Here is a 72,089-nt window from a genome sequence, read left to right as displayed (position 1 = left end):
CCGATGCGGGAGGAGGTAGTTCCACTCCTTCCATCGGAAATGTTATATCAGAGGTTGTACAAGCTAACACAAGCTCTCCCCACAGACGGCGCCAATTGTAAGGACACGATTTTAGTGACGAACCTAAACAGTATTGGGTTCGTACGTAAAAGGCCCAGACAATATGATTTGTAGAGCGTGGGCGTAAAGAACTAGGTTAACTGTGGTATCTACCTCCAAGATTTACCCTCAAGCCCGTTTAAGGTTTTAGAGTTGGTATAACGAACGTCTTTCTTTAGTGACTAGTAAAACTCTCTCCCTTTCCCTTCTTACTTTCTTCTCTCTCGTTCTCCCCGTTTCTTTTTCTTCTCCTTTCTCTTTTTCCCGATCCCCCCTTTTTCATGTTCTTTTTTTAGTTTATATATCTCCCTTGGCGCTCCATCCTCGCCGCACACGTGTAGGTTGGGTTCGGAGGATTTCTTTCTGTCCCATCTGGCAACTCCTGGAACTTCCTCTAGGCAGCTGTAAGGCTGCTTCCCCACTATTCAGGTATCACTTCCACATTAATGCGACCAGAGAGTTGGTTGAGAGGTCATTAATGCGGAGGTAGCTGTAGCCTCAGATATTTGTTTGCCTTATCTCTTTCATCTTTAGTCGGATACTCTATCCTTTGAGATGACTGAATTCTGAGATTTGATCGCAACGAGACCACGTCCTGATCGTCCTCGGACGCGTTCTGCCGAGGACGATGGTGTCCTCGGATGGGTATATGGCCTCCGATGGGCCACTGGCCCAACAATCCTGAACCCATTCTGAATCCTAGGGGCCTATTAATCGAATGATCCCCACATCTATATATATATATATATATATATATAAGAGACAAAATCTTTGAAAACCCTAAAGCAATCTCCTCTGTCTGTCTCCACTAAGAGAGAAAATCCTAAGCTTCAATTTCTTTGGTACGCTTGCTATAACTTTTTCTCTTTTTTGTGAATAAGTTTTTTTTGCTTTTGTTTTGTGTCTGGTGGAGGTGATCTTGCGGAGGTGATCTTGCGGCTGTCTGTTCTTCCAGGCCCCATGAGATTTTACATGACTTTCATTGGCAATGGAGAAGTACTTTACAATATATAGTATAACTACAAGTATTGTGGTAAGTTTGCTAACTTTATGCGTGGTTCAAAGATGCTATGTTAGGTTGTCTCACATCAAAAGTAGCTTATTGCATTTGTTGTACAAGTTTTCAATTCCTTTTGTGTGGATATTTTTTCACAGCTATGGGGTAAGGTATATGCACTATATGCTATCTTATGTTTTCTCTTATGGTGTTATGCTTCTTTGTTTATTAATTAAAGATTATGTTGGAAGCCTATATTATTTGCACCTTCAAAGTGTTTGACAGTGTTTGAACCAATTTTTTCATCAATTAGGAAGAATTGGATAAAAAAAAAACTTAGAAAAGCTTTCCATCCTTACTGAAATTGTCTCGCAATAATGACTTTTTGTTTTTATTTTGTTTTTATAATTTCTAGGTTCTGAATCTTTTGATTTTAAATTTTATTGTCTTTTGAAAGTTTGACCATCTAAATTTTTGGGTTCAATTTTTTGCAATATTTGAAACAGTTTAGCAAATTTCAATTGTTATAACTATGGATTATTCTCTTGAAAGTAACCTATCTTTCTCTTATATTTTCTCTATTTGGTAGTCATATATATAAATATATACATATATATATATATATATGTTTTTTTTCCCTTTCGGACGTTTTAACACTAGAATTTTTTAGTTATTTTTTTTCAATATCTAAATTTGTTAGCTAGATTTTTTGCAATCCATTACATGTTCAGGCAATGGCTTATTCATCAAATTGTAACTCAAAAAAATAGGAGCAATTCACGCAATAATATAGTTTCATAATCAATTTAAAATTTTATAAAATTATTTTAGTCTATTATAAATAGGTAATATCCCGTGCGTTGCACGGGTTTCCGACTAGTTACATATAAAAGTGATGTTGCACAACTTATATATCACAAACTGACTCCTTAAATATTGTGAAATTTATTGTGTTTTCAACTTCAACACTATTGTTGTACAGTACTAACTCATTTCTCGAAGGGAAAGTGAAAGTGAGGGCTATGTGAATGTAAGTGAAACGGCTGCAGTGGCATTTGGATGTAATTACAAAAAAGAGTACAATTTGTCTTGGTAAGGACTACATGTGTGTGATGATGCATGAAGCCAAAAAAATAAAAATAAACTTGAACACGTGAACGGATATCGCGGGATAATCAGATATATGAGTGAAAGTTAAATAGTGTTTACAGGTACTTCAGTTTGGCCAGAATTTTGTTGGAATTTAATTACTAGTCGTTAGGTACTACTTGTTGGCTTCTTCTTTTTTGAAAATACTTGTTGACTTTTATCATATCACATTTCCTTTGGTGTCAATAAAACCGTTATGATGTTACATGACATGTTTTATTTGGATTATCACATAGACAGAGATTCAGAAAATTTAGTACTACCTTGACAAATTGTTTTGCTTTTCTTTGATGTAACAATTTAACACAAAGACATAGATTCAGAAATTTAGTACTACGTTGAGACATTATTTTTCTTTTACTGATGTAACAATTTAACACATAGATATAGATTTAGAAATTTAGTACTACATTGACACATTGTTTTGTTTTTCTTTGATGTAACAATTTAACATATAGACATAGATTTAGAAATTCAGTACTACATTGACACATTGTTCTGCTTTTCCTTATTGTTAGGGTCATATTTTTATATAATTAACATATATATCCTTTATCAAAATGCACTTACTTGTATATAAGTTGATCTAATTAATCAATGAGTAATTAAATTAATTAAATGGGGTCAATCTATAACCCAACACTAATGTAACAATTTAAAACATAGACATAGATTTAGAAGTAAGTTCCAGTTAACTCAACTGGTAAAATCTCTAATAGTTGAATAAGAGATTTGGGATTCAATTCCCGCTTATACAAAAAACTGATCGGTGTCTTAATTTAATGATAAAAAGCTATTATCAGGGGCAAGCGGACACCAAAAATTTTGAATCTCTTAAAAAATATAAATAAATAAAACATAGATTTAGAAATTTAGTATTACATTGACACATTGATTTCGCTTTTCAGACCCAAAAAGAGGGGATTAATGTGTCCAATAAGTACTACTACTTAGGCATTAACTATTGCATCACATGTTGGAGGATTAATGGGTGTGAAAACACAAGAGACATTGAACATTAAACACTTCACATAGTCCCATAAGTCAAAACATTGATATTTGCCGTCCATTGTTTTCTAAATTAAGAGTCTAAGTCCGTTGTTGCTACGGCGGAGACCTTTAATTTTCTACACTTAGCAAAGTCCCACATAGTCCAGGACATTCTCCACGTGTCATATACGTTATTTAGCAATGTCTCATTGTCTCTCACTCTCTTTCTCAAATCTTAATTTTAACTTGAGCTATATTTGGATAATAAAAATATTAATTTAATTGTCTAGAATTGGCCGCTTGCTCAATTTCGAAATCTTAAGTCAAAATAAAACCCCAAATTAAAAGCAAATACTCGTCGCTTAACTAAATAAAGAGGGGTTTTGTGCCTTTTGTGGGGGCTTAGGATAAACAAGGTTTAAGCATAGCCAAAGCGTAGTTTAGGCTAAGTAAAGTTGGGCTTCCCAAAGCTAAAGCTTGTATAGCTTTATCGTGATAATTAAAATAATAACACAAAGGGTGGTATTTAGTGATAGATTTGTTTCATTTGTCCCCATTCAAATGTGTGAGAGATTCTTCTCTTTACCTAAGCTTCTTACTTTTCTTGTTTTTGTATGAAAAAGAACTCTCTCTCTCTCTCTCTCTCTCTCTCTCTCTCTCTCTCTCTCTCTCTCTCTTGGAATATACAAATATTTGACAACTATTTAGGTACCAATTAGGTTGACAATATTGGACATAATAAGATGACTTTGGGGGATATGATGTTGTTGCTTCACAACCCTCTCACGTGGCCCAAGTGTACTCTAAAGTTTCTACCTTAGTCTCATTCACCTACCCTTAAAAACCCTTTTTTTATTGATTTCAAATTTTGAAACATAAACCCTCCCTCCTTTACTCTCTTCCCTCTTTTCCTTGATCATGTGCTTATCACACCCCACACATCACCCATATTCCAAACCTAAATCAATATCATGGTTGAATCATTACCATTTAAATTCAAAAACATCGTATTGCTTTCCTCTCTGGCTTCTATTCTCTCTCTCTTTCTCTCACTTTCACTATCGCTATCCCCATTAAAAACAAATTAAGGTTAAAAGGAAAACAGTGAATAAAAGAAAAGTACTATATAAAACTACCAATTTGCCGTGTTGATTTGGTAGCTTTCTGTCTGTTGCTACAACTTTATTTGGATGGAATACAAGCAATAGGGGATCTTGTCAATTTAGGACTTCTGGGCACAACATGGTATTTTCCTTCATTGACTAGAGGTATGGACTATGGAGTATAATATATGAAAAATTAAAAATTATGGTTCCTCGTTTTTCGCTTCTAGAAATTTCTGTGAAACTTCTAGGAAAAATTTTAGGAAATACCACTTCCAAGACAATATGATGAATTCTTGGCATTTATTACCATGAAATTATTAGGCCCTGTTTTCTGTATAATTGTCAACTAAAATGGCATTATGAAAAATTTAAAATTTTAAAACTTTGATGAGGAAAAGTACAAATTTTCTAAACCCTCTGAGTTTTAAATCTTTTGTGATTTTATACAAGAAACCCATTTCAATATTGGACAAAACTTAGATGGTGTAATTTATATGCTATATATTAAGTTTTGGGATTAAATTCAAAAATATATTTTATTTTATTTTATTATCCTTAAAAATTCATATTATTCGTAATGTATTGGTTAATGCAAACTATACATTTGAATTTAATTAGCAAACCTAATGTACAATATCTAGGGAATATATTCAAAAAATTTCCCTTTTAACTCTTTTCTGAATTAAGAAAACCAACTCTAAATTTTTTTAAAAAATTTTGCAAAAATTAGGTATAATTTTTTAGATGCAATATATTAAATTCTCTAATTAAATTGAAACATATTATTGTATAGATCAATAAAGCACACATAATTTTATTTTTTTAATAATGATTAATTTCAATACAACTAGATATATTTAAAGATACAATTATATGTGAGTTGCAGTTAGCTCATCTGATAAAGTCTTTAATAGTAGAATAAGAGATTTGGGATTTAATATCTGCCCACCTCAAAAATCGATTGATGTCTTGATCTAATGATAAAAAGTTATTATCAGAAACGAACATCATAGGTTGAAACTCTTAAAAAAAAAAAAAAAAAAAAAGATACAATTACATGTTTGAATGTCTTGAATTTAATGGACACCATAATGTACTATACTCAAGGAATTTACTAAAGTTTTACCCTTTGTTTTTTGCATGTGCAGATTTTAAATAGATCAGCCTTAAGGAAACTATCGTACCTGCAGTGACCTAAATTCATAATGATACTTATTTTTTCAGGTTGAAACAGATTGTAACCCAAATGTTACGACAAATCTTAAATCATTTTCACGCACAAAGCTGCTAAGGCCCACTTTTCCACTCTCGTCCTGAGTCCTGGACCAAATGTAACCATATGATTATGTTTTCAGACTTCACTCTTCAGAAATCAGAACCCCATTGCCATTGGAGTTTTCTATAATGTGTCTCCACATGTTCACCTCTATTGGATTTGGATGGTATTTTATGTTTTTTTTTTTTGGTGCCTCATTTCCCTTCTCAAAACGTGAGTGCATATCATCCACTAGAAAAATCTCAAAATAATATCTTCACAAAGAATATTGAAAAACTTCTCAAATTTTCAAACCATATTATAATTATGAAATATGATCTATTTTTCTCATAATATTGCCATTTTCCATAATTATTTTACAATATGTTCATCAAAACCAAAGAAGAAAACTGCGACCAGTATTATCCCTGATTTCAGGTTAACTTAATTTTAGATTGATTTTGAACTCTCTTTTTAATAGAAGGAAGCATTTTCTAAGTATGATAATCGTATATTTTAATTACAATTGGTTTGATGCTTTACTTCAAACTTTGAAATTGTGCTTCAATGGAGAATTTGACTGAGTGGATTGCGTATGAATTGATTACGTATGGGGTTCAAAAACACCTCATTGAAGAAGACTTTTTTGTAGAAAGTGCAAGTAATAACAATAAAAAATGAAAACAAGTAAATAAATATTCTAAGTTATCAACTACCAAGATTAAATTCTAAGCAAATTAGTTGGATTGCAAATAAGTCAAATTAAAGCCTAATTCATCTAACATATATAAGATGTGAGCTCTACTATGAGACTCACACATCATGTGAGAGAAGGAAGGCTTCCTCTTATAGAAGTGAATAAATTATTATGGCGTCTTTCTCTTTGAACCAAGTCTCTTATTTATATTTGAGACTTAAGCGTTTATTGTTAGTTACTTCTTTCAAATATTTATTTCTCGTAGGGGTTAAAGTACACTTGTTGAATTAATAATAAGTGTTTGTAACTTTACCTAATAGCTTTGAAATATTTTTGGTTAACACCATTTTTCTTCATTCTTGGTTTTAAAATCTTTCACAAGAGCTGTTACATCAGTTTTGCACTTGGCAAAACACTCTCAAAAGTCTAAACGATAGAATTAATGAGATATTACTATATGATTAAAGAAAATCTTAAAACACATGATTTAATTCCAACACTTGATGGATTTTGAGTCAAAGAATGCTTTTTATTGGGGGGGGGGAGTTTTGGGCTCAACCACGTATGCAGGTTGGTCAGAGCGAGCTATAGAAGATATGTTACATTGATTTCTAGGTTAAGTTAACAAAAAACAAGATTTTTGTATCACAGTTTGACTTTAATTTTTACTTTAATCAAAATAGGGTCCGGTTAGGGCATACATTAATCATTCATAATAGGAGAAATTATACAGTCTTTTAGTGGACTATGTCACCTGTCCACCATTCAACTAAAAGACTCTCATTTGTTTAAAATTGCTAAATCAGTAATCAATTTCTCTTTAAAAAAAAAAAAATTAACTCAACAATTTTAAACAAGTTTGAATTTTTTAGTGAAATGGTGGACCACGTCACTTATCCACCATGAATACCTTAAAATTTCTTCCATAATAGAAAAAATTTTATGAAAAATTGAAAAAACTGTCAAATCAGTTAATTTTTTTTTTTTACATTTTTTTATAACAAATTTTCTAAAATTATTTACCAACATATACCCTTAAGGCATTCGATAGCAAAACCCATCAAAATATTAGAATTTTCATTGTAATTAAGAGCCTGTTTGGGTAAGGATTTTTCATCACTCAATTTCCGTCACTCAATTTCCATCACTCATCACTCATCACTCATCACTCATCACTCATTACTCATTTTTTCATACTCATTTGGCAACATCACTTTTATTTTCATCACTCAATTTTTTCACACTATTTATGGGTCTCACACCTGTCAGCCAGTACATTTTTTTTTTTTTTTTTGGTACCCAACTCACCGAAGAAAAAAAAAGCCCAAACCGAAAAGCCAACCCAGGAAAAGAAAAAGAAAAAAAAAAAAAAAAAAGAACAACGCCAACCCAGGAAAAATAAAAACCAAACCAAACAGCCAACCCAGGAAAAGAAAAACAAAAAAAAAAAAAAAAAAAAAAAAAAAAGCCAACGCCAACCCAGAAGAAAAAAAAAAAAAAAAAAGTTAAAAGGTGGTCAAAAGTTGCGGCTGTGGGTTCTTCATGTGTGTTTATTTACGGAAATGTCATTGAGTTATGAGTTATGGAAACTGAAAACAACAAATCAGAGAATTGAGTGATGGAAACAGAGTTATGGAAACAGAGTTATCGTTTGGCTAAACAACCTTTTTACTATGGATCTCACCATTTTTGAATTATGAGTTATGAAAACAGAGAATTGAATTATCAAAAAACTCAATCCAAACAGCCTCTAAACGAGTCTGGTTTGTTCAACTTTAACCCTTTTCTCGTTGGAAAAGAAGGGATCTGACGTAGGCCTGTATCCGTTGTGAAAAGGTCGCTAACGTGTTTAGTTGTGAATGGAACCAACGATCATTGCAGATTTGGACTTTGGTGTCGGTACAGCTGAACAACTTTTTTTACCTTTAAGGTACCGTTACAAACACAAATATATATAAGTAATGGTAATTGTTGACCACAGCCTTCATGGATTCTGATCACATCATGCTACTTGCTAGCTAGAGGACCCATTACCTTTGTGGCTGCAACCATGGCCCCGCCATTGAAGAAAAAATGTTTAGTGCTCCGACAACACCTCACTCACCTCTTTTTTTAATTCATAATTCATATTACATTACTTTGGGGTGCCAACTTGCTACCTACTTTGTACTTAATCTCATTTTTCTAGTTAAAGAAAGTTTTCTAGAAGAGCAATTTGTTTATCCAATGAATTAGGGCTAAGCAAATAAGAGAGTTGCGTTTTCAAAATTGTTTTTTTTTTTTTTTTTAGATAGTATCAACTTATGACGTTTATTCTTGATAATAGCTCTTTATTATCAGATTAAAACACAGATCAATTTTTTATGTAGGTGGGAATTGAACCTTAAAACTCTTATTCAACCATCAGAAACTTTACTATTTGATAAATTGCACTTAAAACTAGTTTATATGTTATTATTAGCTATTACTAATGAATAAAAATGTAATTTTAGTTATGAGTCTAAATTGGAACTAATGGTAATGTACTATTTAAGATTTGTTTTTGAAAATGTTGTAAATATAGAATTTTTCAATATTTTATTAGTCTAAAAATCTGTTTGGTGCTTGTTTTCTATTTCTAGCCCCACTTGTCAATCATGATTTACCACCACGACCTACCCAAGCAAATCAAAGACCTACTCACAGTTGAAATTCAGTCAAGAAGATGGAGAGATGGGGTCTGAGATTTGGGTGAATAATGGTAAAAAATTTTCTCAAATATTACAAAAATGTTTTCAAATTATGCGTAAGTAACACCCAAAGTATATATCTAAGAAAAAAGATGTGAAAAAAGGTCTCGGTTGTTTTCAAAAAACTGTTCTCCATAGTGAAAATTAGAACATTTTTCTGAAAACGATTTTCAAAGAATAACTGACCAAACAAATGTAAAATTAGTGGAACCCACACTTGTTGTTTTTCAAAAAAACTGTTTTATTATCTACGTTAGTTGTTATTGAAAATATAACAATTTCAAACTTTTTCTGATAAAAGGGGAGAAAGAGAGATGCGATGCTACAATTTTCTTTCTTACAATAAGTAGAGTTGAGTGTGACAATATCATTCATAGCCTGTTTGAATAAACTATTTCAAAATGTGCGTTTTAAAAACTAGCATTTTTAAAATGTGTGTTTTGAAAACACCATTTTAAGAGTCATGACCAATTGACAAAGGCCAACCTGCTCTCCCAACTTTCAATTCGAAATTATGTGACAAACCAAATGGCTATTATAGTTATAAGCATGTGTTGCATAAGTTGAGCCTAGCAATAAAAAAATAGATGGTCATGTTCCAGTTTGACATGTGGGTGAATTTTATTGTTTAGGACTTTAGGTTAGGTTAGGTATCTAATTGACACTCCACCTCATCAACACTCTCTCTCCTATAACAGGAATAAATTTATTTATTTCTGTCTTCTCCATGATTTTGTAATAGGAATATACAAGTTCATTCCATAAAGGTGAAAGTTAAGTGACAAACAATTCGTATGACCATTACCACATATCTGATTTAATTTCAAGCTATTATAAACTGGTCATTATCGCAGGGAATGCTAATTAATAAACGCAAAATATATATATATTCCCTACTTCCTAGGCAGCTTTGAAAAAATCAATACCACTAAAGGCCATTTGAGTCTTTGATTTTGACACAAATTCTATCCTAGAGTTTATTAGGTTGCAGACTTCTTCAATTCTGTTAATATAATTTTTTCTGTGACATGTTTGAATAAGCTTGTTTTATATGGACTATAAACGTGGAGATTAATTTAAGAATCTTTGTTTAAGTCTGCTTTTATGTTTAAACCAAGATTCTTGTCCCTCAAAAACAAAAAACAAAAAGAGAATAAAGTATAAAAAAACAAAGAGTGATAGAGAAAATCAGAGAGGAATTTTTTTTCTTTTGACAGAATAGTGGAACTTACGTGGCCATCAAATAGAAAAATGCACTACTTTTCTTTTCTTTTCTTTGCTAAGCTAGTTCCAAGTAAAAGTATAGCTTATATTTGAATTTCTCTTTAGGCTAAATCATTTATATGATGGGAATTGACAGCATGATTAGACAAAAAGTAATTGAACATAACATATCTCTTTTCTTTCTTTTTTTTTCTCTCTCTCTCTCTCTCTCAGAAAAGCATAATCACAAAATCTCACATGCTACAAACAGTAAAAATAAGATTAAGCATATGACTACGAGTCCCTCTCTAGTCTCTCTAACAAGAAAGTTACGAGTTTTCTCCTGCATTATTTTGTAGATAAGACGTATCGGATCAATAACTTTACTTGACAGACATGTTTGATAGAATAGGTAGCCTGTCTTTGGAGTTATAGGACATGAATGGGAAGCTCTTTTATTTGTATAGGATCAACATGATTGACATCATTCATCAAAAAAAACATGACTGACATGATGGATCAAGTGTCAATTAGTCTTTCCTGTTAATCTTTCATGAAATATGGGTCGGAATAGGGAAGGATTATACCATTCTACAAATAATGGGGTATCTCATGAGATAGTCTCTTGTCTTGAGACTACCCTCTCGAAACATTTGGAACTCACACATTTTCTGAGAGTTTATAGTTTAGTGGTATTAATGAATCTACTTATCATAAGTTCTCCCATGGAAGAAAACCTAAATTCAAATTGCCCTCCCACTTGTTGTATCTTGTAAGCACACACAAAAAAGAAGATAGGTAGTTTTTTTTTTTTTTTTTTTTTTTTTTTTTTTTTTGAGAAGGAAGATAGGTAGTTTGTTGATCAAAAATTTTATTACATTTTAAAAAAAAAAAAAACTAATATATTGATTATAAAAACCTACTTAAAAACACAAGTGATTTTAATTTAAACAATAAACTATCAATAAAATTTTAATTGAAGCTTATATCAACGCTATGTTTGTTTCGATAAAAAAACTTTTTCTTCATTTTTTTTGTGTTTTGTATGACAAAAAACGCAAGTTAATGGAAAATATTTTCTATGGTCAACAAAAGAATGAGCTCAATCTAGTGAAAAAATGGTTTTTAAATTTTAAAGAGTATAAGATGTTTTAAAAAATGTTACCCACTCAAAAAGCCACTTCAAATAAACTTAACACCATTAAAAAAAATATCTCAAAGTCTTAGCTCTCTCTCTCTCTCTCCAAATTGGTTGTTAGCCAACTATTGATCAAATGTTTACTTTTTCCCAATTGATTTTTTTCTCAAGCCAAGTGCACTGCCACTTAATTTTTCTTGTAAATTTCGAAATTAGGGTTTGTTTTTCAATTTGAGACTCTTAAATATTATAGAAATAGAAGGAAAAAAAAAATCCTCTTTAAGCCCTATTTTTGTGAATCAAAGTTAAAATTCATGATTTTCTATGCAAGCCGAGAAAAAAAAATTCTAGCTCATTTTCAGGATCACAACCAACATAAGAAAATGAGTTATTTTCAATTGAAACAAACACATTGTTAATGATAATTGAATTTCAGAATTATAAGAGAATTTATTATAGGTTTGCATGGATTGCAAACAATTCTAAGTGCATGAAGATTAATTCGAATGGATTGAAAGTAGTTTTTAATTTCATTGGACACTTAGTACAAAATTAAAATAAATTTGAAGTTTAATTTGACTGACATGAAATTATAGTGGATTAACTTTATTATTATTTTTTTTTTAGTATAAACAATTCCCATGACTGAATATGTTATTCAATATTAATAACAAGGTAATTGTTAGTTCAATTCAAAAATGTTATCATATACTATGGCTCTCTCTTGACTACTTGAGTGGCAAATTGAAACAATACTCTTGACTACGTGAAAGGTAATTATTTGTTTATTTAAACTATAAATTAGATTAAAAAAAAAATACAAACACATCTTAAAAACATAAATTTTTATTTTAGCTGAAAATTTAACACAAAATAGGTAACATGATAGCATGAATAAAATGACAAAAAAACGTAACATGATAGCATAAACAGTAGAGGCGTCAACTTTGGGACAAGGGAGTATCTTTGTTTCCGGACATCTGGATTTGGAGGCATTATGTGATGTAAAATGCTCTGCATCTCACTGCAGGCTCAGGCTCCATTGGACTTGTTTTTGTCTGGGACATGTTGTTGGACCAGGCTCCAATCCAAAGCTATGGTCACATTTCATGGGCCATCCTATATTACTACTATTAAAGCCTTCTGCCCTACCGTACTGTTCGTCCTAGTCACCAATATCAAATACAATTAGCAAATTTTAAAAAATAATTTAATTATTAGGAAACGAGAATTTGAACCCTAATTATCTTCTTCATTCGAAATATTATAGAATATCAATTGAGTTGCAAGACTCTTGACGCAATTGATAATTATAGAGGGTTATTCATTATAATTTCCAAATTAAGTTTGGCTTTTGTTCAATAATTTAGAACATTGGATAAAATGCACAATATGCGTCAAAATGACCACATGTTAAGATTGTGTCTCATATGGTGCTCTAGCTTCTAGTACATTGAACAGAAGCATTGTCCTTCTAAATTCTAAGTTGTCAAATAATAATGTATTGAGGGAAAATTTTTCATCAAGAGTTTTATAACTTAATCGATTGGTACTTTCTTGTGTTTACAACATACGCATCCATGACTTCAAATCCCCCCACCCCCACCAAAAAAAATTATAACTTTCAAATATTTTTCTCTTCTTTTGAAAGGTTTTTGGAAGTTTATTAATTATAATTATTTGAGGTCAGCTTGAAAAAAAAATTAGATGAATGAGGAACAATAGTGAATTAGTATTTTGAAGAGCCAACATCAAGTTGAATTCAAAAACCCCAATAGCTAAATTCAATGCATATATAGCACTCGAATTATAACGTCGGAATTCGGCTTTTGAAAACCGAATTTCATTTGAACTAATATGAAATGAAACTTGAATTCAAATTATTATTGTTGTTATTATTACAGCTATTTTTAGGTTGTATAATTGAAAATTCATCGAATATAGAGTTGGAAATGGAAATTTTCACTTGAAGATAGAGATGTCTCTTATTAATGAAAAGATTGGGAAAGTCATTTGAGATTATTTGGTTGTATTTAGAAAGCGATTAATGCATCGGTAAGAAAGAGATAATATTTAAAGTAGATAGAGCAAAAAAAAGATAATGAAAGACAAAAAATTACATCAGCAAAGGTAGTTAAAAATGACATATCAATTAAGTAACATAGACTAGATTTCCTATAGAATAGATTAGGTTGAATTGTGGGCATGAGAGATGGTTTGAAGATCTGCATTGCAAAGAATTTCCAAGCTGTAGAAGTAGAGTTGGATGCTATAGTGGTTAATAGTGGCTGGTGGGGCAATACAGCATGAACACTACTCACTCTCTCTTCATATCCGATTGAAGGTACCTTTTGGGTTTAATTCCAAGGGTGAAGGTTAATCATTGTTTCCAGAAAGCTAACCAGTGTGCAAACAGATTGGCTAAGAATGAGGCAAATAAACAAGAAGATTTTATTAGCTTTGATTGTCCGCCTTTGGACATTGTTATGCTTTTATATTTTGATGCCATTGGCATGTATTTTGAGAGGTTTTACCCAAACTTTATTTCTTTAAATTAATATAATCGTAGTTTACCAAAAAAGAAAAAAAGATTGGAGGAAAATAATAAATGTGGCCAGTCTTGATTAATTTATTAAGAATTCATAGCCAATTTCAAAAAATTTAGTACTAATGTCATTGTTGTTATGTTAAAAGCATTTACTTTCCCATAAAAAAATTATTTACACATATTATTATTCTTATCCGTACCAAATGAGGACATTAAATCCACAAGAACAAATGCATTATCCACGAAATTTTTATAATTTATTAATTAACAACCAAAATCACTTCCTCAAAAAAAAAAAAAAAATCCAAAATCAAGAAAAAATGTTATTATTTTTTCTCTTCTTTAGAATTATTTTGCTATTCCAATAAACACGAATAATTCAAACAAATCTAGCTAATAATACTGGAGGAAAATAAAATTACTTAAACAATGGTATGGAAATTAAATATATATAAAAAATAAAAATAAAAAATTATATTTGTTAACTTCAGCGATTTGCTAAGAACATCACTATTTGTAGAGCTTTTACATGGCTATCATTCATTGGCTTTTAACGGACATATACAAAAAGAAGAGGTGTAACTTGCATTTATAATCTTGCTTGGGCTCCGCTTTATTTAGTTTCACAATATATAAACTTCATTATGTGTTGGGCCTACCCATTCAATTGGGCTCACTTATACTAATCTGAGAAAGGTGGGCGGGACCGGCTGGTTGTGGGTGGGCTGGGCTAGACCTTGTTCTAATAAGTGGGTTGATCGCTTGACCCAATTCACCTGCCCAAAACCAAATGAACCTTGGACCAATTCTTGTTTTGAAGAACCACATTGTCGCCCAAAACAAATCCACCGGTCAAAAGGAGTTTAATAAATTTTTTTTTTTTTTTTTTTCAAATAAGAGATTTGGAGTTAGAACCCGCTTATACTAAAAATTAAATAATGTCTTGATTAGACAATAAAAATTAATTATCATAAAGTAAACGTCTTAAATTGAAATCATATTATATTTAAAAATAAGTAAATTACTTTTAAAACCTTAGAGATTTAGGTATGGTTAATTGAAATCTTAAATTTTCAACATGTTTCATTTTCAATGAGTAATATTTTTTCAAAATGTTTCATTTAAAACTCAAAGTTTTTAAAATTATTTTGTTTGAACCGTATAGTTTCATATAGTTATATCCAAACTGTAGGGACACGATTCCTTTGCGGCCCATTAACATTTTTGGGCTCACACACGAAAGATCCCTCACAATATGATTTGTAGAGAGTGGGCTTGAAAAGCTAGCCGCTGGTCAAGGGGCGATGCCTGGTCATGGTTTTTAGAGGAGTTCATTGTAGAAAAAAGGAGTTGGGCTTGAACATTTAAGCCCTAAGGCGTCGCACCCTATGGGATGGGACTCCTCGAAGTTGATCCGAGGACCATTGAGGCTTTATCTCGGTTACCCAACGACGGACTTTCTTCAGTCAGGTCCGGTGTTGTTGAGAGGTTCTCCCCTATTTCTTTTTCGGAGGTGGGATGGGACTCCCCTCTAGATTTACTTACTTTCTTCTTTTATACTAGCTTGCATTCGCTGTCCTTCGTCCACATGTAGGGTCAATCTTTACAAAAACTGACATTTGTCCCATCAATCCAATCCCGGAATTGTTGGGGATGGTTCGATAAAGTTAAAGAGTACGGCTCTGTCAGGGGCAGCTCATTGAATGGCAGTGAGAGCAGCTTTCCCGGATATTCTTTGATTCTCTTTTAAGCTTGGCCCTATACCAGTTTTATCCTTTTTCTTTTGGTGAGGTTTTGGATCTGCCGAGGACTGAGTTGTCCTCGGCTGCACCACAAAAATGTTTGGTACTCTGCATTGTAGAGCTTGGGCCATAGTTCTCCTCGGCTCGGGCCTTTGGACTCTCTAAGGACAAATGGGCTTGGTCCGTGAATTATTGGGCCCCACAATAACCCCTCAAAACCCTTCTATTCGACTTCCGGGTTGGAAATGAGGGTTTTGGCAAACCCGGGCCCTTAATGTGGCTTAATTAGTTCAACCCCGCATTTATGTGAGCGGTTTCCCACCTGTCCAAGAGGTTAGCCGGTTTTCAAGGGATTCCATTTAATCTGCTCGTGATCTACTCCTACCGCTTGGCTGTCCCAGACGCGCCCTTAATAAATCCCCTTTACGAGGCTCATTTATGTCCGGCGGCTCATCTGATAAGGTGGGGAAATGGAACGGACGCCTCTTTTTTCTTCAAATTCTTTTGGAAACTTGAATGCATTTAATACTCTTCGTTTTGCCCTTCCTATAAGAAGGCAAGCAAGAGGCCATCACTTTCATGCAGACTCCTTTCCTTCCTTCTGAGATCTGAAACCCGTAGCCTCCTTTAGCGTCTGCTTAGCCCATTTGTTATACACCATATCAGTATACGCCTACCATAACGAACGATGAAGGAACCATGCCCCTCTTCAAGACACCATGTTCTAATAAAGCTTGAAATGGCTCGATCAGGGCAAGGGTGGCGCAGACTTAAGATCTGTCCCGCCTCTCTTTCAGCCAAAATCCGAAGCAGGGGCTCGTCACGTCGAATTCTCGGCGTGACTGAGTCGAGAACACCCAATATCAGCACCACCCGGCTCCTCACGAGCGTACCTAACATGGCACCAGTGTGTTAGGAGTCAGGGCTGAGGCAGGGGCGAAGTGCTTCTGCTTCTCCCTCTCTTTGCTCACTGGTGCCCTCCTCCGCCTTCCTCTTATAGTCTTCCCAGCACCAGTTCCACCCTGGTGCTGTCCTTCTCCCTCTTTTGCTCCTCTCTTTGTCTCTTCATCTCTTTCCCTCTTCTTCTCCTCCTTCTCTTACTCATGTCCTCCATCTTCTTCATTCATCTCCTCCATCTTCTTCATTGATTTCTTCCTTACTATTTCCTTCTTCTTCATTCTTTTTTTTTTTTTGAAGTGAGTTCTTCTCTTAGTATGAGCAACAATGAGGCAGAGATTGGAGAGACTTTGAAGACAAGTTTAAAAGGCGCTTGACCATTTGCTTATCTGTACTGTGGATGTTAGTGCTGCTTCGGCAGCCCCTCTTTTGTATAGGCTTGTTAAAGCCCTTTTTTGTACATTGTAATAATTTTTCATATTAATAAAAGTTGTTTCTATTTCATTTTGCATGTTTTGTCTCTGTTTTATAAATTTGCAAGCGCCGCTCGGCACAATAATATAACATCTAGATCAATGTCAACTAAGACCAAAAATACTTGATAATAAAAAGATGTCGCCTTAACTCTAATAAAAATGCTTGGCATAATAAGGCCGACCAGTGAAAAGTAATAATTACCCATGCTAGCCGAGGAGAGAACTGAAGGCTTGATGCCGTGTGAGAAATAACCATTTGAAGACATATCACCCACCAGATGAACAGCCCTCTTAGGCCAATGAATACTGGGGCGTTCTAGCACCTTCCTTACACCTTCGTTGGGCCTAACCCTTTAGGGTGTTTAAGCCGTGGATGAAGTGACCTGACCTTTTATCAAGTAGCCCATCTTGCGAAATTCAAACCTTTTCTTATCCGAGTAGTTGGTTTCCCCGTAGGCTTGGGTCCGAGGAACGTACAACGCCTTGGTTCTGTCCAAAACTTGTAGTAATAGGAGTTTTTGTACTTGGTTTCCCCATAGGCTTGAGTCCGAGGACCATACAAGGCCTTGGTTCTGTCCAAAACTTTATGCTCTTTTTACGCACTTGGTCTTTCCTCAGGTATCTCACAAGTTTCTGAGTAGGAGGTTGTCCTCGGCAGCGGTTATTCCCCGGCGTGGGCCGTAGTCCGTGGGCCTCCATGTAGAACGGGCCTGGGACGCGAATTTATTAGGCCCACAGATTTAGAGGCATTTCCGTAGTCTTTGGTCACGCGGTACTTTTTGGCGTCCCAGTATTCGAGGTGCGCCTTCACGAGGCTCCTTTAATATTGCAGATGGCGTGGGAAATCGAGCCGGAGACATTTTGTCCGTAGCGTTCCTTGGGACGTTGCGTGCATTAAATGCCACCACTTTAGCTTTTTGAATAAATAGGAGAGAAAGCTGTCTTACCTTCGCACAAATCCTTCAGTCTCCTCTCCTAGTACATCATGTTTGAGGCGAGGGTTGGGGCAAAGGAACTCTCTCCGCCACAAAGGCGCCGTGTCTTCCTGAGACTCCAGATAGTGGGGTACGGGCAAAGGAGGCATAAATTCAAGAGAATATTCCAGTTCGAGAGAGGGGAAAGGGTGTTTCTCCCTCTTTTAGTCAAAATCCGAAGCAGGTTCTGGTCATGCCAGATTTTTGGTATGTCCGAAGAAGGAATTTCCGCCGTCAACGCCGTCTACCTTATAGCAAGCAAATTTCTGCGGGGGCTTCCCAACTTCCGGCTCCCTGCACCTTTTTTGTAGATGGTGTTAGCCTGAGGTCAGGTTCTTTGGCTGCCTGAGTTATGGGCACGTAGAAGCGTCGAGGAATAGTTTCCTTAGACGACATCTTGGAACAGTAGCCAATCTCTCCTCTGAGCTATCTCCTCGGCATCATCTTCACTCTTTTGTGCTTTTCTTTTGCTTATGCAGTTAACTCTAATGTAAGCTTGTTTCAGCTTTTATTGTACACTGTACTGTTCTTTTGTCTTAATAAAAGATGTGTTTATTTCTTTATACATACTCTTTTTTTTTTGCAACAACCACTTTGGGTCTGAATATTAAGTCTAAGCCTGCCTTTAACAGTATTCTGGGCAGAAGAACACTTTAACACAAACCCTTATTAGTTTAAACTCGCAAATATTATCAAGTATAACAATGGTAATCCTCAATAGATTAAATTCATGGAACTAACCGAGATAGCTGTTGAGCGCTGCGCGATGCACGCTAGACCAATTCCCGAGAACGATAAACTCTAAACAATTCGTCTGAGATGATAGTCGAGTAGCGAAGGACTTTGTGCTTTCGGGTAATATGCTGTACCATAGCGCATCATTCCCTTTGGTACGGGGGATCCGAGGGTAGACCGGAGAGCCCGTGCAATTAAGGGATTGACCCAACTATTAACGAGGAGTTCTTTTCAGATGGATCTTGAGGTTTACGTGCCATAGTACTTGGTTTCCCCATAGGCTTGAGTCCGTGGACCATGCAAGGCCTTGGTTCTGTCCAAAACTTATAAGATTTTCTTTTTACGTACTTGGTTTCCCCATAGGCTTGAGTCCGAGGACCATGCAAGGCCTTGGTTCTGTCCAAAACTTATGATCTTATCTTTTTATGTACTTGGTTTCCCCATAGGCTTGAGTCCGTGGACCATGCAAGGCCTTGGTTCTGTCCAAAACTTATGATCTTTTTACGTACTTGGTTTCCCCATAGGCTTGGGTCCGAGGACCATGCAAGGCCTTGGTTCTGTCCAAAACTTATGATCTTTTTATGTACTTGGTTTCCCCATAGGCTTGGGTCCGAGGACCATGCAAGGCCTTGGTTCTGTCCAAAACTTATGATCTTATCTTTTTATGTACTTGGTTTCCCCATAGGCTTGAGTCCGTGGACCATGCAAGGCCTTGGTTCTGTCCAAAACTTATGATCTTTTTACGTACTTGGTTTCCCCATAGGCTTGAGTCCGAGGACCGTGCAAGGCCTTGGTTCTGTCCAAAACTTATGATCTTTTTACGTACTTGGTTTCCCCATAGGCTTGGGTCCGAGGACCATGCAAGGCCTTGGTTCTGTCCAAAACTTATGATCTTTTTATGTACTTGGTTTCCCCATAGGCTTGGGTCCGAGGACCATGCAAGGCCTTGGTTCTGTCCAAAACTTATGATCTTATCTTTTTATGTACTTGGTTTCCCCATAGGCTTGAGTCCGTGGACTATGCAAGGCCTTGGTTCTGTCCAAAACTTATGATCTTTTTACGTACTTGGTTTCCCCATAGGCTTGGGTCCGAGGACCATGCAAGGCCTTGGTTCTGTCCAAAACTTATGATCTTTTTACGTACTTGGTTTCCCCATAGACTTGGGTCCGAGGACCATGCAAGGCCTTAGTTCTGTCCAAAACTTATGATCTTTTTATGTACTTGGTTTCCCCATAGGCTTGGGTCCGAGGACCATGCAAGGTCTTGGTTCTGTCCAAAAATTATGATCTTATCTTTTTATGTACTTGGTTTCCCCATAGGCTTGAGTTCGTGGACCATGCAAGGCCTTGGTTCTGTCCAAAACTTATGATCTTTTTACGTACTTGGTTTCCCCATAGGCTTGGGTCCGAGGACCATGCAAGGCCTTGGTTCTGTCCAAAACTTATGATCTTATCTTTTTATGTACTTGGTTTCCCCATAGGTTTGAGTCCGTGGACCATGCAAGGCCTTGGTTCTGTCCAAAACTTATGATCTTTTTACGTACTTGGTTTCTCCATAGGCTTGGGTCCAATGACCATGCAAGGCCTTGGTTCTGTCCAAAACTTATGATCTTATCTTTTTATGTACTTGGTTTCCCCATAGGCTTGAGTCCGTGGACCATGCAAGGCCTTGGTTCTGTCCAAATCTTATGATCTTTTTACGTACTTGGTTTCCCCATAGGCTTGGGTCCAAGGACCATGCAAGGCCTTGGTTCTGTCCAAAACTTATGATCTTATCTTTTTATGTACTTGGTTTCCCCATAGGCTTGAGTCCGTGGACCATGCAAGGCCTTGGTTCTGTCCAAAACTTATGATCTTTTTACGTACTTGGTTTCCCCATAGGCTTGAGTCCGAGGACCATGCAAGGCCTTGGTTCTGTCCAAAACTTATGATCTTTTTATGTACTTGGTTTCCCCATAGGCTTGGGTCCGAGGACCATGCAAGGCCTTGGTTCTGTCCAAAACTTGTAAAATTTCTTTTATTCGGTTTACTTTTCGACCAGAAGCCCCTATACCAGGGCGGGGAAAGTTGGCTTGAGGCCGGAAGCCCCTAGAGATGCCCGTGCCCTTGGCACTATAAGGCGTAGCCCCTAGCAGAAACTTATGCCAGAGCAACAACTGTATGTCGCCGGAGTCGGAGGAGGCCCCAGGAATTTCTGCTTGCTAGAGAGCTGACTCCACCGCCACCTGCGCCAACGCGCAAGCCCTCCCACAAACAGCGCCAATTGTAGGGACACGATTCCTTTGCGGCCCATTAACATTTTTGGGCTCACACACGAAAGATCTCTCACAATATGATTTATAGAGAGTGGGCTTGAAAAGCTAGCCGCTGGTCAAGGGGTGATGCCCGGTCATGGTTTTTAGAGGAGTTCATTGTAGAAAAAAGGAGTTGGGCTTGAACATTTAAGCCCTAAGGCGTCGCACCCTATGGGATGGGACTCCTCGGAGTTGATCCGAGGACCATTGAGGCTTTATCCCGGTTACCCAACGACGGACTTTCTTCAGTCAGGTCCGGTGTTGTTGAGAGGTTCTCCCCTATGTCGTCTTTCTTTTTCGGAGGTGGGATGGGACTCCCCTCCAGATTTACTTACTTTCTTCTTTTATACTAGCTTGCATTCGCTGTCCTTCGTCCACGTGTAGGGTCAATCTTTACAAAAACTGACATTTGTTCCATCAGTCCAATCCCGGAATTGTTGGGGATGGTTCGATAAAGCTAAAGAGTACAGCTCTGTCAGGGGCAGCTCATTGAATGGCAGTGAGAGCAGCTTTCCCGGATATTCTTTGATTCTCTTTTAAGCTTGGCCCTATACCGGTTTTATCCTTTTTCTTTTGGTGAGGTTTTGGATCTGCCGAGGACTGAGTTGTCCTCGGCTGCACCACAAAAATGTTTGGTGCTCTGCATTGTAGAGCTTGGGCCATAGTTCTCCTCGGCTCGGGCCTTTGGACTCTCTAAGGACAAATGGGCTTGGTCTGTGAATTATTGGGCCCCACACAAACCATATAAATAAAATATTTTGAAAGTTCATAGTTTAAATGAAACATTACTTAAGGTTTAAAAATTAATTTAACCCAAAAAAAAAAAAAAAAAAAAACACTTTTGCCTGGTTGATTGCTAATAAAGCGTTAGCATTCACATCAGTGGTAGTTTCAAGATAATTTTAGTCAAATCTGGTCTAAAAATCACACTTTTACTACTCTAGCTAAGGTACTATTCACAGAGAATTACATCAATCTCAATACTCTTTATCATTTTTTTTTTTAATTATTAATTTTTGAGGAGGGGGCTCTACAAGAATGAAAGAAAGAGAGTGGCAGAGGGAGAGAGAAATTAATATTAAAATTTTTGTAGATGAATAGTGGCTCAATATTTGTATTGAGACAACTATACATAAATTAGTTTGGTGGAGGGTTTATTTAGGCTAATGCAATAGTGATTTTGTGAGTTTAGTTATTTTTTTGGCTAAACATTTGATGCATTAAGATTAATGTGAGTGCTCTTACACATGAAGAAGGCCTTGTATAAGTGGTGGGACTAGAGATACATCATAATCACGTGTTAGCATACTAGCATAGAAAATGCATGACTCACCCTCATACAAAATTTTAACCAATAATCCAAGATAATACTTGATAGGTACTATAAAATTAAAAAAACAAAGTTTCAACTGGTCAACAGAGTGGTAGATTTGTGAATGGGATGGATAGTTTGATCTAACCATCTTTGATTGGGATGTTAAAGGTTTAATCTTATAAAATCCTCTTTAAGTTTATGCTTCATTAAAGGCATAGATTTTCCATATACAATTTGCCCCTTTCATGAAATTTTCTGTGATATAATTCAAATTTTCATGACCTAGTATTACATTATGATTTTTTTGTTAAAAAAATGGGAAAAGTACTGAGATCAAGTAGTTAATTAATCATGGAATATCTGTGCAAAATATTGACAATAATACTACAAATTCCTCAATGAATTAGAGTGGTCATGGAAGATTTTCCTTGATTTTTCTTGTGGAACGTGCTTCCAAAATCTTATATTCATAATTCATTCTAGAACCAAGTAATTTCCAGTGTTTAAACAAATCTACTTGTTTTGCGAGACCCCCCATTGTCTTTAAAATCACACAAATGTTTAGAAGTGATGAAAAATAATGGAAGACTAAAAACATTATTAATCTAAAATTAATAGAATTGCAAATGAAGCAGCAAAGGGAACAACTGACAACAATCTTTAGGTTTGCCAATTTTATTTTTTTTTCGTTTGTTTTAATTTGTAGTGTAGTATGAGGGTTAATATATGCTCCATTCGATAAAAATATATAATACACTTTATTTATGTGTAATGCCCACCAAAAGAAAAAAGAAAAATAATGTATAAGACATAATTCCTCAGGGAAAATTCTATTAGTTCAACATTTCTCCGCACTTTTTCAATTTTGAAATCGTGACAAATGCTCCAATTTGTTCAAGAAAACAGGCAATACCTTGCAATTCGTTACTTTTAAAAAAGGGTAGCCAAAAAAAAAAGGAATTCACTTCCGAGCTCACAACTTAAATAAAAAATTGATAAGAAAAGACATGACACACCAATTCATGCGTGATCCAATGCTTGAGTCAGCAAGCTAAATCTGATAGTAACACTTTTAAGGCACACAAATGGGACAGGTGGACTAAGAGGAATGAGATACTTGTAGGAGACTCCTATATCCTATTGGAGACCCAAAATATAAAAAAGAAAGAACCCCACGAGTGTTGCCTGTCCAAAAACATATATTAATAATGGTAAAAATCATCAAAATGTGGCTTGAGAAATAAGGTATTTGAAGTGAAAAAATGGGATACTATTACTATAAAAGGGCATTGCCGCATTGAAGTGTAGAAGTGTAAAAAGTACTGCTGATTGGTGGGGTGGCTACTTCTGCTACAAGGCAAAAAGGGCTTGACAAAGACATTGCACCAAAGTCCAAAATGTGATAGGCATGATAGGTTTGTAAGGGAATGTAAAATGTCTTGAATAGGAAACTGTGACCTATAAACTTAAACCTTGTATAAGCAAAACCTGAAGTTACCCCATGTCTTAAATTCCTCGCATTACTTCACCTACATGAGAGTGAGGCACCCACTTCTCCTAAATGGGTTGGCTACAATCCCTCATCTCTCCATTGAAGAAGCTGTGGTTTCGCATGCACTCAGCTCAAAGAAAGAGTAAGTCATACTAATTTCCTTTCATTTGAATTCATGCTTATATTTACAAGTCTATTTTCCTCTCCATGGCTTGAAAGTTCAAACCTTCACAGGGTTTCAATGCTGTTCTCATCTATGCATTCATTAGCCATTTGCACGCGCTTCAAACTGCTTCTTTATATACATTAGTTGCCATTGAATTTCCTAGAACACATGAACTACATCTTTCATCTCTCTATCTCTTACTCTCTAATGCACAAAGCACACACAGGTACTAAGCTTTCTGTAGTTTACTTGATCTTTTTGTGAAACATTTACCTGTTTGGTAATGTGGTTTCAAACCATACTTTCTCAAACTACAGTTTGTTTAATCTTCACTTTTTCTTCGTTATAGCCTTTTTAAACAATCCCATTTTTGGATATTTTTCCTACATTTCTTCATTTATTCCCCCCTAGATTTAACATTATTTCGCTTTGGGTTTTCAGGAAGAGGTATATACATTTTGTATGAGGATGTCAAATCCTGCCCCTATGAAGATGTGCATGTCTTATGGTCAATACTAGTGGAGTCAAATACTTCTTTGCCATCAAAAAATGGTGCTCATATGCAACCAGTTGACAGAATATGAGAAAGTTCCAGTTATTTACATTTTCCTTTTCTGTCAAGTCCAGCTATGTACATAAACATATTTGATATTTATGAGGTTTATACTCGTATAAAAGAGTTGTCTTTTCTTTTTTTGTTCTTCTGGGTTTCTTCAATTTCTCTCCTGTCATCTGAGGTACACATTTGTATATTATGGTACTCTCAAGTTTCAATATTTATAGAAACGTTTTATTTGGCTCTTAATTTGAAACAGCCTTTTCTTTTACATATTCTATATACCTAACTCTAATTCTAGATGCATTTGGCAAAAGGGGTAGTTTGTTTCTACTTCTACATGGTTTCTTATTGTTGCTTCGTCTGTTTTCAGTGGTTGTGGTGGCAGTTTGCTTCTTCTTTTAATATATTATAGGAGACTTTCTTGAAGATGACAGGTGAAAACTACAAAAATGGATGGGACAACTAACAAGATTTTCTCATTTAAAAAAATAATTTCATGTCGTATTATGTTAGTGAGTTTTCAACATTTTCATTGCATAAAGTAGAAAGCAATAAAGAACTTTGTGTAATATAGTCCTTAATGAGAAATGTGGATCTCTTGAATATACCCTTCAAATAAACAGAAAGACACTAGACACATAATCTTTAGACAAATATAAAAGACAAATAAAAGACCAAAAAAAAAAAAAGAGGAAATTTAATTTTGTTTTTGTCTACTAAAGTACTACTAAAAAAATTTCGTATGATTAACTAGTTGACAACTCCCAAGTGTTTTCAATGAAAATATCCGGGATTCAATTCCCCTCTTCCCCAATGTAACTATCGAATTATCAAAAAAATGAAAATACGAAATCCTCTCTCAATCAAATTTTGATCTATACTTGAAGAAATATTAGGTCTTGATAATGTTATGAAATCCCTGGCTATAAGAGGGAGAATAGACCATATAATAATGCTATAATGTATGAACTTACAAATTACAATATCCTGTAGCAATAGCATAACATATGAAATTATAAAGATTTAAAAGATATATTTGACCTTAAAAACGTCGGTGATGCTGATGTTGGTCTAGCTACAAGTTTTCAAACTTGTATAAAACCCCACAAGTAATCCCTGCTCGGGCCACTTCTGACGAAAGGAACCGAATATGTTTTTATTGTTTTATGCTTTATGAAAATCCATGCCATTCTCACTCGCTTCAAAATGCTTTGCAAAATGTTCTACTCTTTATGGTCTATTATTGTAAGGACCAGTTTAGCAACTTTTTGGAATCACCAAAGAGTTAGTAACTCACATTTTATTGAAGTGTTTTTCTTTAAACCATTTCTTTGTGCTATAAGCAAATTCAACCTACAAGCCCTCAAAAGTCATTACGTGCCATTCTAGAAACTGTATACTTGGATAACTAAATTTCATATAGTTGATGACAGATTCAATTTTTGACTCTTGGCAATTCCAATCTTTCATTATGTGGTCAAGCTGGGTTAGGTAAAAGTCTGTCATGCTCACAATCTCATGTGCTCATCTTATGGCATAGAGAATTAAACACAGAACTGTATTACTTTGGTGAACCCTATCCTGAACTAGCAGAGAGATCGTTCTTATATTCTAGCATAGCGTATTCTGGTTCCTCCTAGTCCTAAACCTTAACCTGCCACAACCACATGTACACAAATTCTCCAATTTGTCCTACGTCAATAAATTTCGTACTACGAACACCAATCTCAAAGATATGCCGCACTTGTAACTTTTTGTTTTTTTATAGGACCGCTCTCGTAACTTTATATCACTATCAGGCAGATATCATAGCTATATCACAATCAAATTGTCATCCAAGTCTCTAGGAAATTTAAATAAATCAAAGTTAAGACCATAGTTGCTATCAAACTAATCACTAGGAAAATAATAGCTTACAGAAGAGCTTTTGCCACTTAATCATACAAAGCTGGGTTCAAAATAACTTTCAGATGTTCTCAGTAGGGACATATGTGGCAAGTACAAGCAAAACCTGGCAATAATGGCAATCTTCAGGAAGAAGAATCCAAAGGAATTATTTGAGCAGTAATTTTACCTTGCCCTTTCAAAATTCTGCATTTTTATCCAAAGAAAGAAAGATATTAGCAGATGTCCATTGCCCTCTAGATAATTCATAATTTTTGGTCTATATCTATTATGATTATTATTATTAATAAAAACTAATCAGTGCATATCTTAACATTTGGTAACCCAGCAAAATATTTGCAAACAGCTATGCTGTATTAGCTATGGAGTATTATCTTTTAATTTCAAGTGCTAACACAGCATTCCTGATAGCCATATATGGTTTTAATCAGCACAAAGTGATTGAGCTTAATGGGACAAGTATGTCTGGGTGCTGCTATCAATATGTTGTAAATTAAGCTATCAAATAAATAGCAAACATGAAACCTACATAACCATAGAATGACTGAAGTGTTATGGAGTTTGACAAGCAAACATGTGTTAATGTGATAATGTTGTTCACTCAATTTTAAGGAAAATTTAAAGAGGCTGTGGTGAATTACTACAAGGCAGACCTTAATGGCATCATAAGGATGATGTAGAAGCATGTTCAGCCACACTCGGTAGCCAATTTTGAAAGAAGGCATAGGAATCGCTGTCTGCACGTGACAGGGCAGCAAGAGGAGTGACAGTAATCTGAAATAAAATCATGATAACAAGTTAGTGATGGCCCGCATAGAGATTTTAATCGAACAAAATAATGTGGGGGAGATAAAATCACACAAATAAATTTCATAAATCAAATCTACGCACATATCCTTCTTGAACATATTGGTAGTCTGTATCAACCTCCTTATCAATGTAGGGATCCTTTACCTACAACAATTGAAAAGTAGAGTCATCCATTTAAAATTTAAATAGAAAAAAAGTGACATAATCAAGTTTCCTTCATGTTTATAATTACTATGTTACAATCAAGTTTTATTCTCTAATTTGTTACAATTAAGAGTTTCAATCATATTGTACTCAAAAGCATCAGTCATTAGATGAAATGATTATGGATCATCTATTTTACTATAAACAAGGTGTCCAATTTGGGTAGGCTTTTGCTTTCCCAGTACACCCCCTGTGTACCAAGGAAGTTGTTTTCTCCTTCTTGTATTTTTTTTTTTTTTTTTAATTTTTTCAATAAAGTTTTTATTTACCGATCAAAAAAAAAGGTATATTGCTATTATGGCATCCAACATAATCTCATTCACTTCTTTCAAAGAAATCAAATCCTCTGGAATATAATGGATTGGAGGCATCTTAAGGGTTCTATTTCTGAAGTGGCTTCCTCCTTTCTTTGTGGTGCCCCATAACTGTGGTTCGACTCCCACATTCCCACCTCCCCAACTATCTATCTATTAAAAAATATAAATATATAAATAATTTGCTAAACAAAATCTATCGAAACGGAATCAAATGTGAAATAACACAATTCAACACCAATTAAAGAAAAAACATAAGCTGCTTATAAGTTTTTGTCATCCTTTATAAAGCAGGTAAGAAGATATAATTTAGAAAGTCGGAAGGCCTCAGGGGATGGAGGAATTTGGGCAGGATCTATTAGCAGCAAATTCCGTATAAGATCCACTTTAAGAACTGCTCTGGAACATAGAATATGAATTTAAGATCATTTAAGCTTAAACAAATTTTAAAAGCAGTAACCCTCATTAAAAAAACTTGGTTACAAACTCAATTGTTTACTAAAAGTTTCCAATTTTAGACTGTAAAAATTATATTTTAAATTATTTACAAATCATATATTTTTACAACATTGACATCTAAGAACCCAAGGAGAAAATTTTGTGTATATCATGCATAATTATTTATTGTTCACAAAACCTCTACAAAATAGAACCTTGAGCACTGTTGTCTATAGGGTTAAATTGGAAGCTAAGAACTTTAGACTTAAAAGAGTCCTTTAACACCCCAAAAACATACACATTAAAACTATCACATAACTATATTAAACAAAGGCTAAACTTAACACTGCAATTTATAAGACTTGAAATTCCTTGGCTAATTTCCAGCCAACTCTACTCCCCCTCCCCACCCCCCAATCCAAACGGACCATAACAATTACAGCATAACCGTCAAATTTTGCTTAAAAGTTAACACCCTTAAGGATGAGGAAGACTCATGATTTTCTCCAAAGTCTAAGTTCAACATGTGAACTTAACATAGCCAAAATTAAATGAAAAATTCAAATTATTTAAAATAATCAATGTAAGATCCTGATCAATTCATTTAGGGAAAGTGGTACTTACTAGAAGGGTCCAATTAAGCCATCCATTTTTGAAAACATTTTCTTGAAAATTGAAAAAGCTGTTAATACTTTTTCAATTCTTGAAAAAAAAATCCAAAAATGAAAATTATTGTGGGCACACATTAGCAAAATCCTTACTAGAAATATCCAGATGAAGTCAACCTTTGCAGGTCTATAAGGCTCAGTCTATTGAGGTAGGCTATGTTGGTGAAATAGGTAACCATCTTGATTAATTTTTGTTTTAAGTAAAATAGGTTCGGATATTGAGGCTAAATTGAGATTAATTTATTATAGCATGGGTTGCTTGTCTTTTGTACTTTGAATTTGGTTCAGGATGTTAATAACGAAGTGATTCTGAGCAACATGGAAATGGGAAAAGCTATACATGTTTGCCTTCAAGCAGTAAATGGCAAGCACATGCAAATGCAAAAGAGCTCAGTGAATATTGTGACTATCAGAGTATTATCAACTTAGAAAAATAATTAAACAATAAGTCACAACATAAAGAGCGATGGATAAAGTGAGGGACATACTTCCCTCTTGAACAAAAGATTGTCAGGCAATGTAGCTGACGTTTCAGTTTCTGCTGATGCTTCTGAGTTAGCCTCCATGGTCATAGTTGATAACATTTTTCCTCCTTGCATGTCAGAAGTAACTTGCTTCCATCCCATTCTATATATACTTTTACCCTGCTTAGTCAGCCTGTACCCCTTTTTGAGGCACGTGAGACAAACATTACAACCACACATTACATAACTGAGATAATAGCATTCTTATCATGAAACAAGAAATTGCAGTTGAATCAGTTCCAAATTGATCACACAAAGCCAAATGACTTAACCACAAGCATATCTTCAAGCCAAATGACTTAACCATGAGCATAAATTCATTTAGAAGTTGCATCAGGAAATTAAAAGTAGGGTGATCACCTTATGAAGAATTTCAACTCATTTAAAATAATCAGACTGACTGAAGACATTCCAGGAGAGTGAATAATAAGATTACTCTTTTCTTCAACATTCTTGATATGCTACTATCTTGCATAATGTAAAAACTGACCTATAAGAAGGACAATGGCAATGAAAATGTTCTCCTAAACTTATCATTCAATAGTGAAACCTTCAAAAGTAGTTTGAGTTTACCTTATTATTCAACAGTGAAACCTTCAAAAATTCTCTTAAAATTTTTTTTTTTTTGGATAAGTAAAAGTTCTCTTAAACTTATCATTCAATAGTGAAACTTTCAAAAGTAGTTTTGGGTTTACCTTATTATTAGCAACATCTGTTGGCAGATCTATGTTCAAAAAACATTTTTGAGGATAAGCCTGATTCCTGATCTCAGCCAGAATTGCACTTATGATTGGTAAACAAGCCTCAGCAGCAAGCGTATAGTCATCTACGCTACTCTTACCTCCAACCCTGAAAATCAAGAACGCAAATAACTTGTAGGAGAAAAGGAACCTTATTATGATGGCAAGATAGATTTAAGGATGAAATGTAAAATAGCTGAAACATAACATGACATTGTTGTCACATTCATTTTAATTTGCCTCAACCACGGTAATATGCTATGACAAATTGTATAAAAATTTGACTTTGAACAAAATCTATATTATATGTGTTGCCATACATATATGTTAACATACCATTCATATGATATAGAGACAGAAGGTAAATCATTGAAAAAGGCCTCTCGAGCACCTGCTACTGTGCCAGAGTAAATGCTGCAATTCCAAACCAATCAAAAAAGAAATGAACATTAGCTGCCCAAAGAAAGAAAATTACAATGTAGTAAAAGAACTCCAGCAGGGATACTAACAATGTAAACAAGAAAGTGTCCCATAATGGGTGTACTAGTGATCTCATATTCTCATGAGACTAAAATCACTAAATTTCCTTAAATCAGTTTAGAAGGACATGTTTCCTTGTGATTTTTTTTATTCCCAAGGGGATTGATGGCACAGACACACACTGTTTGAAAGAACCTTTTTTTTTTTTTAACGTTCAGAAGTCATTGTTTGTAAGAACCTTGAAATAACAGTATGTGGTTCTAACAATTTTTTTTTTGATAAGTAAGTATGTAGTTCTAACAATATAAACCAACTTCTGTCACAAATCCTTTAAAAGTCCAAAGCAGAAAATATTAAGAAAAAGAAGGGGCTGATTTTATTTTTAGATCCTTTTAGTTTCACTTTTTGGCCCTTTAAAGTAAGTGGAAGCTTCTTGTCCCCTCCTTTTCTTTCAATTTCTCTTCTTGACAAGGTATCCATTTTGAACAATAGAAAGGGGCATTAACACAGTCAGAATTTTGAAGAGAAGGCACAAAGGAAGACTAACATGTGATAACCACAGTTGCTACCCATGTTGATGCCACTAACTACCTGCATGCAGAAATGGGAAAAATATTAGCAAAAATTTCAAAGATCAAACAACTTTAATAACTACAACTTCTAGTCAAATGCAACCTGCTCAAGTGATTGCACAAGACATTTGTTCAACTCAGAAGAGTTAGACAACAAAATGAAGTCAAATAAACTTTAAAGCAAAATAGCTGAATTGAGAGCAGTAATTGCAGTGTCATTACAAGTCATAACGGCTCCATATTGAGGTGTTCACGAAATTAGAGAGAGAGGCCCACTATACAAAGAAATTAGCCAAATGGAAACTTTTTCTTTTATTGGTAAGCTGCACATGCAGGCCCAATGGTTTTTAAACCAACGACCTCACCCTCCACCTAACACTTACAAGGGGAGGAGGTGCCAATTGAGTTAGAGCTCATTGGCATTCAAAGAATTAGCCAGATGGAACATCACAATACAATTTAACAGTATCAGTTAGTCCTCTCTAGCAGTGCAACCAATGAAACTTCCATAACCATGCATTATAACCAGAGATCTACCAGATCAGCAATTGAAGGAAAGAGTGCTTTGGAAATTCCCAAAGAAGTACAGTCAGCTGGAGTTCCTGCAAATCATATGCAAAACTTCAATCTTGTATTAAAAAATAAAAATAAAAATAAATACCAGGAACTATCAGAGGAACGCAGTAATAATATAAATTGAAGATATTAATTAATGATTAGCACTGTGAAGGGGTGGATCATCCTTCAGATATCAAAATTGCATCTAAATAGAAAATGTATGGCTACACTCTAAGGATGTATATGGTTATTAACTGAAACATACTTAAAAAGCACAAGGATCTCCACAAGTTTGGTCATTTTTTAGAAAATTGCTTTTAAGTGTGTCACACCCTACTAATCAATTAAAAAATGGGTATCAACAGGAGCGAACTCATAAGCACACTTCTCTAGCCTCTAAGCATACGGCGGTCATTACAGTAAAACCAAAGTTGTTTTATATATACACACACACATTGTGTTGTGTGTATTCCTTAATTCACTCCTACCTTCATTATGAGTTACAACAACCTGAATTTCCCTTTTTCTCTTGCTATAAACATAAGAAGATTTTTAAAAGAACGAAAAGAAAAAAAATATAGTGTTAGGAAGACCTCAGTAAGCTCCTATTTAGAGAATTTCAACAAATATCTTAACGACTACAAAGAAATACTTTCCAGCTTACACATATGATCACATAGCTGTACTCCATTACAGCAATATTATATCACAAAATTACTACTCTATATAAAGAGTCATAATATCCAATATGTTCTTCTAAATACTGTATGGAGAATGCAGACTCCACTAGCTATAAAGAGAATTAATAAAAGCTCAAACTTCAAAATTCTGGAAGCTGTAAATGAATTTGAATTAACAAAAAGTACCACATACCAGAAGCTGCAAAGGCTGTTGCTCCATCAATATGTACTTGTTTCACAGTAAGCGGGTGGCGCCAAGTAATACAATGACTAACAGCTGACTTTTCCCTGAAAATAGCAAAATAAGGCCGTAAGACACCACGCATAACTCTATATCGACGACCGATATCATGCAAATGGACTTTGATATCGATAGATAACAAATTTCAGCTATTTGCCATCAAAAAACAGATATGCATCTGTATGAGAAATTTAAATCAAGTCATCAATGAGCTATAGCTCAACCAATACTTCCTCCTCGCATAATAATGGGATGAGTGTGAGGTTGCGGGGGTACAAGACTGCCCGACTAACTTAACCAATCATAAAAATGATACTCAAATCAACATGTACTACCTCATCCTATTATAATGAGGTGGCGGGTGACGTCCGCGGATTCAAGACCCATTGGGTGTGTGTAACTTACCAATTTTTAAAATTTTAAAAATAAAAAAAAAAAATTTAAAAAGATATTCAAATGAAGTGAAAACCATGAAAACTACAAACAAATAGCTTAGCAGCCATGATTAAAAGAAATTAAAAGTCATACTCGTACCCACTGCACAAGGCTCTCACTTTGTGAATTCCGTGATAAATGATTGGTAGACTTCTTTGCCATAATCAAAACCATTAAATCATATAATAAAAACCGCTTTCACATTAACTTTTTTTTTTTTTTTCTTTTTAAAAGTTATTTTCGCCATGATCTCAAGTCTCTCGTGTCAGTTTTTTTAAGAAGTTAAAAATACTTAGGTATTCTCAACCACAAAAATAACACCATGCTACTGTAATACACAAAGACTTGCACATCAAAACTCCGATCTAAAGTGAACAGAATTAAATTACACAGGGACGTTTACAAAATAGCAAAACCGGACACACAGGCCTCGTTAATTACAACATTTACCATAGTTTACCAAGTACATATTATTTTTTTTCTAATTAAAAAATTAATATGACCGTTGAAAATCAAATCAAAACCAGAATTAAAGTAATCAAAGTGCACAGACAAAAATATATATACACAATAACCAAACAGTCTCAGACACACATATATAGACACATACAAAGAGAAAAAGAGAGAGAGAGAGAGATTAATGGTTATAGTAAACGCACGAATCAGGAGCGCAGACTTGGACATTGTAGTGTTGCGTGGAGACGAGGGCTCGAACCAGAGCTCGAAGTCCCGGCGCGTCGATGCCATCGTCGTTCGTAACAAGGATCGTTGGTCGGTTTTCCATTTTTTTTTTTTTTTTTTGTTAGAGAAATGATAACTGATTGCGATCAATTTGAATTGAATTGGTTTCAGAGAGAGGTTTAAACTTTAAAGCTTGATTAGAGGTTTAGGAGTATTATTTATAGGTGCACTGAACAGTAAGAATAGTAAATACTAAATACTGAGTAGGGGTACGCTGGGCTTGGAACCAATGGGCGCGTTTTGCGTACGCAGACCACTCTTCGTTTATTGTTTTATTTGTGGAAAACTCTATAAAGTAGTTTTTTTGCCATTTTAAAAGTTTTATTTTATTTGTAGGGTCTCACACTCTCCCCCTATTTCTATACACCCTTCCCTAATCATTAATTTTTGGATTAATTCAAGGCGGCCAGCGAATTTAGTAACGATAAAGTGATAAAGCGTAAAATTCATGTTAGATTGTTACATCACTATTTTATTTAAAATTTAATAAATCCTATCATATCTAATAATATTTTAATAAACTCTTAATTTGGTTGGATTTATATATGAATATTAGAATTGATTGAATATAGTTATACTTATTCTTAAATATGTGATAAAATGATGTGTCATGTTGGATTATAGGGATAGAACATGAAATTTACACCACATATTTACTGAATTTAATCTCTATTCTAAAGAAGACTTATACGAAGGTTGAAGTTTTTTTTTTTTTTTAGTATTAGATTCACTGTACATAAAAAAAAAAAAAAAAATCTTATATTATATGCTCATTGATGAGTGATAATGCTGAGATGATGAGTAAAAATTCTTATATTATGCTTGCTGATGAGTGATGATATTGACCAAAACATCTTTGATATATATATTTTATGGAAAGATTGAGAACTTTTATTATAACGAGAAAAAATTCAGTTCATCTTAAGTCACACCCGACTCAATCAATGAAGGATTTTCCACTATCTAAATTAAAAAATTATCCAAAACATTTACATTCTTGGCATATTGTGCCAGGATACCTCTTTGATATTTAAGTTAATGTGCCAGGATACCTTTTTGATATTTAAGTTAATAAACATAGAATTTTGTGATAACAAATACAAATTTTTTTTGGCAAGGTCTTCCAAGTTCTCAAGTTTTCGAGAATGGTCATATATGTAATTATGTATTGGTTAACTTTGTGCCAATGCATTGGACACAAACGGTGTCCTAAGGCTTTCAAAGATTTAACCCTGTGGTGTTCCGAGATTTACACCTTTTTTGGTTTAGAAAATTAGCCTAATAACATATGTAATCAAAATCTGATAACATATGATGAGATTTTTCCAACGAACTTAATCAACTATATTTTTTTCGTGAGTTTTAATTAACTCAACTAATAAAGTTTTTTATAATTGAATAAGAGATGTGAGATTCAATTCACGTCTACATCAAAAAATTGATTGGTGTCTTGGTTCAATAATAAAAACACCATAAGGAAAAATCTCTTAAAAAAAATAAAACTACGTTTTTTTTTCAAAACAAACCAAAGACAAGAAAAAGAAAAAGCAAAATGTAGATGATTTATACCATTTCAAAACTTTTATTTAAGTATATACCTTTGGTGACAATGACGGATATGCTTTTTGGAGGTATTATAAAGTGGTACAATTTGTGCAATATAAAGTGGTACAATTTATGTCATAACTCGTCCACGTAGGAAGTTATAAGTGGTATAAAATGATGATAGATTTATATAGAGACATTCTTCTACCATTTACAACTCACGACATACACGAATTATAGCACAAATTAGTCACTTTATGTGGCACAAATTATACCACTTTAACTCTTTTTAGGAAATTGCAATACACAGTACACGCATGCATTATTCGTGTTGCAGGGCATATACCATGTCCTGATTGGCATCTCGTCCGGAATATTAATGGCACTTTATGCAGTTTTGCCGACACACGCGCTCTTTGCCTAGGAGAAAGTGCTAAGAATTTCATTCTTGGGCTAGTGGTGCTGGTTTTTTGTTTGTGGGCTAAATAGGGTCCATTAATCAAACAAGTAACAAACAAGACACGGGCTGGGCTAGTTCTGGTTTATATATGGAGAATTACTTGGTATAGTTGGGCCCATATGTGAGTCTGAATATTCCTACAAGCTGTACCTTGAGCTTTTGGGTTCATATTCTCACTCAAAAAGGGCCCAAAAAAGAAAGGAGCTTGGACTCGGCTGCTCAAAAATCAGGGCTACGCTCACTCCTCCTCATATTGTGTCCCTGCCTTTTGTTAACTTTTTTTTTTTTTTGGCATATTATAAGCTGTATTTTTTCTTTTAACACAAAACTTAACTACAATTCTTTATGGGTTATATCTTTCGTTTATCAATTAAATTCAACTATTTGATTACATTGGTCAAAGAGTCGTGTGATTGAATTTGAAGATAACATTGTCTATGTTATATTACTAATGCTATCACATTGTTGAATTTGTTGAGAAACTTAAATATACATAAGAACAAAAAGTGTTTCAGTTTAGATCAAGAGAAAGAATTCATTAAGATTTAAATAGACTAGCTTTTGGTATATCAACATTTAAATACTCAGACATTGGTGTTTGACTGTTTGGATTGCACTCAAAATTAAAATTCTAATTAATTTCACTTGAGTGAGAGTCAAGTGAGCGACTTGCAAAGTCTCTGACTATTTTATTGTTTTGCTCAAGCGGTCTTGAACTTTGCTTGAGCAAACATGGTACTCTTCAAACTCTTTCAATAACATTTTGACAGAATTTCTTACTCATAACCCTAGCCTGAAATTGGTTGAAATTCTTCTTCTTCTTTTTATAAATAATTCCAGCTTTTATTAAGAAAAAAAGATCTGACCTACAAGCCTCTTGGATAGGAGCAGGCAAAACATGCATATCACAACAAAAATGAAATGTAACAATAGTATAGCTAATTTGGATAGTAGTCTAAACCCAACAGAAATCACTTAACAAAGGAAATACTAAGTTCAACAATATTACTAAAAGTGATGTTTACAAAGACTAAGTTTAACCTACAAATACGTTGAAATGCAACCCTTGATTTTTTGTCACATGAAATATGCATTCCAACCTGAGAGTTAACAAATTGGGAATGCAAAATGTTAATGAAGTATTTTATCTCTGAACACTTCAGTAAAGATATGTCAAGAGATTCCAGATGCACCGACAAGGCGACAACCTTGACCGTTGTTGATAAACTAAACTAATAATATATATATATATATATATATATATATATATATATTTGATATTCTTTTATTCACGTAAACCTTTAACTCTTAACTTAGTCTAGGTGCTGCATATATAAATATATATACATACATATATATATATATATATATATATTTTTTAATTCTTTTAGTCAAGTTTGTCTGTTATTTATTTTGAGATTTCCTAGGTTGATGATTGTCATTACTCATTATTATAATATAGCCTTGAAGATATATATTGGATGTCACGTGGAACTTATCCCTATCATCCTCTCCAATCTTCCATTTTTTTCTAGATTTTAAGGGCTTTTGTGTTGCATTCACAAAAAAAAAAAGGGCTTCTGTGTGTTCGTCTTTTTATAGATCTTCTTGATCGTGATGGTCTTGAGATAATGGAAACTGTTCATGTCTTCATGATCAAGACTGCAATCCTATGAAGCAGAGCAGTAGGTGGAATTGTGTAAAAAGCCACAATAAAATAAAATTTATATTAGGCCATTTATTTTTAAATTAGAATTTGAGTGAAAGATGATACAAAATCAATCCCTCCTATTAAATTCTTTAATTCCCTTATATTTTTAATTAAATATAAAACATATGACATTTTTATTTATATGTGGTTTATATATAAAGCCATTAGATTTATGGATTTAAATGGTAGGGGATTATTTTCCAAAAAAATAGAACATGAAGGAAAGGTGTCACTTATCTTTTAATGAATTATTTTTCTCTGTAAATAGGGTGAAGTGGGAGGTAGGGTTCCAAGTTCCAACCTCTAATACCACCTGACAATACCAAGGGTATCACTGTCACTGACACAATAACTTGAACACAAAGAACTGTAAAGATATATGGTTTATATATATATATATATAATTAAATCATTATTATTAGTAATATCTATCTTCGTCAACAAATATAACAATATTATATTATTACAATCCAAATCCAATCCATTACTTGCAAAGTCGCCCAAAATATATATATATATATATATAGGGTGAATCTTTAACATAGAAACTACCTCTAGCCTTTTAGATATTTTCAAGAGTTTTATGTGCAATTTTTTACTTTCAAAAGTTCGGAGTTCAAGTTTCCAAGTAAATTAACATAAGGTTAGGCTTATGTCAAAAATTAGATATGCTAAATCAATATGAATTTTTATGCACATACAAGCAGATTGTCAAGACATTTTCAACTAGAGTAGTTGCAAGAAAAAGTGAGGGATCAAAAAAATTCAACAGTGCTTCATGACAGAATCATTACAAAATGTCTAAAACAGTGAAAAGCTTTGAATGAGTGGAAAGAAATTACGTGCAATAAAAGTTTGAATGGCACCAAATTCTACGAGTCAAATGAGTTTGATATGATGAGATAAACAGTTCCAGAATTCATTTTTCGTGCGTGTTATAATTGGATTTTGGTTCATGTCTTAGTCTTCAACACCAAAGAGACCGACCATATATGTGTGGATCCAGCTAGACTAAAAAAAGCACTCCTCAACCAAACCATATAGATTTATGTGAATCAGAAGCATATACCAAACGAAAGGTAGTCCTTGATGAATAGCCTGTTGGAAGATATTCTTATAAAGAAACATTATCTGATGAGCAAAATTTGGGACCTCAAAGAGATAGGGCAATAGTTTTTGAGTGGATGTCCTCAATTAATGGGTGGACATGTGTTCTTTATTTGTTTCTTTTTACAGCTTGCCTTGCACCAAGTTTGATTGTGTTTTTATTTTATTTTTATTTTTTTTGGGAAAGTGACTATGTTATATATATTTGTTAGAATAATTAACATTTCCTAAGATTATCAACGACAACAAAAATTAACATTTGGTGTCACTTAAACATTGTCAACGTCAAGAACTTTATAACTAGATTGACATTTTCGAATGTTTTTAATGCCAATGTCCAATGTTAAAATCTCATCCTCTAATCTAAATATCAAATTGAGTGGTGATAGCTATAATGTTATACGTGTGTATGAAATGAGAAGGTATTTGGTATCAAATGATACCATATCAGCCATATCAACAGTACCAAAATTCAATATATATGAGATGTGTCAGCCAAAAATAACTACCTTACTAACAAATGAAAGACAAAATGACATGATCTTATTTGATACAAAATACTTTTTCATATAAAACACATAATACCACGTTATTTGAAATCATGTTTTAAAAACATGGTTTCACTGTTTTATAATTATAATGAGATAGTATTTTTAAAATATGATATCATAAAAAGTGCGTACAAAACAGTGCAATTAGAAATATATAACAATATAAACTAGCACACCGACACAGTCACACATAAGTGGAGTAATTCTTAGATAAACCCGAAGTATTACTTTGAGCTCTCACAAAGTAAGTGAACCTCACACATGGGTACCACCATCGAGCCCACACCTTTTGTAAGAGTCCGGAGCACTAGTACGCGTCTACCTAAGTTTTGTGTCTAGTGTCCGCCACCTAACAACAACCAGCATTTGACATGGGAGTACGGCTAGAAGTAATTTCCATTCATGTAACCTAACTTCCGTACATGCTGATGCGGCCAAGCGCTATGTTGAAGTCAACTAATGTTCAACATACTATCGATCCCTTGGTCGACATTTAAAGAAGATCAATAATTCAACGTAATTTCCTATAAAAAAAAAATAATAATAATAATAATTCAACGTAATAGACACGTCGGTCTTTGTTTGGCTATCATTTTTTTGTTGACTGAACCTTTTTTTCTTTTTTCTTTTTTGATTAGTGATTTAGGCAATGACAACGTATTAGTTATTATTAATTTATTATATGAAAGTATTAGATCGTTCATTTTGAACTGTTATTAGCCCCCATCAGTCGTGTATAATACTATAATTATTTTAAATATGATGTTCTGTGTATGGGGTTCGTAACATAGGTGTAATCTGATTTTTAGTTTTTACACGCATAGATAGTTTTTTTAATAATTTTTTTTTTTTTGTAAAATAAAAAGAGACAGAGATGATGCAAATTAATTAGGTCAATGCTAATTATCAAGATGTCGAAACTACAAGAAACGTACTACCTTATTTATAGGCCTCCTTAAAAATGGTTTTATTTTATTTTATTTTTATAGTCATAATGGAGATGGAAAATTTGATCAAACAGTTGAAAATAATAAAAAGTGTCATACTATTAATAGGCTTGACTCTTTAAAAATACTTAATTTAGAGGTTGTGGGAGGGCCAAGGACCAAGGTACCCTATCCGAAGATAAATTTGCCAACCCAAGCAAATAAACGCAATCAGGCCCCGAAAATCACACTTACCCAAGGAGGACGAAGAGAGCAAATGACAACTAGCACCTCGAAAAGCTGAGGATAAGAGAGTAGATGACAAACGAAAGAGTACAAGACATACAGAGGTAAAGGAAGAAAGTTTCCTAAAGAAGACATCTCCACATCTACATTCAATACTCTGCACCAACTTAGCTGACTGCATTAATAGAGAAATGACATATGAACAGTGACTTCACAGCTCATAGTTCTTTCTCCCACCTCCAAAAGGATCCTGATGGGACAACCATCCAAATTGTTCCCTTGAGATGTACAGATGGAGGGCTGAGATGCAATGGAATGGATTATATAAGGAAAAAAAAAAGGGATGTACACTTTCCAAGAAAAAAGACATAAAGAGAGAGAGCAAAGGATCACTTTGAAAAATATATCACCCTTGCTTATTAATGAGAGATCTATCCTCAGACTCGCTTGAAGAAGAGTTTATACTGAATTGTCGTTCTTTTCATTCATATTAGTCATTTTGGTTCTATCGGTCCTAGGCTTGTAATTTTCTTAGCATTGCAATTGACTCAGAAACTCACTCTCTTAAATGTTCATTGTATTGGGCTTGGCTTGAAGGAATGAGAACCATTATTTTAAGTGGACTGGGTTTTTCTTTTTAAGTCCTTACAGTGGTAATAATCAGTGTCTATCAATATTGAAAGATACCTAGATAAGGCTCGGATTTTATCAAAGTATTGAATATTTAAGTTTGACTTAATAATGAAAATAAAATGTTCAGGCTCAACCCACGCTATTTATGAACACAGCCCTCTGCCTAGAGTTAACTACTTGTCTAGAGAGGGAAAGTACTGTCGGCCCACGGACAGGCCGAGGGGCTAAGCCTGGACCCAACTAGGTCTAAACCAAGATTACAATTTACAACTATTAGACTGACAACCTTGTGAGTTGTGACACCTAACTATACTCAAGGCCTTTATCCCCTGTTGGATTTTTCCCACAACGTTATTTTTCATTTTAGAATAATTAAAATAATAAGTAAAAATTCGTACAGCCTACTGTAGGCTTGTTATATTATATATTGTGAATTGTTGAAATATTTTATCATTTTTAAACCACAAAACAAGCTAATTTTTTATTGATGATCGAAAGAAAAAAGGGATGGGAAACTAAACCAAAAATGCTTAAGCTAATTAGAGTGTTCTTTAGTTTTTTCCATACTAAAAGATGAGGTAATTTTGTAACTTATAATTTAGTAGATATGCTAGAGGATATTCTATCTCATATTAATACTGTAATCTTATTTGATTTGACTCTCTTTTCTTAATAATATTTACAGCGTTCTAAAAAAAAAAAAAGTTAATTTTGTAACTTATAATTTAGTAGACATGCTAGATGATATTCTGTCTCATCTTAATGTTTTAATCTTATTTGATTTGACTATTTTTTCTTAATAATATTTACGGTGGTCTAAAAAAAAAAGTAATTTTGTAACTTATAATCGAGTAAACATGCTAAAGGATATTCTATTTCATCTTAATGCAGTAATCTTATCCAATTTAACTATCTTTTCTTAATAATATTTACAGTGTTTTCAAAAAAAAATGTGTGTTTTTAAGGTGAACTTGGGAACAACCTAATTAAGGAAAACCATAATTCCCATTTATGTCACAAACCACATATAATATTGTAAAAGATATTATTAAGTATTGGATGGTCCATGTCATGCTACATGCTTTGCAGGCCACGAGAGAGAGAGACTATGTTTGGTTTTACATACAGCTCGTGAATACTGATGAGATAGAAAGTAAGAGGAAAAAAGAGTGAGAGGATGAGGGTGTTTTGTCAGGTTTTGTCTTTGGGGTCACTTTCTAGTCCCTAACACTTGTGAAAATCTTTGCCGAGTTGTCTCTGAGTAGTTGGCAATTAAGAACTTCTAGACCTTGTCCTATTGATGGACTCTTCAAGGTCCTCTACTCTTGGTCTTACATATTACTCTTCTTCAATCTACCATCACACATAAAAATAAAAATAAAAAATTATTTTTATTTAATACTGTATGACTCATCTCTCATAATTTCTCTCTCGCTCACACGCATACAAACACCAGGAAAAAGAAAACATTGTATAGAGTAAAAGAAGAAGCTTGTTAACAAAAGAGAATAGCTAAGAATAGAAACTTAGGAATGAATGGTGTTACAGCTATCGAACCAGATTACACTGAGTTTGTTGAAGTTGATCCCACTGGAAGATATGGAAGAGTATGTTAATATAACCTTTGTTGCTCACTTTTGGTTCTTGCTTTCTCTCTGTGTTTTTCATTGCCTGTTGGTGTTTTATGCTCTTAGTAACATGGTCTGATTTTTGAGCTCCCCATATTTGCTATTTTTTGCAGTACAATGAAATTCTTGGCAAAGGAGCTTCAAAGACAGTGTATGAGGCTCTCTTCTCTCCATATTTTGCGTACCCTTTTCAAATTTCTGCAAGTTACCTACTCTTTTGGCATTCTATATGTTATTCTATTAATATAATGGTTTTGCAAATGAATGGGTGGTTGGGTTGTATTGGAATTGTTGCAGTTATAGAGCCTTTGATAAACATACAAATTCTGCAAGTTAACTACTTTTTTTGGCATTCTATATGTTATTCTGTTAATTGGACTTGTTGCAGTTATAGAGCTTTTGATGAACATATCCTTTTCAAATTCTGCAAGTTATCTACCTTTTTTTTTTGGCATTCTATCTGTTAATATACTGGTTTTTGCAAATGAATGGACTTGTTGCAGCTATAGAGCCTTTGATGAGTATGAAGGAATTGAAGTGGCATGGAATCAGGTAAAGCTCTATAACTTCCTGAAAAGTCCTGAAGATCTTGAGAGGCTGTACTGTGAAATTCATTTGCTCAAGACCTTGAAACACAGCAACATCATGAAGTTCTACACTTCCTGGGTTGATATTGCTAACAGGAACATTAACTTTGTCACTGAGATGTTCACCTCTGGTACTCTCAGACAGTAAGCATCATAAGTTCAAAACTTTATTGTTTCTCACCAATTTTTTTCTTATTTTTCTGATCTGGGATTTTGAAATTTATTGGATTTTCAATGCTGGAATTGTTTTGTAGGTATAGGCTAAAGCACCGGAGAGTCAACATTAGAGCAGTGAAGCATTGGTGTAGACAGATTTTGAAAGGCCTTCTATATCTCCACAGCCATGACCCTCCTGTTATCCATAGGGACCTCAAGTGTGACAACATTTTTATCAATGGGAACCAAGGGGAAGTCAAGATTGGTGATCTTGGCCTTGCTGCAATCCTGCGTAAATCTCATGCTGCTCGCTGTGTTGGTAAGCTGAAGTGTTTTAAGTTTCCCTCAAAGCTAGAAACTTGCTTACAATTTCAGAATAGTTCACTTAGAATACTAGTATTTCTGTATATGTAACCACCATCAGTTTGGCATGCTATTCTTAGATAATGAATCAATCTGGGAAGAGTTTTAGTAGTTTGTGATTATATCCATTGGTTTTCTTTTCTTTATCAGGAACGCCAGAGTTCATGGCACCAGAGGTTTATGAAGAGGAATACAATGAATTAGTAGACATATATGCTTTTGGAATGTGCATCTTGGAGATGGTAACCTTTGAATATCCATACAGTGAATGCACCCACCCTGCTCAGATATACAAGAAAGTTATCTCTGTAGGAACTCGAAACTTTAAATTTTCTTACCAGATTGAATTTTGTCTCCACCAACTAATTACTTATTGCATCTTGTATGTAGGGGAAAAAACCAGAGGCTCTTTATAAAGTAGAAGATCCAGAGGTGCGACTGTTTGTTGAAAAATGCTTAGCAACTGTGTCCCGTAGGCTCACTGCTAGGGAGCTTTTGAAGGACTCTTTTCTCCAAATTGATGATTATGGATATAATTTAAGTCCAATAGGGTACCGAGGAGATTTTGATGAATTAGGCCCTCTCTTAAGAGAACCCCACTACGGAATTTATCATAGTAACTGCTCTTTGATCAACGATTATGGCAATTATCTTGGTTATATACCTGAAAATGATTTTGAAGCAAGTGAACTTGATCTCTTCACTTGTCAAGAGGATGAGCATTTGGCAGATGTTGACATCGCAATCAAAGGGAAAAGAAGAGAAGATGATGGCCTCTTTTTAAGGCTCAGAATTGTAGATAAAGAAGGTTAGAGTTATGACATAATTTGTTTTATTATTCCAAAATGCCACTTTTCTTCTTTCCTTAAATGATATAAGTAAGCACTGAGACTAAATTGAGCATTACTTTCCTCTGTGCAGGCCGTATTCGAAACATCTACTTCCCATTTGACATTGAGACTGACACAGCATTGAGCGTTGCGGCAGAAATGGTGGCAGAGCTTGATATCACTGACCAAGATGTGACAAAAATAGCAGATATGATTGATGGTGAAATTTCTACCTTGGTGCCTGAGTGGAAGAGGGGGCTTGGCATAGAGGCAAGTCCACATAACACAAGTGCAAGTTTCTGTCACAATTATGTTTCAAATGGTTCTCTATTGGATTATGTGTCATCAAATAATCCAGGTGCCAAGAATCTTCAAGTTCTTCAGTGTTCTAAGCAAGGAGGTGCTGCTGTCCATGGCCGTTTCGAAGAAATTACTTATCAGGTAGAAGAGTCTGAACAATGTGTCACTGAAGGTGCACCAAAAACATCAAGCCAGTCCGGTGTTGGCATCCATTTTGCTGACATCTGGGCTCAGCTAGACGGGCCGGAATTGAGTTCACAGAGGTCAAGAGAGATCCACTGGGATGAAGGAAGTAAAACATTGGACCAAACACCCTTTGGATCAGATGAGAGAATTATAAACGTGGATGATCAATGTATATCCAATGCAAGAAACTCTCTCTCCACAACCACTTCAGCTGACTATGCCCTCTTGGATGATTCTGAGAATGAAATTAGGCAAGAATTAAGATGGCTCAAAGCAAAGTATCAAATGCAGTTGAGGGGGCTTAGAGACCAACAATTAGGAGCAAAATGGAAATCTTCAAGCATGTCTCCAAAATCGCCACCATTGGATTCTCCCCCACTAAAGAGAGAGAGCAATGAAACTATCCTGGAATCTTTGTCCTCTGGGAAGCATTTCACTTCAGATTTTCCCGTTGCTGCTGATAAGAAATGCTCCAGTGTGGCAAACCAAAGTGAAAATTCTGAGGGAATCAATGAGTCTTTTTGTCCTGAGAAGATGTTTACTGCCAAGAATTTCTATTCAGGAGTTTTGCTTCCACACTCTCTTCACAGGGCAACTTCTCTTCCAGTTGATGCTGTAGATGTTTAAAGCCTGCCAAATATTCAGTTTCTCCCAATGCTGACACCACAACCTCCAAGTTTTACAATCAGAGATGTAACTTCCAAAGATTGTAGGCCTGTTCCCAGGTGAGATCGTTTCACTTGGTTTTTTTGGAATTAATGTACATTACTCACTAACTTTGAAGTAAACAAGGTTTCCAAAATTTTATGTTCATCTCACAAAAGGAGGGAGATCCATTGATGACACTCTGATACTTAACATTGAATCCCTTGACATAATGAATTAATGTAATTTGAAAGAATGGCCTATTGCCTGTGACGAGGTTACTTGTTTTATTACTTAAAGAAGGTGAGAATCTGGTTTGTCTTGGCCAAAATGTGAGATTATATCAGTCTTTTGAATTTGCTTGTTTGATGATTTAGTTAATAATTGACACATGTCAGCTCTGCTTGGCTTACAGAATGATTTTGGAGAAGCACATATATGGATTATGGACCTCTACACGACTTTTCCTATATATGGACTTATTGGGAAATTAGACGTATCTCATAGTAGATGGAACCCATGGGACATCCCAACATCATGTCCAAACACCACCACAGGCACCCCTCTCAAGGCCATGTTCCACTTTTGTCTTCTGTATTGGCTGCACACCTTCTTGATGTGTGACCACAATGCCAACCTCCCAACCTCCCAATCCTAGAGACAGAAAAATCTCAACTTTTTTCACAATCCTAAAGACCTCTATCAATGTTACACGCAGTATAATTTTCAATTTTATACTGACACCACTTTTATTATTATACCAATTACAAAATGTTGCAAAACTTTTTTTGTCACTTATTGTATCAATGGACAATGGACAAACGGCACCACATAGTTCCAGCCTTATCAATGACCTCTACCTCTTTTCTTTTTCATCTTTTTCCTCTGTTTTTTTCTTCTGTGGGGACTAGGGTGGGGGGTTTAAGTCTTCTATTTTATACTTTTCAATGGTAAATCCTAAGAAAAGCATCACCTCAGGACAATTATATGGCGGTTTTAGCTGGATAGTATAAGTAGAATGGTCCAATGGTTTCGGTATTTGGATAACTACATATCATGTACCTAACTGCTGGACCCATGTGATTCTGCTTGCCCAAGTTGCCAACTTGGGTTAGATATTCTGAAGGGTTTTTTTTTGTTTTGTTTTTTTTTTTTTTTTTTTGGTGGTAAAATTTAAAATAAAAAAAAGGTGAAGGGGTCGACTTAAGTAGGCGTTTTTCACCTGAGTGTGACCATAGTGACACTTTACCTACTCAACCTGAGCCTACGGGAGCAAAAAAGAAAGGTGTTGGAGCATAGAATATAGAAATACCATATGCCAACCATTCTTGATGACTCTTCCTAGTAGATGCCGCATATTATGTTTTTCCTCGTAATGTCACTGGCCAATGATCAATCCCATTAATGAGGCAAAAGGCGTGGAGAAATTTCCATGCAATGCAAGTAGATGTAGATGAAGTATGGCAATTGATTTAGTCAAGTACCACGTAAAAGAGCTAGTCTCAAATTTTAATTAATGTATTATAATGTTAATGGTGGATATAAAAAGGAGGATATGATTGATTACTAGCTCTAAATTATTAGATTCCCATATTCAGTCTTATGCTTTTTCTTATCTCCTACACTATTAATATTGTTGTTGAAGTGGAACTTTCACTTTTAACAACTAATTAGGTTTGCTTCCATGACTGTCTATGAAACTTTATAAAGTTGGGTCACGGAAAAGTGATTAATATCACGTACAGATTCCATTATGACTCTCTTTTAAATAGGTCTTTACTAACCAGGCTTCCCATGTTGAATTTTTTTTTTTTTTTTTTTTTTTTGATAAGAAATCCCATGTTGAATTTGGTAGTAGAAAAGCACAAGAAAAAAGATACCGTACAACTATAACAAGTGCATTATCACCTGGACTCAATTATTATTGTTGTTTATAATGTCTAGTTTCTGTCATCCTCGGCCCCCCAACCTCCACTTTGTGACTCAAACCCCCCAACTTTTTTTCTTGTCATTTTAGGTGTGTTTTTGTCCTATGAAAATTGAATAGTCTCTATGTGTTGTAACATCATTTAAAGGTTAGAAACTATAATCTACAATCACCTAAACAGAAATTTAACACGGTATCGTGAGCATTTTAATATATGCTATGATGATATGGTGTTGTACGTTAAATGATTAACCCATTTTGAAGGAATTTAACGATTAATCCATTTTGAAGGAATTGATCATCGTGCTATAAGAAATAAATAGTCAAAAGTGTTTGATTCTCATTAGAAGCCTAAACTTGCATGCACTACTTTTTTTTTTAGGGTCTTGAATTTCTTTTCAATTAGTTTCAAATAAGTCTACAAGGTAAAATCTCTCTCCATGATGGTGTTGGGTTCTTTTTCTTGTTAGCACATGCGTCACATTTTGATAAATAAATTATTGGACTAAAGTTTTTCGACATAGTTGAGCCTGAAATTCATGCTAATGGGTCATCTATGAACCGTTATCAATATATTTTCCTTTATACAATAAAATAATGTAATGAGTGAGGAGAATAGAAAATAGTGAAGAAAAAAAATATTTCAAGAAAATAAGTAGGTTTTAAAACATAGAAGAGATGGGAATTAATACATGAGCTTATTGTTAGCAATGTCAAACAAATATATCTAAGAAGGTTAAATAAATATATTGGAAGATGAGTGGAATGATAATATATCACCTAGGAAAGAATTAACGACATGGAAGCTTTTAGCCATTCCAAATAGCTTTAGCCGAAGCATGGCAAAAAAAGTGATGAAAATCCACTAACCCGTAATCAACTTCATAGGTAGCCTTGGACTAGACCAAGGCCACGATCAACTTCATTGTCATTGGAAAATGTCCAAAAAAGCACGTTCATCAGTTAATCCAAGTCATATTGGGAAGTGGGCTTTTTGAGTTTAGGATGTTGTTGCCTTCCATGCTAAACAAGAAAAGTTTGTCTCTTTTTTTTTTTTTTTTTTTTCTTTTTTTTTTTTTTTAATACAAGATAGAAATTTTACTTCAATATAATCTAACTGTGTATATGTGTAAAATTCTGTTCTAAAAACTTAAATCTTGACCCTTGTCTCCCACACCCTATAAACATTTATACTTGTAGAGTCACTACTATACTAAAGATGCACAATAGAGTTGAATGCTAAGTGTGATTGCATTGTGGAATTTAGGACAAAGGTAATTTAATGGTTGATTAGGCTAGCATTAATTATGATTTGAGACAGTTTGCACTGTTTTATTAGAGGGATTTCCCACGTGCTTAGCTATGCAGCAAATGCTAGTTATGGGCTTCTCATGGGTTACAAATATTCTAAGATTATTTGCAAGCCCATTTGTGGGGCCGAGATGGTTTTATTTGCAAGCCCATTTGCAAATATACCGGGCAGGTTTCATGTCAATGATGCTCATTATTTTTATTTTTTGGGTAAATTGCATATTTGGTCCCTATACTATATACTATATTTTAATTTGGTCCCTAATCTTTTAATTGTGTCAATTTGGTCCTTAACATTTCAGTACCGTGTCAATTTAGTCCTTACTATTAATTTTTGAATGAAAATTGATGACACATCTAAAGGCCAAAATATTAATTTTTGAATGAAAATTAATGACACATCTAAAGGCCAAAATAAAAAATTAGCTTTTATTGATGTGATAATACAATAAAATTTTATTTTGATCATTTGACATGTCATTAATTTACATCCAAAATATAACAACAGGGACTTAATTAACACGACACTGAAAGGTTAGGGACCAAATTGAAATACGTTGTAAAAAATAAGGACCAAATATGTAATTTACCCTTATTTTTTTAATTTTTGATGAACTCAATGATGCCCATTATTTGGAAAATATATATAGTGTAAACTTATAGAATTTATAGCTGGTTTAATGGTTATAAATGCCTGTTATTTGGCGAACATAGATGTAAAAGTGGCTAAAAGTTTGTTAAAAAATTTATTCTATCAAGTAATTATGCTGCAAGTAGCTCAACACCATGATGATGCCATAGAGAAATAAGAAAATTACTAAATACTTTGGAAGTATCATAAATGTGTACTCCCCCCTCTTACATAACTGTAAGTCCCACTAATTAAATTTATGATGAGATCCACAATTCATGTGAGAGGAGAGAGTATACATTTATGGTATTCCGAGAGTACTCAATAATTACACAGAGAAATACCACACTATCAAGCAAATAAGCTATTGACATAAGTGCCTAATATGGCATTTCAGCTAAGTTAACATATTAATACATTTAGGTGGAAATGTAAAATAGGTTAATTTTGCACTTGAAAATGTGTTATAAGGACAGAGACAATTTCATTCCTCTTAATGGCCTTTGCGAGTCAAAAAATAACGTGTGCATCCCATACGACCTCCAAACAGATTGCAATTATCATTATCATATTGGCCTCAAAATCGGGTATTTTTCAAGCAATTCATCTTCTGACAATGTATCATGTTCTACCTGCGGGGTCCAAAGCACCTCTACAGCCTGCAAAATTATTAAACTAGAATTAGAGTCACAACTTTTCTAACAAATTCTTAATGTTGAATTGTTAGAGTCGCGTTAGTGGTGGATCTATATATTCCCACTTTACCAATGTTTCTCTGGAAGTGATGGAATTCAAGTGATACAAGACCTTTCTTAAGTCCTCTGTACTTCTAATTGGAGGAAGATTTGGTGTACCTTTAACAGCGACCACGAGTGTGACCTGTGAATCAATTTACATTAAAGGAATAAAGACTAACAGACCTGAAAAAGACATAGAAGTGGGAACAAACTAGTACTACAGATCAACTCTACATGACCCAAATCATTGATTCTTGGTTTAGTTCTAGTAAGGATATTCCATAACTCAAAAAGATAAATTTCATTATTTAACAGCTTATGCTTGAAGTAAAGACCCAAATTGAATTATCAAGCTCTAAGACACGCTAACTCAAATGCTAACATTAGTATTTAAAAGGAAGCATATGCAGTATGTGCCATAAGAAATTATGGCAATCAAGTAGCTTGAGGCACAATAGGTATGCATGATATCTAGAATCCATAAAAGATGATATACCACTATGTAATCTTTTCTAAGTTTGTTGTCCTTTGGGATAAGGGTTCTTTGAACTTTTATGTTGTCAACATTGACAAGCGACTCGATTTCAAATTTCTCTCTCTCTTCAGCTAAAAGTTGTCTGAATTCCTTTTCCACAGCTTCAACACCCCGCTTTTGTTTCACCTACAAGAAAATTTTAGTATGTGAAAGTGCTCTGTGGTTATATAATCTTTAAAAAGAAAACTTCTTTTATATAAGCCTATGGAGTTTAGTTGGAGTGAACGGCTGGAAGCAACACAAAACTTGAGCGTCTTTTTCTCAGGGTTTTCATTTCTCTAAAAAAATATTTTAGGCATTCGTTGTTTTTTGCAAATCCATTCACTTAAGATGCTTTTACATAACATCGAAGAGAATGAATTTCTCATAGGGCAACAATAGCCAGACTGATGGAGTAGAATTAAAATAACGTAACTCTTCCAGCACAAGTTGTGGAATTAACCTGAAGGACCAAAATACAAGAGCAACTTAACTTAATCACTTAACCCTGCTGTTCTTTTCTTTCAACCTCACTCCCTAATACAATGTCATCATCACTGCTGTTCAAGCATAATCTGAATTATCAGATGCCGATTATACAGTTTTTTTTTTTTTTTTTTGGTTTCCTCTATCAAAACCAATGTTTTGTGCAAATGATATTGTCATCATACTAAATTCTAAAAAATCCATATAGCTGACCCAGCTTCAACATGTCCATCAAATCACCATCTACACAGAAACTAAAAGAAGTAATTGGCTATTTCACCATAAAATGATACCAAAGGACTAACGCAATTCACTTAACAGGGAGAAAAATGTTTTTCAATTTATTTAAATATCAGAAATTAAGTTATAAATTATGGATAAGAAATTAGGTGAAAACAAAAAAACAGCATTAATCATTTTCCTCTCTGTCAACATTGGGAAACCTGAATAACAGATATTAATTATGCACAAAAATGACAACATAGAAACCAATGAGAAGTCATTGTAACAGAATATAAATCACAAGTATAATGAGTTTTAAGCGTTCTGAAATACTGTTATCCAACTAAAGTTAGAAAACTCAAAAGATCAGCTTAGTTCAGATACTGCAGAATTGAATCAACTAACAATCCTTTCATCAACTTGTGTCATGTGTGCCATAGTAAAAATCTAATGCAATGAGAGGATGCAAGCCATGGAAGATGTATATGAAAGGTTAAAGAAGCTCAACATGATGAGGGAAATTCTAAAAAGTATAGTTTGTGAAGATAAAAATAGGCCCAAAAACTTAGATAAAGAAGACTAGAGTACTCTTTCTAGTCCAGAAAAGGCAGATAAACAATCATGTTTCTTATGATCACATATTTGCATTTACAGATCAATAAGAAAGTATAACCCCATCATACTAAAGTTAAAGTACACAACTTGAAAACAAAAGAATAGTTAGAGAAATTAAACAGGAATACTTTAACATTTAATATCAAGGTGTATTAGCCACCCTATGCACAACAAGAAGCTTAACACTGGTTTAAATTACAGGATTTTCAAAATATAAGAACAGAATTGAAGAAATATCTAACTAATATCACTTTCAAGCTCAACCTTCTCATGTATATATTGATTAAGAAGAACAATGACTTTCAGGGCTACTAAGCACCATCTAAACCTTTACAAGATTATGTGACTTACAGATGAATAACCAGAGATCCAATAATTTTGATGCCGAAGCAGGGCTACTATGGACTCTGCAACCATAATAAAAAGGAGGAGAATGTTACATAAGATAACATGTAAAACTAGCTAAAGTTAAAGCCTTTAATATGTAATGCAGTGATAAGCATGACTAGCAGACAAACTAGTGATGGCTATAATAATTAACTTCATTTCAATATTAGCGGCATCAAACTATGCATTTTTTCCTGTCACCAAGGAAATAATTTTATATTTATTCAAAGAACATCAGAATTTATCTCACTCACAAAGAACCAACCATAAACCATTCACGGGAAAATTGAGGGGAAAACATATTTTGACATTAACAAAGAGGAATTTGTTGTCACCACCCACAAACTAAAAATTTCATTAAACCATATAATCATGCTATGCTGTATTGTACATGGACTAGTTTAAGTTTAAAAAATTTCAAAGCCATATTTACAAAAAGGGAATAGCTCTTCAGTACAATTAACTTTTAATTTATTCTCATCTCCACCTTGTGTGAAATATGGTGCAATGCTGCATAACTTTTCAGAAAAAAAAAAAAATTTAAAAAAAATTCCCTCATAGGGTTTTGATTTTCACACATCCACTATTTCACATCTCTTTTTTCACATCCACTTTTGTGTGATAAAATGAGGACATTCCCGCATCAATTGTGAATATGTATGTGAAATAGTGGATGTAAATGTCCATGAAAGAATATTTAACCTTCCCTCATCAATAGCTTCATCAATCACTGAAGGTACAATTCTTTTTTCTTTTTCTTTTCTTTCTTTTTTCTTTTTTTTTTTAATTTTGTGCTCTCATTTATTTTAAGCTGTAAATATAGAAGTGATTAAGAATTCTTAGAAAACTTCTTGGGCACAGGAATTCCTGTGTACCAACCTTTCTGATACACTCCTTTTCCTAGCTCCATTTTAAAAAAAAAAAAATCCTTTTGAGAAAATATCCACAAGTAGTAATGTAAATATACTGCATATCTATACCCATGTCAGGATCACATCCAACACAGGTATTGTACTCATTCTGAAGTGTCCATGTAGTAATGTATTATAGGCTTACTCATCCTTGAAACAAATTTTACCCTATTGGGGATAAAGTACTGGAGTGGAGCAAATGAACATGAGGATACTGGATTATATGGCCAGTTGAAAAGAAATTGGATATATAAATTCATTTATAATGGTTGGTTCCTAATCCTTATGGTTCCTAAAGGAATGAAAAACATAGTCTAGTATAAATTTACAATATCATCAATGAAAAATATGCCATTAATTCCATATGAACCTGTTAATATGATGTGGAAACCCTTCTTTTCAGATGTGTCTCCAGCTCCAGCAAGATTATTAAGATCTCTTTGAAGTGAATGAGCCTTGCCTGATAGCCCAACCTGCAAGTGAAAAAAGAAAATATCAGGAGTTTTAGGATTCTGGGAATGAGAAGATCACAAAGATGAGGATGCAATACACACACACACGACCCACAGGAAAAGGATCTCAATTTGAAGTGAATCCATTTCATTGTTTTGATTAAATAGAACAAATCCAAATGGTGTATCTAGTCTCGTGTCATGTTTGCCAAGAGCCTTGTAGTTTAGCTGGTTAGCATCTCCCAGTGTAGCTATCAAATTATAAGGGGGCGAAAAGTCTAGAAATAAAATATGAACCATGAAACACACTCTTCATTTCAATTGGGGATCCTATCTCTTAGGGCCCACATGGAGACCTGATTTATAAAGTGGACTTGAATTTAAAAACAAAGAAATAGAAATTATGAGAGGAGAGGGGGGGGGGGGGGGGGGCGCTAATAGTGCAGAGGTCTCTCTTATTGGGATAAAAATCAACCACAGACTGCATACTGAACAAATAATGTTTTCAATATTACTTAACCCTTCATTTGGTATTTCAAAGAAGAGGATGATTGAAAGGGAATACAGATCCCAAGATTTTCAAACTTTATTTTCATATTCAATTCACAATTAGAAGTACTAATGTCACTATGTTCCCCTTTCTATTTCTGTGGCCATGATTGAAAACACAAATTATGCACTTTTGTGTGTGTGTTTATATGCATATATATGTGTGTGTGTGTGTATATATATATATATAAATATATATATATATATATATATCTCTCACTCTAACTACTTAAATTGTTACTCCACACCAGAGTCTAAGTTCTATTTGAAATTCCTAAACAATAAGTCTAGGCACACAACATTTGTAATGATTGCTGACGTGATGATGAATAACAAAAGTGATGTCAATGATCTATCTGGGTGAGGAAAAACAAATTTTGATGAACATCTAGTATACATCCTGTTCGATCATAACAGGCCATATCAATACTTATGAAAAATGTTTACGGCAGCTCAAGGCCAAAGGCACATTAATAAGGAAAGACCTTAAACTGTGAATGAATAATTGGTTTATAAAATTATAAAAAAATAAAAAAATAAAAAAAAAATAAAAAAGCACAAGCATAGGTGGGTTGTACACTCTTCCTTATCCTCAAGAAGGTCATCAAAATTGTTATCCAATAGAAATCGAACCCAATTGAAAGTCAAAGTTGTTTAAATAAAAAAAGGTTATGAGTATGCCGAATCATAAATTGATGATGAATTTCCCCTAACATCTTGAGGCTTCAATTTTTGTAAGTCAGTATCCCCTACCATATATTGTCAACATTATCCACTCAATTTCCCACACGACAACACATTAAAAAAATCTTTTCCCCTTTCTCAACACCAAAAGTAAAATTGGAAATTATATTTCATTTTTCCTTCACCATGCATCACCTTACCTCGTTTCTTAATAAGATAATAAATTTTCATCTCTCTAGTTAAATTTGATGCCTAAACCATGATATTTGGTACTCTATATGAAATTAATTTTGGTTTGGTTCACTGAATCTTTACATGTTGAATCCATCTTTGTTTGAATAGGTTAAGGCTATTGGGTGATTCTAATGTGAAGTTAAGTTGAAATAATGCAGTTCATGAACTAGATTCCTACTCTATTGAAATGTAAAATTACTAATTTAAATATATATGAATAGCTAGTATACATCTTGTGTGTACTTTGTGATTTCTAGTTTTTCTAATAAAACTTATTATGCATTAAAAATAAAAAATAAAAAAAATAAAAACTCCACACATATTTGATGAATTAGTAACAAGCAGAAGTAAACAATACCTGAATCTTGACAACGCTCGTTGCTGTATCATAAGTACAAACCATCCAAAGTAAAAACCCACCAAAAATTCCAAATGGCAATAGAGCAAGCCATGAAAAAAAACCCTTGCCACTCTTATTCATATCGTTCTCTCTCCTTGGCTCTGCATTGACCCTTCGGCTATTATCATCATAGGATCCATAGCCACGACTATACCCTGGTTGACCATAATGATAATGATATACATCGTAAGAATTAGACGAGGAATATGACGATTTTTCTTCCTCTGAAGAGAAGGAAGAACCACCCATTCTGCCACCAGAGGCAGCAAAGGCTGTGTACAAAATTTCATGGGTGAATAACAAAGCTAGAATGAAAGCAAGAATTGGGTGATTTTGAAAAAACTTGAAGGCCATGTTTGTTGGGTTCTCTTAGGAATTTTTATCCCATAAAAGATACTATCTGGGATTTGGATGAGAAAGGCCGAGATTCATAGGTTTGATATATAACATGTACGAGAAAACTTAGAACAGAAGGTATCATTTCGTTTTGAAAAGTAAAAGAGGTTCCATTTTTAATTGGGATTTGAAATTACTGGGAACTTGTCTGGAATTTGGATGGGAATCACTAGGAAGCTCGGTGGGAGTGTTCTTCTTTGCTTTCAACGTACCGAACAAATTGCTTTCTATGGGTGTTCTTCTACGGGTCGTCGTTCCACTTCCACTTAGGGTCTGTTTGGATGGAGGAGTGAAAAAGTGGGAGGATGGAAAATTGTGGGAGGATAGAAAAGTGGGAGGATGGAAAATATTTGTTTTCCCTCTTGTATGTTTGGTTGGAGGGGTGGAAAAGTGGGAGGGTGGAAAACTCTTTTGTTTGGTTAGAGAGAAAAAGGGAAGGATGAAAAATATAATTTATATAAATTGACTATTATACCTTTGTTGTATAATATGTAAGAAATAAATTTATTTATACTTATTACATAATATTAAATTTATCACATCACATATATAAATTTATATTATTATTTTTTTTATTATAATGTAAAAATTAGATCAAGTCATATTTGAAAAAAAAAATGTTCAGGTCACATTGAAAAAAAAAATGTTCAGGTCACGTGAAAAAAAGTAAAAAGAAAAAAAAAAAAAAGAACGTTTAGGTCACAAAAAAAAAGAAAAAAAAAGGGAAGAACGTTTCAGGTCACAAAAAAAAAAAAAAAAAAAAAAAAAAAAAAAAAAAGAAAAAAGAAGAAAGAAGAAGGAAGAACGTTTCAGGTCCAAAAAAAAAAAATGAAGAACGTTCAGGTCAAAGCAAAAAAAAAAAAAAAAAAAAAAAGAACGTTTCCAGGTCACGTGAAAAGAAAAAAAAATAAAAAAGGAAGAAAGGAAGGGAGGGCATTACCGTAAAACTGTCTTAGTGCAGTTTTCCCCCCCTTGCTTTTCCTCCCAATTTGGGAGGAAAAAAATTTGTGGGCCCAGGGAGAAAATTTTCTCCCTAGTTTTCCACTCCCCCTATTTTCTTCCCATTCCCAAACAGTGGAAAACTGAGTTTTCCACCCCATTTTCCCTCTTATATTTTCCATCCTCCCTATATTCCACCCATCCAAACACAGCCTTAATGTTTTCTTTTTCTTTTTCTTTTTCTTTTTTTTTTTCAGATTTTTCTTATTTTCTTTTAATTCCGAATAAAAATAAATAAATAAAAACAAAACAGAATCATTTTAAGTGTTCTAACGGCAGTCACTAATTGAGTTGTAACGAAACCCAATGTTGACAAAAATGGAAAGTTAAAGAACTGAATTAACAAAACTGAAAGTTAAATGACTGAAATGAAAAAAATGTGAAAGTTAGATGGTAGTTTTACGTTTTTGTCCAAAAAAAGTACCGAATATGACCAAAGTAGACCGAACCGAATAGGACCAAAGTAGAGCTAATGGACCATATAGAACCACAGTGGATCGAATAGAATCGACTTGGACCGAAGTGGACAGATTGGACTGAATAGGACCAAAGTTGACTGAATAGAACCAAAGTGAATTGAATAGGACCGAAGTAGACCAAATGGACCGAAATACAAAACAAAATATAAGAGAAACACGCTTGTAGTGGTAAAATTTAGTTTAAAAATCAAATAAATAAATAGATGAGATGTTATGAAGCCTTAAAAGTGAGGTAGCAAATATAGATATAGAATACATATGATATTGAGTTTTATTTATTAATTCCTATTTAAACATGCAAGTCATGCATCATCATAAATAATAAGACATAAAATGTTTGGCACCTTGTTGTCAATCTAGGTTTCGACAAATTTGGCATCATAAAAAAGGTTGCACGTTAGTTGTTATTTTTGTTGAATTTCTGGTTTGAAAGCATGGGCTCTACCCATATTTTGGCATGTGAAAATTGGATGAGCTTCCTATAGTTGGTCATGGGGTGTTTCTTCTTCTATGTCTCGTTGATGTTTTCACGGTGGGTTTCCCATGGCTTAAAAGTTGAAACTACAACCATAATGTTGTATAATTTTTCTATGAGAGTTCTTGCTTCTTATATAGATGTATGGATCTTTTAATTCTATATGATTTTTAGGAGAGTAAGTCAGTTACACATTCCTTACCATGAAGGAATTTGCATTGTATACAAACATGCTTTGAAAGCAAATCAAAGACTTGCACGCCACTTTAAGGAATGGTTGACATTTGATTAGTTTGTCAAATAAATAAGAAATAAAAAAAATGAAAATTATATGTCAAATAAATAAAGAATTAAAAAAATAAAAATTATGTGAAAATTTGTGAGACTACCAAAGCTTATGTGGCATAATATAAAAGAGTCCAAAAAACAGACAAACGCGTTCGTCTATAATATATAGACTATTGAACTATTACACCTAGGGAAATATAATTTGAAAATTTTGCGTATTGCAGAAGAACTTACAATTCTACTCATTAGTCATTATTTGGCAATGTCAGTGATTTTCAAATTTTGGTTGTAAACATGAAACCGGCTTATATATATAACATATTACATGCGTAAATAAATCAGAAGGTGGCTAAAAGTTTGTTAAAAAAATTATTCTTATGCACTTATGCTGCAAGTAGCTTGGAAACATGGGGTAATTATAGAGAAATAACACTATCAAGCAAATAAGATATTGAAATAAATTTCTGATATAGCATTTCAACTAAAGTAAAAGTTTTTAATACAAACAAGGTGGAAATATAAAACAGGTTCATTCTGTACTTGAAAACATGTTACAAAGATGGATAATTTATATTCTTCTTCAATTGCCTTGACGAGCCAGAAATGGTACATGCCATACGGACTTCCGAACAGATTGCAATTATCATTATCATATTGGCCTCAAAAGCAGGTATTTTTCAAGCAATTCATCCACTGACAATGTATCATGTTCTGCCTGCGGGCTCCAAAGCACCTCTACAGCCTGCAAAATTGTTAAACATACATGTAGAGATAACTTTTCTAAGAAATTTTTTCACAACTGCTGAATCGACAAATTGTAAAATGGTTATGCTCAATTGACAAAGTTGTGTCAATGGTGGATCTCTCTATAAATATGTATATATTCTGACGTACCAGTGTATTATGGTAACTGATGGTATTCAAGTAATGCAAGACTGTCCTCAAGTCTTCAGTACTTCTAATTTCGGGTAGATTTAATGCGCCTTTTAACAGCTACCAGGATTGTTACCTGAGAATGAATTTAAATTAAAGGAATAGACTTGCAGACCTGAAAAAGAGATAGAAGTGGGAACACACTAGTGCTATAAATCGACTCTCCATGATCCAAGTTATTGATTCTTGGTTGAGTTCTAGCAAAGATAATTCATTTTATAACACCTTAAACCTAAAAAGAAAGAACCAAATTGTAATATCAAGCTCTAAGACACACTAACTCTAACACTAATATGAGCAAGTATTTACAATGAAGCATATGCTGCACGTGCAATTAATAATTATAGCAACTAATTAACACAATGATATTTATATTTAGAACCCATAAAAGATGAAATACCACTATGTAATTTTCTTCAACTTCATTGTCCCTTGGGATAATGGTTCTTTGTACTTTCATGTTGTCAACATTGACAAGCGACTCAATGTCATATTTCAACCTCTCATTGATTGAAAGTAGTCTGAATTCCTTTTCCACAGCTTCAAGACTCCACCTCCGTTCCGCCTGCAAGAATATTTTGAGTGCATCAAAAGTGCTGTGTTGTTAAATAATCATTAAAAAGAAAAATTCTTTTAAATTGGAGTGATCAGTTGGAAGCAACCAAAAAATACAAGCATCTTTTTCTCAAAATTTTCAACCAAAAAAAAAAAAAACAACAACAAATTATTGGTATTTTTTTTGCACATACATTCAATTTCTATTGTGACATTACAACACTAAGATTCTTCTATATAACAATATAAAGATTGAATTTCTAATAGTGCAACAATAGCCTGACTGAAGTAGTGGAACTAAAACAACATAACTCTTCCAGCACAGGTTGTGGAATTAAACTGAAGGACCAAAATACCGCATCAGCTTAACTTAATAACTTAACCCTGCTCACTCCCTAATACGATGTCATCATCACTTCTGTCCGAGCATAGTCTGAATTATCATAAGTCAATTATACGGAGCTTTTTTCTTTTTTATAACCCCCCTTCTATCAAAACAAAATTTTGTGCAAAGGATTTGTCATTGTATTAATTAAAAAAATCCTGGAGTTTATTGCTAGGGATACAAATGGATAGGAAGGAGAGCCTAATGCACACCACTATATATTTACATCATCATTGATGAACCCATATAACCAACCCAGCTTCAACATGGGCCATTAATTGGCATCTCCACAGGAACTAGAACATGCCATGCGCTATTTTACCTTAAAATTATACCGAAGGACTAAACTAAACCACTTAACTGGGTGAACAATGTCCGAATTATTTAAATTATGCACGACAATGACTACAAAGATACCAAAGAGATGTTGTAACAGAATATAAGCCACAAGTAATTTCATAATGGAGGACAGATGGTGACCTAGTGATGATTATCAAGAATTCTGGTACACTGTAATCTGATGAGAATTAAGAAACTCAAAAAGATCAGCTTAGTTCAGATATGGTCCAATTGAATTGACTAACAATCCTTCCATCAACTTCTGTTATATGTGCCATGGTACAAATCTAATGCAATAAGTGGATGCATGCCATAGAAGATGTACTTGACACATTAAAGAAACTCAACATGAATAGGGAAGCTCTGGAAAGTCCAGTTTTATAAGGTAAAAGTAGACCCAAAAACTTTGATAAAGAAGACTAGAGTACTCTTTCTAGTACAGACAAGGTAGAGAAACATCCATGTTTCATATGATCATGTATTTGCATTTAGAGATTGACATACAGTTATAACCCCATCATACTAAAGTTAAAGTACACAACTTGAAAACAGAAGAATAGTTTCTGCATTTATAATAGGAGCATCAGCAGAGTTTTCTAGATGAAAGGAAAAAGAAATTAAACAGAAGAAAAGTAACGTTTAATATCAAGGCTGTATTAGCTATTGTATGCACAAGAAGAAGAAGCTTAAAACTATGGTTTAGAATACTGGCTTTAATTTTAATAACAGCATTGAAGCAATATCTTACTAAGATCACTTTGAAGATTATACTTCTCAATTACGTAATGATGAAGAAAAATCGTGAACTTTAAAGGCTACTAAAGCACCATCAAAACCTTTAGAATATTAGACTCACAGATGAATAACCAGAAATCCAGTAATTTTGATGCCGAAGCAGAGCTACTGCAGAATCTGCAACCAAAATAAAAGGGACAAGTATGTCACATGAGATAACATGTAAAACTAGCCAAAGTTTTGAGGCATTTAATATGCAAGTGATGAGCATGACTTGCAGACAAACTAGTGATGCTGTAATTGCTATAATAATTAACTTCATTTCAATATCAGTCATATCAATGCATTTTTTCCTGAAAAAACATAATACTATTTTTTCCACCAATGAAATAATTGTAAAAGTATGCAAAGTTCATGAGAATTTATAGTGCACACATAGAGAACCAATCATGCACGTGGAAAAAAATAAAAATAAAACAATTGGACAATAACAAAAAGGATTTTGTTGTTGCCATTCACAAAATAGAAATTTCATTAAACTATATAATTATGTTATCCTGTATTGTAAATGGAATAGTTTGAGTTCCAAAAATTTCCACGCCAGATTTAGAACATGGGCATGGAACTTCATTAGAAAAAACATTTAACTTATCCTCATCTACACCTTGGATGAAATATGGTACAATGCTGCATATCTAGTCAAAAAATGGTAATTCCCTTGTCAATAACTTCATCAATCACTCAAACTACAATTCTTTTGTTAGAATTCTGTATTCTCTCATTTATAATGTCCATGTTAACAAAGTATGGATCAAGTATTCTTAGAAAACTTCTTGATTACAGGGATTCCTATGCACCTACTTTTATAATACACTCCTTTTGAGCACATATCCAGGAGTAGTAATGTAAATAGACTGCAATTCTATACCCAAGTCGTGTCATGTCCAACACAAGTGTCTCACTCATTCTAAAGCATCCACGTAGGAATGTAAAACTTGCCATGCTCATCCTTGAAACAAATTTTACCCTACTGGGGATTAAAAGACTGGAGTGGAGAAAAAAATCTTAACTGAAGTTTCCTTGATCAAATGAGGGGTACTGGATTATATGGCCGGTTGAAATTAAATTAGATATTTAAATTCAATGATAGTGGTTGGCTCCTAATCCTTAAAGGAATGAAGAACATAGTCTAGAATATATATAAATTTACAATATCATCAACGAAAAATATGCCATAAATTCCATATGAACCTGTTAAGAAGAAGTGGAAGCTCTTGTTTTTAGATGTGTCTACAGCTGTAGCAAGTGTACTAAGTTGGAAGCTCTTGTTTTTAGATGTGTCTACAGCTGTAGCAAGTGTACTAAGTTCTCTTTGAATTGAATGAGCCATGCCTGATAATCCAACCTGCAAGAGAATATAGAATTTGGAATTTTGGGAATAAGAAGGTTGAAAATATGGGGTTGTAAAATATATAAACGACCCCAGGGAAAAGGATCCTCTCAGTTTGAAATGGACTAATTTCATGGTTCAGATTAAACTGTACACATCTAAATGGTGTATTCTAGTGTCATGCATGTATATATATTGTTAGATACAAAACATAAAATCTGAACCGTGAAATGCACTCTTTCCATTTCATTTGAGTCTCCATATCATTTGAGGATCCTATCCTACAGTACCCACAATGGGACCTGATTTATTATTGGACTTGATTTAAACAAAGAAATATAAATTAAGGGAACCATAAAAATAAATAAATACGCAATAGACCATAGGTTTCTCTTCTTGGAAAAAGAATCAATCACAGACTGCATAGTGGAAAAATCAAAAATAACAAATAATGTTTTCTAGGTTACTTAAATTCTTTATTTGGTCTTCCAAGGAAAAGGGATTAAAGGGAAATTTTCAAGATTGCCAACGTAAATTTATGCACTTCTGTATAACTCTCACTCTAAATAATCTTAAAATGTTACTCCAATTACCCAGAGTGTTAATTCTCTTTGAATTTCCTTAACAATAAACATTCTTCCCAAATTTTTTTTTTCACAATTATTGACACGACTTGTAAAAATGAAGCGAAATAAAAATGATGTCAACGATGGAGGCAAGTAAAAGTGACATAATTCCTATCATAACCGGCCATGTCAGCAATGATTAAAATTATTGTGTAGCTCTATTCTAAACTATACAGCTATCAGGTTAACTAGGAAAGTAATTCAAAAAAAAAAAAAAATCCACACATATGTAAAGAAATATGAACAAAGAAGTGATATACCTGAACCCTGAGAACACTTGCTCTAATTTTAATAACCAAAGTGAAATGATTAAGACCGAAGTAGACCAAATGGACCGAAGTATAAAACAAAATATAAGGTCTCGTTTGGGAGGAGGGAATGGAAAAGAATGAAAAAAAAAAAAATTAGAATATTCTTCCCTTCCCTCGTTTGGGAATTTTAATGGAATGAATAGAAAGTCCATTCTCTTGTTTGGGAGTTTAAGTGGGAGAAAATGGAATAGGTAGGAGAGAATATTCATTCCTCTCTATTTCCTTAAAACCTCAAATTTTCATTCCCTTGAAATTGGGAGAAATGAGAGGGAATGTAATTAGATTTAGTGAATTTTTTACTAAAACTCCCAAAATACTCCTACCTATTCAACCATTTATTTTAAAATAGGAGTATAACAATAATATTGTCATAAAATGATTTCATTCCATTCCCTTCATGTTACTCCCAAACAAGATTACTTATATTTCATTCATTTTCATTCCTTCATTTTAAAACATCCAATCAAGGTTATTTAATTCAATTTCATTCCATTCTTTTCCATTCCTTTCCCTTACTTAAATACATTCCATTCATTTCTATTCCCTTATGATCATTCTATTCCATTCTCTTATGAACTCCCAAACGAAGCCTAAGAGAAACACGCTTGTAGTGGTAAAATTTAATTTAAAAATCAAATAAATAAATAAGATGTTTTGAAGCCTTAAAAGTGAGGTAGCAAATATAGATATAGAATACATATGATATTAAGTTTTATTTCTTAATTCTTATTTAAACATGCAAGTCATGCATCATCATAAATAATAAGACATACAATGTTTGACACCTTGTTGTCAATCTAGGTTTCAACGAATTTGGCATCATAAAAAAAGGGTGCACATAGTTGTTATTTTTGTTGAATTTATGGTTTGAAAGCATGGGCTCTACGCATATTTGACATGTGAAAATTGGATGAGCTTCCTATACTTGGTCATGGGGTGTTTCTTCTTCTATTTGTCTCACTGATGTTTCCACGGTGGGTTTCCCATGCCTTGAAAGTTGAAACTACAACTACAATGTCGTTTAATTTTTCTATGAGAGTTCTTGCTTCTTATATAGATGTATGAGTCTTTTAATCCTATATGATTTTTAGGAAAGTAAGTCAGCCACACATCCTTTACCATGAAGGAATTTGCATTGCATACAAACATGCTCATACAAACATGCTTTGGAAGCAAATCAAAGACTTGCACTCCACTTTAAGGAATGGTTGACATTTGATAAGTTTGTCAAATAAATAAGAAATTAAAAAAAAAATGAAAATTATATGTCAAATAAATAAAGAAATAAAAAAATAAAAATTATGTGAAAAATTGTGAGACTACCAAAGCTTATGTGGCATAATATAAAAGAGTCCAAAAAAAAGACAAACGCATTTGTCTATATATAATAGATGATTGAACCATTACACCTTGGGAAATATAGTTTGAAAATTTTGCATATTGCAGAAGAACTTACAATTCTACTCATCAGTCATTATTTGGCAATGTCAGTGATTTTCAAATTTTGGTTTTAAACATTAAACCAGCTATATATATATAATATATTACATGCGTAAATAAATCAGAAGGTGGATAAAAATTTGATAAAAAAATTATTCTTATGCACTTATGCTGCAAGTAGCTTAGAAATATGGGGTAGTTAAAGAGAAATAATACTATCTAGCAAATAAGATATTGAAATAAGTTTCTGATATGGCATTTCAACTAAAGTAAAAGTTTTTAATACAACTAGGCGGAAATATAAAACAAGTTAATTCTGTACTTGAAAATATGTTACAAAGACAGAGATAATTTATTTTCTTCTTCAAGTGCCTTTACGAGCCGAAAATGGTATATGCCATACAGACTTCGAACAGATTGCAATTATCATTATCATATCGGCCTCAAAAGATGGTAGTTTTCAAGCAATTCATCCCCTGAAATTTATTTTCTTCTTCAAGTGCCTTTACGAGCCAAAAATGGTATATGCCATACATACTTCCGAACAGATTGCAATTATCATTATCATATCGGCCTCAAAAGAGGGTAGTTTTCAAGCAATTCATCCTCTGACAATGTATCATGTTCTGCCTGCGGGCTCCAAAGCACCTCTACAGCCTGCAAAATTGTTAAACATACATTTAGAGATAACTTTTCTAAGAAATTTTTTCACAACTGCTGAATCGACAAATTGTTAAATGGTTATGCTCAATTGACAAAGTTGTGTCAATGGTGGATCTATATATATATATTCTGACGTACCAGTGTATTACTGGAACTGATGGTATTCAAGTAATTCAAGGCTGTCCTCAAGTCTTCAGTACTTTTAATTTCAGGTAGATTTAATGCACCTTTAACAGCTACCAGGATTGTTACCTGAGAATGAATTTAAATTAAAGGAATAGACTTACAGACCTGAAAAAGACATGGAAGTGGGAACAAACTAGTGCTATAAATCGACTCTCCATGATCCAAGTTATTGATTCTTGGTTGAGTTCTAGTAAAGATAATTCATTTTATAACGCCTTAAGCTTAAAAGAAAGACCCAAATTGTAATATCAAGCTCTAAGACACACTAACTCTTAACACTAATATGAGTAAGTATTTACAAGGAAGCATATGCTGTATGTGCAATTAATAATTATAGCAACTAATTAGCACAATAGGTGTGCCTGATATTTATATTTAGAACCCATAAAAGATGAAATACCACTATGTAATTTTTTTCAACTTTGTTGTTCCTTGGGATAAAGGTTCTTTGTACTTTCATGTTGTCAACATTGACAAGTGACTCAATGTCATATTTCAACCTTTCATCAGTTGAAAGTTGTCTGAATTCCTTTTCCACAGCGTCAAGATTCCACCTCCGTTCCACCTGCAAGAATATTTTGAGTGCATCAAAAGTGCTGTGTTGTTAAATGATCATTAGAAAGAAAAATTCTTTTAAATTGGAGCGATCAGTTGGAAGCAACCAAAAAATACAAGCGTCTTTTTCTCAAAATTTTCAACCAAAAAAAAAAAAAAAAAAAAAAAACAACAACAACAACAAATTATTGGTATTTTTTTTTGCACATACATTCAATTTCTACTGTGACATTACAACACCAAGATTCTTCTATATAACAATCTAAAGATTGAATTTCTAATAGTGCAACAATAGCCTGACTGAAGTAGTGGAACTAAAACAACATAACTCTTCCAGCACTGGTTGTGGAATTAAACTGAAGGACCAAAATACCGCAGCAGCTTAACTTAATCACTTGACCCTGCTCACTCCCTAATACGATGTCATCATCACTTCTGTCCGAGCATAGTCTGAATTATCATATGTCAATTATACAGAGCTTTTTTCTTTTTTATAACCCCCCTTCTATCAAAACAAAATTTTGTGCAAAGGATTTGTCATTGTATTAATTAAAAAAATCCTGGAGTTTACTGTTAGGGACACAAATGGATAGGAAGGAGAGCCTAATGCACACCACTATATATTTACATCATCATTGATGAACCCATATAACCAACCCAGCTTCAACATGGGCCATTAATTGGCATCTCCACAGGAACTAGAACATGCCATGTGCTATTTTACCTTAAAATTATACCGAAGGACTAAACTAAACCACTTAACCGGGTGAACAATGTCTGAATTATTTAAATTATACACGACAACAACTACAAAGAGACCAAAGAGATGTTGTAACAGAATGTAAGCCACAAGTAATTTCATAATGGAGGACAGATGGTGACCTAGTGATGATTATCAAGAATTCTGGTACACTGTAATCTGATGAGAATTAAGAAACTCAAAAAGATCAGCTTAGTTCAGATATGGTCCAATTGAATTGACTAACAATCCTTCCATCAACTTCTGTTATATGTGCCATAGTACAAATCTAATGCAACAAGTGGATGCATGCCATAGAAGATGTACTTGACACATTAAAGAAACTCAACATGAATAGGGAAGCTCTGGAAAGTCCAGTTTGATAAGGTAAAAGTAGACGCAAAAACTTTGATAAAGAAGACTAGCATACTCTTTCTAGTACAGACAAGGTAGAGAAACAACCATGTTTCATATGATCACATATTTGCATTTAGAGATTGACATATAGTTATAACCCCATCATACTAAAGTTAAAGTACACAACTTGAAAACAGAAGAATAGTTTCTGCATTTATAATAGGAACATCAGCAGATTTTTCTAGATGAAAGGAAAAAGAAATTAAACAGAAGAAAAGTAACGTTTAATATCAAGGCTGTATTAGCTATTGTATGCACAAGAAGAAGAAGCTTAAAACTATGATTTAGAGTACTGGCTTTAATTTTAATAACAGCATTGAAGCAATATCTTACTAAGATCACTTTGAAGATTAAACTTCTCAATTATGTAATGATGAAGAAAAATCGTGAACTTTAAAGGCTACTAAAGCACCATCAAAACCTTTAGAATATTAGACTCACAGATGAATAACCAGAAATCCAGTAATTTCGATGCCGAAGCAGAGCTACTGCAGACTCTGCAACCAAAATAAAAAGGACAAGTATGTCACATGAGATAATATGTAAAACTAACCAAAGTTTTGAGGCATTTAATATGCAAGTGATGAGCATGACTTGCAGACAAACTAGCGATGCTGTAATGGCTATAATAATTAACTTCATTTCAATATCAGCTATATCAATGCATTTTTTCCTGAAAAAACATAATACTATTTTTTCCACCAATGAAATAATTGTAAAAGTATGCAAAGTTCATGAGAATTTATAGTGCACACATAGAGAACCAATCATGCATGTGGAAAAAAATAAAAATAAAACAGTTGGACAATAACAAAAAGGATTTTGTTGTTGCCATTCACAAAATAGAAATTTCATTAAACTATATAATCATGTTATCCTGTATTGTAAATGGACTAGTTTGAGTTCCAAAAATTTCCACGCCAGATTTAGAACATGGGCATGGAACTTCATTAGAAAAAACATTTAACTTATCCTCATCTACACCTTGGATGAAATATGGTACAATGCTGCATATCTAGTCAAAAAATGGTAATTCCCTTGTCAATAACTTCATCAATCACTCAAACTACAATTCTTTTGTTAGAATTCTGTAATCTCTCATTTATAATGTCCATGTTAACAAAGTATGGATCAAGTATTCTTAGAAAACTCCTTGATTACAGGGATTCCTATGTACCTACTTTTATAATACACTCCTTTTGAGCACATATCCAGGAGTAGTAATGTAAATAGACAGCAATTCTATACCCAAGTCGTGTCGTGTCCAACACAAGTGTCTCACTCATTCTAAAGCATCCATGTAGGAATGTAAAATATGCCATGCTCATCCTTGAAACAATTTTTACCCTACTGGGGACTAAAAGACTGGAATGGAGAAAAAAATCTTAACTGAAGCTTCCTTGATCAAATTAGGGGTACTGGATTATATGGCCGGTTGAAATATAATTAGATATTTAAATTCAATGATAGTGGTTGGCTCCTAATCCTTAAAGGAATGAAGAACATAGTCTAGAATATATATAACTTTACAATATCATCAACGAAAAATATGCCATAAATTCCATATGAACCTGTTAAGAAGAAGTGGAAGCTCTTGTTTTTAGATGTGTCTACAGCTGTAGCAAGTGTACTAAGTTCTCGTTGAATTGAATGAGCCATGCCTGATAACCCAACCTGCAAGAGAATATAGAATTTGGAATTTTGGAAATAAGAAGGTTACAAATATGGGGTTGTAAAATATATAAACTACCCCAGGGAAAAGGATGTTCTCAGTTTGAAATGGACCCATTTCATGGTTCACATTAAACAGTACACATCTAAATGGTGTATCTAGTGTCATGCATGTATATATATTGTTAGATACAAAACATAAAATCTGAACCGTGAAATGCACTCTTTCCATTTCATTCGAGTCTCCATATCATTTGAGGATCCTATCCTGCAGTACCCACAATGGGACCTGATTTATTATTGGACTTGATTTAAAAAAAGAAATATAAATTAAGGGAACCATAAAAATAAATAAATAAGCAATAGACCATAGGTTTCTCTTCTTGGAAAAATAATCAATCACAGACTGCATAGTGGGATTTTAACAAATAATGTTTTCTAGGTTACTTAATTCTTTATTTGGTCTTCCAAGGAAAAGGGATTAAAGGGAAATTTTCAAGATTGCAAACGTAAATTTATGCACTTCTATATAACTCTCACTCTAAATAATCTTAAAATGTTACTCCAACCCAGTGTTAATTCTCTTTGAATTTCCTTAACAATAAACATTCTTCACAAATTTTTTTTTTCACAATTATTGACGCGACTTGTGATTGAAGCATAATAAAAATGATGTCAGAGATGGACCAAGTAAAAGTGACATAATTCCTATCACAACCGGCCATGTCAGCAATGATGAAAATTATTGTGTAGCTCTATTCTAAACTATACAGCTATCAGGCTAACTAAGAAAGTAATTCAAAAAAAAAAAAATCCACACAAATGTAAAGAAATATGAACAAAGAAGTGATATACCTGAACCCTGAGAACACTTGCTCTATTAAGATAAGCGATCAAAAGAAAAATCCCCACAAAAGACCCAAATGGTAAAATAAAAAACCACACACTCGTATCCTCATGTTTCTCATTGACCCTTAGGCTATCAATATCATCATCAACATATCCACTACTAAATCTTGGGTAATTGTCATAATGATATATATTGTAAGACTTAGAAGACAAATATGAAGACGATTCTTTATCTGAAGCGAAGGAAGAACCGCCCATTCTGCCACCAGAGGCAGCAAAGGCTGTGCACAAAATTTCATGGGTGAATAACAAAGCTAGAATGAGAGCAAGAAATGGATGGTTTTGGAGAAACTTGAAGGCCATGTTGGGTTTCAAGAATTTAATCCCAAGAAGAAAAGAAAAAAAGTATTTGAAAGTTTTGGAGGAGAGAAAAACTTATATAGGGTCGACCATTTGTACGAGAAAAAGAGAAAACTTTAGTATAGATGTTTTGAGTGTTTCTTAGTTCTTACGATGAAATTACTTGGAAAGGGCCGACGCGTAAAATGTGGGACCCATCTGCTCAGTTAGGATATGTACTCTTTTTTTTTTCTTTTTTCTTTTTGAGAAACGGTTAGGATATGTACTTGGTAATGGTCCACATATGGAGGAGGTGGGCTCATTCCAGGCGCGAAGCCACGTCATCCCTTGCTGTTGGGGGGGGGGGGGCGTGCCCCATGCAAAAAAGAAAAAAGAATCCTGATCAATTTTTTCTTTCTTCTTGCTTTATAAAACAAATCACTCAATATATTTTATTATCAAATTTCAGGATTTGGAACTTTTGGTGAGTCTGTATGGTGAGTTTTCTTCTTTTATTTAAGCACTAGATCTTCATCTCTTTAGATTCTTTTTATTGCTCAGCTCAGCCCTCCTCTCAAACTAAGTCCTCACGATCCCAAAAATAAAAAATAAAAAATAACCATTTTTTTCTTTCTTCTTGCTTTCTTAAAATAAATCATTTAGAGTAGGGGCATAGATAGAGGGTGAGTTTTCAATTTTCACTTCATCTCTTTTTAGTGTTTTTTTCCCCCCTCAACTATCTACACTTAAATATTCACATGCTCTTTAATTTTTCATAGATTTTTAGAGAAATATATGGTTGAAGACATGGGCATGGGGAGGTTGTTTGTGATGAGTCTTGAAGGGAAGATAAAGTTTGGCAGTTTGCACTTTGTGAAGATAAAGTTTCTAAGGTAATTTTTTTTTTTTTTGATTTATTAACTATTTTTGATTAGTTAGATATCATGTGGCAGCGGGTGTTGTTAAATTGTTTGGTTTGTGTTGTGTACTTGTGTGTTTAATTTTTGCTATTGTTTGAGGGGTTATTCTTAATTAAAAAAAAATTAAAATACAGGAAAATTAAAATAATAGGAATGATGATGGGTTGAATGTTCAAATTATACTGGAAATTTTATTTTTTTCTTGAGTATGAATAACATCCATATAATTAAGTAAAAATTTCTAATTAAGATTTTATTTTTTAAGTTCTTTTCAGGTTAATTTTTTAGTTATATTCTTGAAGTTAAAAGAATTATGAGCAAACGAAAAACAATTTTTGCATTCTTAAAGAAAAAAGATGTTAGTAATTCAAAATTTAGGATGCCTATGACTGTAGAAATAAATGTTGATACTTCAATGCCTGATGAACACCCCTCCAAATGTTCCAAAATTCAATCTAAAAAGATAGATCGTGATCCAGGATCACGTATATGTGAATTCTTATCAACAAACAAGATGAAATCCGGCGAGTTTATCTCAAAGAAGGTCCATATCAACCTAAATATATAGACTATCCATACAACGATGATAATCATC

At 33.7% G+C, this 72,089-nt stretch overlaps 5 protein-coding genes across 8 annotated transcripts; 1 reads left to right on the top strand and 4 right to left on the bottom strand.

Annotated features, from left to right (window-relative positions):
* Positions 1-26,375: 26,375 nt before the first annotated feature.
* Positions 26,376-34,146, bottom strand: LOC115994823 (5'-nucleotidase SurE). The gene is made up of 10 exons (XM_031119102.1): positions 33,789-34,146; positions 32,647-32,741; positions 31,753-31,817; positions 31,191-31,234; positions 30,500-30,577; positions 30,119-30,272; positions 29,388-29,564; positions 27,357-27,419; positions 27,119-27,239; positions 26,376-26,651 (listed from the first exon to the last, which is right to left on the bottom strand). Exons 1-9 carry the CDS (start codon positions 33,911-33,913, stop codon positions 27,129-27,131), a joined length of 912 nt encoding a protein of 303 aa, XP_030974962.1. The 5' UTR covers positions 33,914-34,146; the 3' UTR covers positions 26,376-26,651; positions 27,119-27,128.
* Positions 34,147-42,352: 8,206 nt separating this feature from the next.
* Positions 42,353-46,067, top strand: LOC115950601 (probable serine/threonine-protein kinase WNK9). 3 transcript variants are annotated; one of them, XM_031067806.1, is made up of 8 exons: positions 42,353-42,656; positions 42,791-42,828; positions 43,181-43,229; positions 43,316-43,408; positions 43,519-43,739; positions 43,934-44,091; positions 44,174-44,591; positions 44,705-46,067. In XM_031067806.1, the coding sequence occupies exons 1-8, from the start codon at positions 42,586-42,588 to the stop codon at positions 45,724-45,726; spliced, it is 2,070 nt and encodes a 689-aa protein (XP_030923666.1). In that variant the 5' UTR covers positions 42,353-42,585; the 3' UTR covers positions 45,727-46,067. The 3 variants fall into 3 exon arrangements, with proteins under 3 accessions (XP_030923666.1, XP_030923667.1, XP_030923665.1); XM_031067807.1 differs by lacking the exon at positions 43,316-43,408; XM_031067805.1 differs by having other exon boundaries at positions 42,354-42,656; positions 43,181-43,408.
* Positions 46,068-49,756: 3,689 nt separating this feature from the next.
* Positions 49,757-56,494, bottom strand: LOC115950602. 2 transcript variants are annotated; one of them, XM_031067808.1, is made up of 6 exons: positions 55,763-56,490; positions 53,856-53,958; positions 52,539-52,594; positions 50,847-51,011; positions 50,379-50,492; positions 49,757-50,272 (listed from the first exon to the last, which is right to left on the bottom strand). In XM_031067808.1, the coding sequence occupies exons 1-6, from the start codon at positions 56,156-56,158 to the stop codon at positions 50,180-50,182; spliced, it is 927 nt and encodes a 308-aa protein (XP_030923668.1). In that variant the 5' UTR covers positions 56,159-56,490; the 3' UTR covers positions 49,757-50,179. The 2 variants fall into 2 exon arrangements, with proteins under 2 accessions (XP_030923668.1, XP_030923669.1); XM_031067809.1 differs by lacking the exon at positions 50,847-51,011 and having other exon boundaries at positions 55,763-56,494.
* Positions 56,495-59,399: 2,905 nt separating this feature from the next.
* LOC115994656 lies at positions 59,400-63,413 on the bottom strand. Its single transcript, XM_031118872.1, has 6 exons — positions 63,372-63,413; positions 62,726-62,793; positions 62,640-62,674; positions 61,510-61,565; positions 59,775-59,939; positions 59,400-59,450 (listed from the first exon to the last, which is right to left on the bottom strand). Exons 1-6 carry the CDS (start codon positions 63,411-63,413, stop codon positions 59,400-59,402), a joined length of 417 nt encoding a protein of 138 aa, XP_030974732.1.
* Positions 63,414-65,358: 1,945 nt separating this feature from the next.
* Positions 65,359-70,713, bottom strand: LOC115950966. Its single transcript, XM_031068255.1, has 6 exons — positions 70,242-70,713; positions 69,287-69,389; positions 68,157-68,212; positions 66,405-66,569; positions 65,957-66,070; positions 65,359-65,812 (listed from the first exon to the last, which is right to left on the bottom strand). Exons 1-6 carry the CDS (start codon positions 70,596-70,598, stop codon positions 65,720-65,722), a joined length of 888 nt encoding a protein of 295 aa, XP_030924115.1. The 5' UTR covers positions 70,599-70,713; the 3' UTR covers positions 65,359-65,719.
* Positions 70,714-72,089: the final 1,376 nt, after the last annotated feature.

This window comes from Quercus lobata, chromosome 6 (genome assembly GCF_001633185.2).
Source record: "Quercus lobata isolate SW786 chromosome 6, ValleyOak3.0 Primary Assembly, whole genome shotgun sequence".
Classification (NCBI taxonomy): domain Eukaryota; kingdom Viridiplantae; phylum Streptophyta; class Magnoliopsida; order Fagales; family Fagaceae; genus Quercus; species Quercus lobata.
This window is presented reverse-complemented; position numbering and strand designations above follow the sequence as displayed.

Bases quoted from the DNA above. Each gene is read 5' to 3' on its own strand.
- LOC115950601 (XM_031067805.1), top strand. From the start codon at position 42,582: ATGAATGGTGTTACAGCTATCGAACCAGATTACACTGAGTTTGTTGAA. The intron at 42,829-43,180 runs GTATGAGGCTCT...GACTTGTTGCAG, and splicing joins AAAGGAGCTTCAAAGACAGT to CTATAGAGCCTTTGATGAGT. The intron at 44,092-44,173 runs GTAGGAACTCGA...TCTTGTATGTAG, and splicing joins TATACAAGAAAGTTATCTCT to GGGAAAAAACCAGAGGCTCT.
- LOC115950602 (XM_031067808.1), bottom strand. From the start codon at position 56,158: ATGGCCTTCAAGTTTTTTCAAAATCACCCAATTCTTGCTTTCATTCTA. The intron at 50,493-50,846 runs GTATATCATCTT...ATTGATTCACAG, and splicing joins TTAGAAAAGATTACATAGTG to GTCACACTCGTGGTCGCTGT. The intron at 50,273-50,378 runs GTAAAGTGGGAA...ATAATTTTGCAG, and splicing joins TCACTTCCAGAGAAACATTG to GCTGTAGAGGTGCTTTGGAC.
- LOC115994656 (XM_031118872.1), bottom strand. From the start codon at position 63,413: ATGTTTATTGTTAAGGAAATTCAAAGAGAATTAACACTCTGG. The intron at 62,794-63,371 runs GTAATTGGAGTA...ATTCTCTTGCAG, and splicing joins AAAGAGAATTAACACTCTGG to GTTGGATTATCAGGCATGGC. The intron at 61,566-62,639 runs GTTCATATGGAA...TTTTGGTTGCAG, and splicing joins CTTCCACTTCTTCTTAACAG to ATTCTGCAGTAGCTCTGCTT.
- LOC115994823 (XM_031119102.1), bottom strand. From the start codon at position 33,913: ATGGAAAACCGACCAACGATCCTTGTTACGAACGACGATGGCATCGAC. The intron at 30,578-31,190 runs GTTAGTCTTCCT...TTGGAATTGCAG, and splicing joins AGCAACTGTGGTTATCACAT to CATTTACTCTGGCACAGTAG. The intron at 30,273-30,499 runs GTATGTTAACAT...CTTGATTTTCAG, and splicing joins GTCTCTATATCATATGAATG to GGTTGGAGGTAAGAGTAGCG.
- LOC115950966 (XM_031068255.1), bottom strand. From the start codon at position 70,598: ATGGCCTTCAAGTTTCTCCAAAACCATCCATTTCTTGCTCTCATTCTA. The intron at 68,213-69,286 runs GTTCATATGGAA...TTTTGGTTGCAG, and splicing joins CTTCCACTTCTTCTTAACAG to AGTCTGCAGTAGCTCTGCTT. The intron at 66,071-66,404 runs GTATTTCATCTT...ATTCATTCTCAG, and splicing joins TTGAAAAAAATTACATAGTG to GTAACAATCCTGGTAGCTGT.